Source organism: Ranitomeya variabilis, chromosome 5 (assembly GCF_051348905.1).
Source record: "Ranitomeya variabilis isolate aRanVar5 chromosome 5, aRanVar5.hap1, whole genome shotgun sequence".
Lineage (NCBI taxonomy): Eukaryota > Metazoa > Chordata > Amphibia > Anura > Dendrobatidae > Ranitomeya > Ranitomeya variabilis.
Window position 1 is genome coordinate 140,965,011 of NC_135236.1, and position 72,089 is coordinate 141,037,099.

Sequence of the window (72,089 nt, forward strand, 5' to 3'; positions counted from 1 at the left end):
CGCATATCGGATACCGGAATCTGAAGTTCCCAGGATTCAAACTGCACAAATTCAGCTAATGAGGAATGATTCTGAGTGTGGGCACATCCTGTTCAGCATGGTGGGCATGTAACTACTGGCAAGGCTGTGATTGGCTGCTGAAATGATGTCATGCTGCAGTTTAAAAGTCGCTGGCGCCATTTTGCGCTCACTCTGCTGTGAATTCAGTTAGTGACAGGACGCTGTGTGCTGACTGAGGGCCAGTTGAGATAGCGATTTGCTTCATTGTTCTTTTTCAAGGCTAATTTAGCAACCGCTGTGTTCACCTACTAATCACCTTGCTTTTGCCTTGCAGCGCTGTTTCACAGCGATCTGCAAGGTCTGTGTGTGTGCGTGTGTGTGTGCAGCCCACTCTCTAGTCTGTGTGCAGCCATAGGCCATAGCTGGTTGTATTCAGTTCAGGGAGGGTGGTTCACTGCCTCATACTGTTCTATTTTCTTTTTTTTTTTTTCAAGTAGTGCAGGCTGCTGCACATTTTTTCAAAAAATTCCTATTAGTGTCTTTCCACCCGTATCCAGCTAAATTGTGGAAAAACACTATATAGGATAATGTAGAGGAGTGTTTTTGGGCCTTGCAGCGCCGTTTATGGCTGTCTGCACGGTCTCCATGTGACTGCAGCTCACCCTGTAGTCTGTGTGCAGCCATAGCCGGTTGTATCCAGCTCAGGGTGCATCACTGCGTCATACCGTAAAATGCATTTTCCTTTTTTTTTAAGTAGTGCAGGCTGCTGCACATTTTTTCAAAAAATTCCTATTAGTGTCTTTCCACCCGTATCCAGCTAAATTGTGGAAAAACACTACATAGGATAACGTAGAGGAGTGTTTTTTGGGCCTTGCAGCGCTGTTTACGGCTGTCTGCACGGTCTCTGTGTGACTGCAGCTCGCCCTGTAGTCTGTGTGCAGCCATAGCCGGTTGTATCCAGCTCAGGGTGCGTCACTGCGTCATACCGTAAAATCCATTTTCCTTTTTTTTTAAGTAGTGCAGGCTGCTGCACATTTTTCTAAAAAATTCCTATTAGTGTCTTTCCACCCGTATCCACCTAAATTGTTGAAAAACACTACATAGGATAATGCAGAGGAGGTTTTTGGGGCCTTGCAGCGCCGTTTACGGCTGTCTGCACGGTCTCCGTGTGACTGCAGCTCTCCCTGTTGTCAGTTCAGCCCCCACAAAATAAATAAATAATAAAGTTCACCAAACACACCACTTTACAGTTGTGTAGGCCACATTAGCTCATATTGAAGTCTAGTCCACACTTTAGAAAATTAGTGTTTCTTATACCTGTTAGGAGCTGTTCAGAAATAAGCACACAAAGCCGTTAGTACTTTTCTGCTTATCTTTATCAGTCAACCAAGATGAAGAAGGCAGGGAGTAAGGCACGTGGGCGTGGGCGCGGAGCAGGGAGAGGACGTGGGGATTCTGTGCCTGCTGCGGGCACCGGTGACTCATCATCACCCAGTTTCAGCAGGGAACAGTCCTTCATGCGCAGCTTTGTCGTAGAGCGCCGTTCACCACTGCTGCGTGAAGACCAAATTGGAGTCGTTGTCGGATGGATGGCAGCTAACGCATCGACTTCAATTAGTGCCACATCCTCTCAGACACAGAGCACTGGAGAGCACCCATCTGTCTCTTCACCACCTGCCAAATTGCCCAGGCAGACAGAGAGCCCAGGACAGGAGCCGTCTCTACTTCTGTTCTCTGAATCTCTTGGCTTGGAAACAGGGGGCCAGCCAAGCAGCATTGGAGAAATGGAAGAAGAGGCAGTGTGCAGTGATGCCCAACAGCTTTTTCTCTCTGAGTCTGAAGAGGCGGGTGGGCCAGTGCCTCCGGTCACCACATCGCAAGACGCATCCGCTGATGACACTCAGGTGCCACTTTCTGGTGCGTGCTCTGCTGCTGAGACTACCCAGGAGGAGCAGTTGGTGGCAGAGGGTAGTGTATATGATGAGGTCCTTGACCCATCTTGGCGTGAGGGACAGGAAGCTGGTGGGAGCAGCTCTGAGGAAGAGATTCCCCAAACGGGCCAAAGAGGGAGAGGGAGGGGGAAGTGTCATGATCTCAATGGCAAGAGATCATAGCATAAGCATATATAGGAACTAGCTCTTGGAAGATGGGAACTGAGCTGACCATGAACTAAACCTAACACACAACTAGCAGTGGCCGGGTAGCATGCCTACGTTGATTCTAGATGCCCAGCACCAGCCGGAGGACTAAATAATGCTAGCAGAGGAAAATATTAGTCCTAGCTCACCTCTAGAGAAATACCCCAAAAGGAGACAGAGGCCCCCCACATGTATTGGCGGTGAATTAAGATGAAATAACAAACGTAGGATGAAAATAGGTTTAGCAAATTTGAGGTCCACTTACTACATAGCAGAAGACAGAAAGGACACTTTCATGGTCAGCTGAAAACCCTAATCAAAAACACCATCCAGAAATTACTTTAAAACTCTGTCATTAACTCATAACACCAGAGTGGCAATTCCTGTTCACAAGAGCTTTCCAGACACAGTAACGAAACTACAGCTGTGAACTGGAACCAAAATGCAAAAACAAACATGGACAAAAGTCCAACTTATCTAGTAGTTGTCTAGGAGCAGGAACAAGCACAGAGAGGCTTCTGATAACATTGTTGACCGGCAAGCAACTAACAGAGCAGCAAGGTTATATAGCGACTCCCACATCTTGATGGGAACAGGTGAACAGAGAAGATGAAGACACCAGTTCAATTCCACCAGTAGCCACCGGGGGAGCCCAGAATCCAAATTCACAACAGTACCCCCCCCTCAAGGAGGGGGCACCGAACCCTCACCAGAACCACCAGGGCGATCAGGATGGGCCCTATGAAAGGCACGAACCAGATCAGAGGCATGAACATCAGATGCATTCACCCAAGAATTATCCTCCTGGCCGTATCCCTTCCACTTGACCAGATACTGGAGTCTCCGTCTGGAAACACGAGAGTCTAAGATTTTCTCCACAACGTACTCCAACTCACCCTCAACCAACACCGGAGCAGGAGGCTCAACGGAAGGCACAACCGGTACCTCATACCTGCGCAACAATGACCGATGAAAAACGTTATGAATAGAAAAGGATGCAGGGAGGTCCAAACGGAAGGAAACAGGGTTAAGAATCTCCAATATCTTATACGGGCCAATGAACCGAGGCTTAAACTTAGGAGAAGAGACCCTCAAAGGGACAAAACGAGAAGACAACCACACCAAATCCCCAACACAAAGCCGAGGACCAACACGACGGTGGCGGTTGGCAAAAAGCTGAGTCTTCTCCTGGGACAACCTCAAATTGTCCACCACCTGCCCCCAGATCTGATGCAATCTCTCCACCACAGCATCCACTCCAGGACAATCCGAAGATTCCACCTGACCAGAGGAAAATCGAGGATGAAACCCCGAATTACAGAAAAACGGGGACACCAAAGTGGCAGAGCTGGCCCGATTATTGAGAGCGAACTCCGCCAATGGCAAAAAAGCAACCCAATCATCCTGGTCAGCAGACACAAAACACCTCAGATATGTCTCCAGGGTCTGATTAATCCGCTCGGTCTGGCCATTCGTCTGAGGATGGAAAGCGGACGAAAAAGATAAATCTATGCCCATCCTAGCACAGAATGCCCGCCAAAATCTAGACACGAATTGGGTCCCTCTGTCAGAAACGATATTCTCAGGAATACCATGCAAACGAACAACATTTTGAAAAAACAGAGGAACCAACTCGGAAGAAGAAGGCAACTTGGGCAGAGGAACCAAATGGACCATCTTAGAGAAACGGTCACACACCACCCAGATGACAGACATCTTCTGAGAAACAGGCAGATCTGAAATAAAATCCATCGAGATGTGCGTCCAAGGCCTCTTAGGAATAGGCAAGGGCAACAACAATCCACTAGCCCGAGAACAACAAGGCTTGGCCCGAGCACAAACGTCACAAGACTGCACAAAGCCTCGCACATCTCGTGACAGGGAAGGCCACCAGAAGGACCTTGCCACCAAATCCCTGGTACCAAAAATGCCAGGATGACCTGCCAACGCAGAAGAATGAACCTCAGAGATGACTCTACTGGTCCAATCATCAGGAACAAACAGTTTATCAGGTGGGCAACGATCAGGTCTATCCGCCTGAAACTCCTGCAAGGCCCGCCGCAGGTCTGGAGAAACGGCTGACAATACCACTCCATCCTTAAGGATACCTGTGGGCTCAGAGTTACCAGGTGAGTCAGGCTCAAAACTCCTAGAAAGGGCATCCGCCTTAACATTCTTAGAACCCGGTAGGTATGACACCACAAAATTAAACCGAGAGAAAAATAATGACCAGCGCGCCTGTCTAGGATTCAGGCGCCTGGCGGTCTCAAGATAAATCAAATTTTTGTGGTCAGTCAATACCACCACCTGATGTCTGGCCCCCTCAAGCCAATGGCGCCACTCCTCAAAAGCCCACTTCATGGCCAAAAGCTCCCGATTCCCAACATCATAATTCCGCTCAGCGGGCGAAAATTTACGGGAAAAGAAGGCACAAGGCCTCATCACGGAGCAGTCAGAACTTTTCTGCGACAACACTGCCCCAGCTCCGATCTCAGAAGCGTCGACCTCAACCTGAAAAGGTAGAGCAACATCAGGCTGACGCAACACAGGGGCAGAGGAAAAACGGCGCTTAAGCTCCCGAAAGGCCTCCACAGCATCAGGGGACCAATCAGCAACATCAGCACCCTTCTTAGTCAAATCGGTCAATGGTTTAGCAATATCCGAAAAACCAGCAATAAATCGACGATAAAAGTTAGCAAAGCCCAAAAATTTCTGAAGACTCTTAAGAGAAGAGGGCTGCGTCCAATCACAAATAGCTTGAACCTTGACAGGATCCATTTCAATGGAAGAGGGGGAAAAAATATATCCCAAAAAGGAAATCCTCTGTACCCCAAAAACACACTTAGAACCCTTCACACACAAAGAATTAGACCGCAAAACCTGAAAAACCCTCCTGACTTGCTGGACATGAGAGTCCCAGTCATCCGAAAAAATCAGAATATCATCCAGATACACAATCATAAATTTATCCAAATAATCGCGAAAAATATCATGCATAAAGGACTGGAAAACTGACGGAGCATTAGAAAGACCAAAAGGCATCACTAAATACTCAAAGTGGCCCTCGGGCGTATTAAATGCGGTTTTCCACTCATCCCCCTGCCTGATTCGCACCAAATTATACGCCCCACGAAGGTCAATCTTAGAGAACCACTTGGCCCCCTTTATGCGAGCAAACAAATCAGTCAGCAACGGCAATGGGTATTGATATTTAACAGTGATTTTATTCAAAAGCCGATAATCAATACATGGTCTCAAAGAGCCGTCTTTTTTTGACACAAAGAAAAAACCGGCTCCTAAGGGAGATGACGATGGACGAATATGTCCCTTTTCCAAGGACTCCTTTATATATTCTCGCATAGCAGCATGTTCAGGCACAGACAGATTAAATAAACGACCCTTTGGGTATTTACTACCCGGGATTAAATCTATGGCACAATCGCACTCTCGGTGCGGAGGTAACGAACCAAGCTTGGATTCTTCAAAGACGTCACGATAGTCAGACAGGAACTCAGGAATTTCAGAGGGAATAGATGATGAAATGGAAACCACAGGTACATCCCCATGAGCCCCCTTACATCCCCAGCTCAACACAGACATAGCTCTCCAGTCGAGGACTGGGTTGTGAGATTGCAGCCAAGGCAATCCTAGCACCAAATCATCATGTAGATTATACAGCACCAGAAAGCGAATAATCTCCTGGTGACCCGGATTAATACGCATAGTTACTTGTGTCCAGTATTGTGGTTTATTATTAGCCAATGGGGTGGAGTCAATCCCCTTCAGAGGAATAGGAGTCTCCAAAGGCTCTAAATCATACCCACAGCGATTGGCAAAGGACCAATCCATAAGACTCAAAGCGGCGCCAGAGTCGACATAGGCGTCCGTGGTAATAGATGACAAAGAGCAAATCAGGGTCACAGATAGAATAAACTTAGACGGTAAGGTGCAAATGGAAACAGATTTACCAAGTTTTTTAGTGCGCTTAGAGCATGCTGATATAACATGAGTAGAATCACCACAATAGAAACACAACCCATTTTTCCGTCTAAAATTCTGCCGCTCGCTTCGGGACAGAATTCTATCACACTGCATACTCTCTGGCGATTTCTCAGTGGACACCGCCAGATGGTGCACTGGTTTGCGCTCCCGCAAACGCCTATCGATCTGAATAGCCATTGTCATGGACTCATTTAGACCCGCAGGCACAGGGAACCCCACCATAACATCCTTAATGGCATCAGAGAGACCCTCTCTGAAAGTCGCCGCCAGGGCGCACTCATTCCACTGAGTAAGCACAGACCATTTACGGAATCTTTGGCAGTAAATTTCCGCTTCATCTTGCCCCTGAGATAGGGACATCAAAGTTTTTTCTGCCTGAAGCTCCAAATGAGGTTCGTCATAAAGCAACCCCAAGGCCAGAAAAAACGCATCCACATTGAGCAACGCAGGATCCCCTGGTGTCAATGAAAAAGCCCAGTCTTGAGGGTCGCCCCGGAGCAAGGAAATCACAATCCTGACCTGCTGTGCAGGGTCTCCGGCAGAGCGAGATTTCAGGGACAAAAATAATTTGCAATTATTTCGAAAATTCTGAAACCCAGATCTATTCCCCGAGAAAAATTCCGGCAAAGGAATTCTCGGCTCAGATACAGGTGCATGACAAACAAAATCTTGCAAATTTTGTACCTTCGTGGCGAGATTATTCAAACCTGCAGTTACACTCTGAAGATCCATTACAAACAGGTGGACACAGAGCCATTCAAAGGAGAGAAAAAAAAAAAAAAAAAAATATCAGCAGACTACTTATTTCTCTCCTTTCTCAGCCAAGGATTTTAACCCTTTAGTGGGCCGGTCAAACTGTCATGATCTCAATGGCAAGAGATCATAGCATAAGCATATATAGGAACTAGCTCTTGGAAGATGGGAACTGAGCTGACCATGAACTAAACCTAACACACAACTAGCAGTGGCCGGGTAGCATGCCTACGTTGATTCTAGATGCCCAGCACCAGCCGGAGGACTAAATAATGCTAGCAGAGGAAAATATTAGTCCTAGCTCACCTCTAGAGAAATACCCCAAAAGGAGACAGAGGCCCCCCACATGTATTGGCGGTGAATTAAGATGAAATAACAAACGTAGGATGAAAATAGGTTTAGCAAATTTGAGGTCCACTTACTACATAGCAGAAGACAGAAAGGACACTTTCATGGTCAGCTGAAAACCCTAATCAAAAACACCATCCAGAAATTACTTTAAAACTCTGTCATTAACTCATAACACCAGAGTGGCAATTCCTGTTCACAAGAGCTTTCCAGACACAGTAACGAAACTACAGCTGTGAACTGGAACCAAAATGCAAAAACAAACATGGACAAAAGTCCAACTTATCTAGTAGTTGTCTAGGAGCAGGAACAAGCACAGAGAGGCTTCTGATAACATTGTTGACCGGCAAGCAACTAACAGAGCAGCAAGGTTATATAGCGACTCCCACATCTTGATGGGAACAGGTGAACAGAGAAGATGAAGACACCAGTTCAATTCCACCAGTAGCCACCGGGGGAGCCCAGAATCCAAATTCACAACAGTACCCCCCCCTCAAGGAGGGGGCACCGAACCCTCACCAGAACCACCAGGGCGATCAGGATGGGCCCTATGAAAGGCACGAACCAGATCAGAGGCATGAACATCAGATGCATTCACCCAAGAATTATCCTCCTGGCCGTATCCCTTCCACTTGACCAGATACTGGAGTCTCCGTCTGGAAACACGAGAGTCTAAGATTTTCTCCACAACGTACTCCAACTCACCCTCAACCAACACCGGAGCAGGAGGCTCAACGGAAGGCACAACCGGTACCTCATACCTGCGCAACAATGACCGATGAAAAACGTTATGAATAGAAAAGGATGCAGGGAGGTCCAAACGGAAGGAAACAGGGTTAAGAATCTCCAATATCTTATACGGGCCAATGAACCGAGGCTTAAACTTAGGAGAAGAGACCCTCAAAGGGACAAAACGAGAAGACAACCACACCAAATCCCCAACACAAAGCCGAGGACCAACACGACGGTGGCGGTTGGCAAAAAGCTGAGTCTTCTCCTGGGACAACCTCAAATTGTCCACCACCTGCCCCCAGATCTGATGCAATCTCTCCACCACAGCATCCACTCCAGGACAATCCGAAGATTCCACCTGACCAGAGGAAAATCGAGGATGAAACCCCGAATTACAGAAAAACGGGGACACCAAAGTGGCAGAGCTGGCCCGATTATTGAGAGCGAACTCCGCCAATGGCAAAAAAGCAACCCAATCATCCTGGTCAGCAGACACAAAACACCTCAGATATGTCTCCAGGGTCTGATTAATCCGCTCGGTCTGGCCATTCGTCTGAGGATGGAAAGCGGACGAAAAAGATAAATCTATGCCCATCCTAGCACAGAATGCCCGCCAAAATCTAGACACGAATTGGGTCCCTCTGTCAGAAACGATATTCTCAGGAATACCATGCAAACGAACAACATTTTGAAAAAACAGAGGAACCAACTCGGAAGAAGAAGGCAACTTGGGCAGAGGAACCAAATGGACCATCTTAGAGAAACGGTCACACACCACCCAGATGACAGACATCTTCTGAGAAACAGGCAGATCTGAAATAAAATCCATCGAGATGTGCGTCCAAGGCCTCTTAGGAATAGGCAAGGGCAACAACAATCCACTAGCCCGAGAACAACAAGGCTTGGCCCGAGCACAAACGTCACAAGACTGCACAAAGCCTCGCACATCTCGTGACAGGGAAGGCCACCAGAAGGACCTTGCCACCAAATCCCTGGTACCAAAAATGCCAGGATGACCTGCCAACGCAGAAGAATGAACCTCAGAGATGACTCTACTGGTCCAATCATCAGGAACAAACAGTTTATCAGGTGGGCAACGATCAGGTCTATCCGCCTGAAACTCCTGCAAGGCCCGCCGCAGGTCTGGAGAAACGGCTGACAATACCACTCCATCCTTAAGGATACCTGTGGGCTCAGAGTTACCAGGTGAGTCAGGCTCAAAACTCCTAGAAAGGGCATCCGCCTTAACATTCTTAGAACCCGGTAGGTATGACACCACAAAATTAAACCGAGAGAAAAATAATGACCAGCGCGCCTGTCTAGGATTCAGGCGCCTGGCGGTCTCAAGATAAATCAAATTTTTGTGGTCAGTCAATACCACCACCTGATGTCTGGCCCCCTCAAGCCAATGGCGCCACTCCTCAAAAGCCCACTTCATGGCCAAAAGCTCCCGATTCCCAACATCATAATTCCGCTCAGCGGGCGAAAATTTACGGGAAAAGAAGGCACAAGGCCTCATCACGGAGCAGTCAGAACTTTTCTGCGACAACACTGCCCCAGCTCCGATCTCAGAAGCGTCGACCTCAACCTGAAAAGGTAGAGCAACATCAGGCTGACGCAACACAGGGGCAGAGGAAAAACGGCGCTTAAGCTCCCGAAAGGCCTCCACAGCATCAGGGGACCAATCAGCAACATCAGCACCCTTCTTAGTCAAATCGGTCAATGGTTTAGCAATATCCGAAAAACCAGCAATAAATCGACGATAAAAGTTAGCAAAGCCCAAAAATTTCTGAAGACTCTTAAGAGAAGAGGGCTGCGTCCAATCACAAATAGCTTGAACCTTGACAGGATCCATTTCAATGGAAGAGGGGGAAAAAATATATCCCAAAAAGGAAATCCTCTGTACCCCAAAAACACACTTAGAACCCTTCACACACAAAGAATTAGACCGCAAAACCTGAAAAACCCTCCTGACTTGCTGGACATGAGAGTCCCAGTCATCCGAAAAAATCAGAATATCATCCAGATACACAATCATAAATTTATCCAAATAATCGCGAAAAATATCATGCATAAAGGACTGGAAAACTGACGGAGCATTAGAAAGACCAAAAGGCATCACTAAATACTCAAAGTGGCCCTCGGGCGTATTAAATGCGGTTTTCCACTCATCCCCCTGCCTGATTCGCACCAAATTATACGCCCCACGAAGGTCAATCTTAGAGAACCACTTGGCCCCCTTTATGCGAGCAAACAAATCAGTCAGCAACGGCAATGGGTATTGATATTTAACAGTGATTTTATTCAAAAGCCGATAATCAATACATGGTCTCAAAGAGCCGTCTTTTTTTGACACAAAGAAAAAACCGGCTCCTAAGGGAGATGACGATGGACGAATATGTCCCTTTTCCAAGGACTCCTTTATATATTCTCGCATAGCAGCATGTTCAGGCACAGACAGATTAAATAAACGACCCTTTGGGTATTTACTACCCGGGATTAAATCTATGGCACAATCGCACTCTCGGTGCGGAGGTAACGAACCAAGCTTGGATTCTTCAAAGACGTCACGATAGTCAGACAGGAACTCAGGAATTTCAGAGGGAATAGATGATGAAATGGAAACCACAGGTACATCCCCATGAGCCCCCTTACATCCCCAGCTCAACACAGACATAGCTCTCCAGTCGAGGACTGGGTTGTGAGATTGCAGCCAAGGCAATCCTAGCACCAAATCATCATGTAGATTATACAGCACCAGAAAGCGAATAATCTCCTGGTGACCCGGATTAATACGCATAGTTACTTGTGTCCAGTATTGTGGTTTATTATTAGCCAATGGGGTGGAGTCAATCCCCTTCAGAGGAATAGGAGTCTCCAAAGGCTCTAAATCATACCCACAGCGATTGGCAAAGGACCAATCCATAAGACTCAAAGCGGCGCCAGAGTCGACATAGGCGTCCGTGGTAATAGATGACAAAGAGCAAATCAGGGTCACAGATAGAATAAACTTAGACGGTAAGGTGCAAATGGAAACAGATTTACCAAGTTTTTTAGTGCGCTTAGAGCATGCTGATATAACATGAGTAGAATCACCACAATAGAAACACAACCCATTTTTCCGTCTAAAATTCTGCCGCTCGCTTCGGGACAGAATTCTATCACACTGCATACTCTCTGGCGATTTCTCAGTGGACACCGCCAGATGGTGCACTGGTTTGCGCTCCCGCAAACGCCTATCGATCTGAATAGCCATTGTCATGGACTCATTTAGACCCGCAGGCACAGGGAACCCCACCATAACATCCTTAATGGCATCAGAGAGACCCTCTCTGAAAGTCGCCGCCAGGGCGCACTCATTCCACTGAGTAAGCACAGACCATTTACGGAATCTTTGGCAGTAAATTTCCGCTTCATCTTGCCCCTGAGATAGGGACATCAAAGTTTTTTCTGCCTGAAGCTCCAAATGAGGTTCGTCATAAAGCAACCCCAAGGCCAGAAAAAACGCATCCACATTGAGCAACGCAGGATCCCCTGGTGTCAATGAAAAAGCCCAGTCTTGAGGGTCGCCCCGGAGCAAGGAAATCACAATCCTGACCTGCTGTGCAGGGTCTCCGGCAGAGCGAGATTTCAGGGACAAAAATAATTTGCAATTATTTCGAAAATTCTGAAACCCAGATCTATTCCCCGAGAAAAATTCCGGCAAAGGAATTCTCGGCTCAGATACAGGTGCATGACAAACAAAATCTTGCAAATTTTGTACCTTCGTGGCGAGATTATTCAAACCTGCAGTTACACTCTGAAGATCCATTACAAACAGGTGGACACAGAGCCATTCAAAGGAGAGAAAAAAAAAAAAAAATAAAATATCAGCAGACTACTTATTTCTCTCCTTTCTCAGCCAAGGATTTTAACCCTTTAGTGGGCCGGTCAAACTGTCATGATCTCAATGGCAAGAGATCATAGCATAAGCATATATAGGAACTAGCTCTTGGAAGATGGGAACTGAGCTGACCATGAACTAAACCTAACACACAACTAGCAGTGGCCGGGTAGCATGCCTACGTTGATTCTAGATGCCCAGCACCAGCCGGAGGACTAAATAATGCTAGCAGAGGAAAATATTAGTCCTAGCTCACCTCTAGAGAAATACCCCAAAAGGAGACAGAGGCCCCCCACATGTATTGGCGGTGAATTAAGATGAAATAACAAACGTAGGATGAAAATAGGTTTAGCAAATTTGAGGTCCACTTACTACATAGCAGAAGACAGAAAGGACACTTTCATGGTCAGCTGAAAACCCTAATCAAAAACACCATCCAGAAATTACTTTAAAACTCTGTCATTAACTCATAACACCAGAGTGGCAATTCCTGTTCACAAGAGCTTTCCAGACACAGTAACGAAACTACAGCTGTGAACTGGAACCAAAATGCAAAAACAAACATGGACAAAAGTCCAACTTATCTAGTAGTTGTCTAGGAGCAGGAACAAGCACAGAGAGGCTTCTGATAACATTGTTGACCGGCAAGCAACTAACAGAGCAGCAAGGTTATATAGCGACTCCCACATCTTGATGGGAACAGGTGAACAGAGAAGATGAAGACACCAGTTCAATTCCACCAGTAGCCACCGGGGGAGCCCAGAATCCAAATTCACAACAGTACCCCCCCCTCAAGGAGGGGGCACCGAACCCTCACCAGAACCACCAGGGCGATCAGGATGGGCCCTATGAAAGGCACGAACCAGATCAGAGGCATGAACATCAGATGCATTCACCCAAGAATTATCCTCCTGGCCGTATCCCTTCCACTTGACCAGATACTGGAGTCTCCGTCTGGAAACACGAGAGTCTAAGATTTTCTCCACAACGTACTCCAACTCACCCTCAACCAACACCGGAGCAGGAGGCTCAACGGAAGGCACAACCGGTACCTCATACCTGCGCAACAATGACCGATGAAAAACGTTATGAATAGAAAAGGATGCAGGGAGGTCCAAACGGAAGGAAACAGGGTTAAGAATCTCCAATATCTTATACGGGCCAATGAACCGAGGCTTAAACTTAGGAGAAGAGACCCTCAAAGGGACAAAACGAGAAGACAACCACACCAAATCCCCAACACAAAGCCGAGGACCAACACGACGGTGGCGGTTGGCAAAAAGCTGAGTCTTCTCCTGGGACAACCTCAAATTGTCCACCACCTGCCCCCAGATCTGATGCAATCTCTCCACCACAGCATCCACTCCAGGACAATCCGAAGATTCCACCTGACCAGAGGAAAATCGAGGATGAAACCCCGAATTACAGAAAAACGGGGACACCAAAGTGGCAGAGCTGGCCCGATTATTGAGAGCGAACTCCGCCAATGGCAAAAAAGCAACCCAATCATCCTGGTCAGCAGACACAAAACACCTCAGATATGTCTCCAGGGTCTGATTAATCTGCTCGGTCTGGCCATTCGTCTGAGGATGGAAAGCGGACGAAAAAGATAAATCTATGCCCATCCTAGCACAGAATGCCCGCCAAAATCTAGACACGAATTGGGTCCCTCTGTCAGAAACGATATTCTCAGGAATACCATGCAAACGAACAACATTTTGAAAAAACAGAGGAACCAACTCGGAAGAAGAAGGCAACTTGGGCAGAGGAACCAAATGGACCATCTTAGAGAAACGGTCACACACCACCCAGATGACAGACATCTTCTGAGAAACAGGCAGATCTGAAATAAAATCCATCGAGATGTGCGTCCAAGGCCTCTTAGGAATAGGCAAGGGCAACAACAATCCACTAGCCCGAGAACAACAAGGCTTGGCCCGAGCACAAACGTCACAAGACTGCACAAAGCCTCGCACATCTCGTGACAGGGAAGGCCACCAGAAGGACCTTGCCACCAAATCCCTGGTACCAAAAATGCCAGGATGACCTGCCAACGCAGAAGAATGAACCTCAGAGATGACTCTACTGGTCCAATCATCAGGAACAAACAGTTTATCAGGTGGGCAACGATCAGGTCTATCCGCCTGAAACTCCTGCAAGGCCCGCCGCAGGTCTGGAGAAACGGCTGACAATACCACTCCATCCTTAAGGATACCTGTGGGCTCAGAGTTACCAGGTGAGTCAGGCTCAAAACTCCTAGAAAGGGCATCCGCCTTAACATTCTTAGAACCCGGTAGGTATGACACCACAAAATTAAACCGAGAGAAAAATAATGACCAGCGCGCCTGTCTAGGATTCAGGCGCCTGGCGGTCTCAAGATAAATCAAATTTTTGTGGTCAGTCAATACCACCACCTGATGTCTGTCCCCCTCAAGCCAATGGCGCCACTCCTCAAAAGCCCACTTCATGGCCAAAAGCTCCCGATTCCCAACATCATAATTCCGCTCAGCGGGCGAAAATTTACGGGAAAAGAAGGCACAAGGCCTCATCACGGAGCAGTCAGAACTTTTCTGCGACAACACTGCCCCAGCTCCGATCTCAGAAGCGTCGACCTCAACCTGAAAAGGTAGAGCAACATCAGGCTGACGCAACACAGGGGCAGAGGAAAACCGGCGCTTAAGCTCCCGAAAGGCCTCCACAGCATCAGGGGACCAATCAGCAACATCAGCACCCTTCTTAGTCAAATCGGTCAATGGTTTAGCAATATCCGAAAAACCAGCAATAAATCGACGATAAAAGTTAGCAAAGCCCAAAAATTTCTGAAGACTCTTAAGAGAAGAGGGCTGCGTCCAATCACAAATAGCTTGAACCTTGACAGGATCCATTTCAATGGAAGAGGGGGAAAAAATATATCCCAAAAAGGAAATCCTCTGTACCCCAAAAACACACTTAGAACCCTTCACACACAAAGAATTAGACCGCAAAACCTGAAAAACCCTCCTGACTTGCTGGACATGAGAGTCCCAGTCATCCGAAAAAATCAGAATATCATCCAGATACACAATCATAAATTTATCCAAATAATCGCGAAAAATATCATGCATAAAGGACTGGAAAACTGACGGAGCATTAGAAAGACCAAAAGGCATCACTAAATACTCAAAGTGGCCCTCGGGCGTATTAAATGCGGTTTTCCACTCATCCCCCTGCCTGATTCGCACCAAATTATACGCCCCACGAAGGTCAATCTTAGAGAACCACTTGGCCCCCTTTATGCGAGCAAACAAATCAGTCAGCAACGGCAATGGGTATTGATATTTAACAGTGATTTTATTCAAAAGCCGATAATCAATACATGGGCTCAAAGAGCCGTCTTTTTTTGACACAAAGAAAAAACCGGCTCCTAAGGGAGATGACGATGGACGAATATGTCCCTTTTCCAAGGACTCCTTTATATATTCTCGCATAGCAGCATGTTCAGGCACAGACAGATTAAATAAACGACCCTTTGGGTATTTACTACCCGGGATTAAATCTATGGCACAATCGCACTCTCGGTGCGGAGGTAACGAACCAAGCTTGGATTCTTCAAAGACGTCACGATAGTCAGACAGGAACTCAGGAATTTCAGAGGGAATAGATGATGAAATGGAAACCACAGGTACATCCCCATGAGCCCCCTTACATCCCCAGCTCAACACAGACATAGCTCTCCAGTCGAGGACTGGGTTGTGAGATTGCAGCCAAGGCAATCCTAGCACCAAATCATCATGTAGATTATACAGCACCAGAAAGCGAATAATCTCCTGGTGACCCGGATTAATACGCATAGTTACTTGTGTCCAGTATTGTGGTTTATTATTAGCCAATGGGGTGGAGTCAATCCCCTTCAGAGGAATAGGAGTCTCCAAAGGCTCTAAATCATACCCACAGCGATTGGCAAAGGACCAATCCATAAGACTCAAAGCGGCGCCAGAGTCGACATAGGCGTCCGTGGTAATAGATGACAAAGAGCAAATCAGGGTCACAGATAGAATAAACTTAGACGGTAAGGTGCAAATGGAAACAGATTTACCAAGTTTTTTAGTGCGCTTAGAGCATGCTGATATAACATGAGTAGAATCACCACAATAGAAACACAACCCATTTTTCCGTCTAAAATTCTGCCGCTCGCTTCGGGACAGAATTCTATCACACTGCATACTCTCTGGCGATTTCTCAGTGGACACCGCCAGATGGTGCACTGGTTTGCGCTCCCGCAAACGCCTATCGATCTGAATAGCCATTGTCATGGACTCATTTAGACCCGCAGGCACAGGGAACCCCACCATAACATCCTTAATGGCATCAGAGAGACCCTCTCTGAAAGTCGCCGCCAGGGCGCACTCATTCCACTGAGTAAGCACAGACCATTTACGGAATCTTTGGCAGTAAATTTCCGCTTCATCTTGCCCCTGAGATAGGGACATCAAAGTTTTTTCTGCCTGAAGCTCCAAATGAGGTTCGTCATAAAGCAACCCCAAGGCCAGAAAAAACGCATCCACATTGAGCAACGCAGGATCCCCTGGTGTCAATGAAAAAGCCCAGTCTTGAGGGTCGCCCCGGAGCAAGGAAATCACAATCCTGACCTGCTGTGCAGGGTCTCCGGCAGAGCGAGATTTCAGGGACAAAAATAATTTGCAATTATTTCGAAAATTCTGAAACCCAGATCTATTCCCCGAGAAAAATTCCGGCAAAGGAATTCTCGGCTCAGATACAGGTGCATGACAAACAAAATCTTGCAAATTTTGTACCTTCGTGGCGAGATTATTCAAACCTGCAGTTACACTCTGAAGATCCATTACAAACAGGTGGACACAGAGCCATTCAAAGGAGAGAAAAAAAAAAAAAAAAAATATCAGCAGACTACTTATTTCTCTCCTTTCTCAGCCAAGGATTTTAACCCTTTAGTGGGCCGGTCAAACTGTCATGATCTCAATGGCAAGAGATCATAGCATAAGCATATATAGGAACTAGCTCTTGGAAGATGGGAACTGAGCTGACCATGAACTAAACCTAACACACAACTAGCAGTGGCCGGGTAGCATGCCTACGTTGATTCTAGATGCCCAGCACCAGCCGGAGGACTAAATAATGCTAGCAGAGGAAAATATTAGTCCTAGCTCACCTCTAGAGAAATACCCCAAAAGGAGACAGAGGCCCCCCACATGTATTGGCGGTGAATTAAGATGAAATAACAAACGTAGGATGAAAATAGGTTTAGCAAATTTGAGGTCCACTTACTACATAGCAGAAGACAGAAAGGACACTTTCATGGTCAGCTGAAAACCCTAATCAAAAACACCATCCAGAAATTACTTTAAAACTCTGTCATTAACTCATAACACCAGAGTGGCAATTCCTGTTCACAAGAGCTTTCCAGACACAGTAACGAAACTACAGCTGTGAACTGGAACCAAAATGCAAAAACAAACATGGACAAAAGTCCAACTTATCTAGTAGTTGTCTAGGAGCAGGAACAAGCACAGAGAGGCTTCTGATAACATTGTTGACCGGCAAGCAACTAACAGAGCAGCAAGGTTATATAGCGACTCCCACATCTTGATGGGAACAGGTGAACAGAGAAGATGAAGACACCAGTTCAATTCCACCAGTAGCCACCGGGGGAGCCCAGAATCCAAATTCACAACAGTACCCCCCCCTCAAGGAGGGGGCACCGAACCCTCACCAGAACCACCAGGGCGATCAGGATGGGCCCTATGAAAGGCACGAACCAGATCAGAGGCATGAACATCAGATGCATTCACCCAAGAATTATCCTCCTGGCCGTATCCCTTCCACTTGACCAGATACTGGAGTCTCCGTCTGGAAACACGAGAGTCTAAGATTTTCTCCACAACGTACTCCAACTCACCCTCAACCAACACCGGAGCAGGAGGCTCAACGGAAGGCACAACCGGTACCTCATACCTGCGCAACAATGACCGATGAAAAACGTTATGAATAGAAAAGGATGCAGGGAGGTCCAAACGGAAGGAAACAGGGTTAAGAATCTCCAATATCTTATACGGGCCAATGAACCGAGGCTTAAACTTAGGAGAAGAGACCCTCAAAGGGACAAAACGAGAAGACAACCACACCAAATCCCCAACACAAAGCCGAGGACCAACACGACGGTGGCGGTTGGCAAAAAGCTGAGTCTTCTCCTGGGACAACCTCAAATTGTCCACCACCTGCCCCCAGATCTGATGCAATCTCTCCACCACAGCATCCACTCCAGGACAATCCGAAGATTCCACCTGACCAGAGGAAAATCGAGGATGAAACCCCGAATTACAGAAAAACGGGGACACCAAAGTGGCAGAGCTGGCCCGATTATTGAGAGCGAACTCCGCCAATGGCAAAAAAGCAACCCAATCATCCTGGTCAGCAGACACAAAACACCTCAGATATGTCTCCAGGGTCTGATTAATCCGCTCGGTCTGGCCATTCGTCTGAGGATGGAAAGCGGACGAAAAAGATAAATCTATGCCCATCCTAGCACAGAATGCCCGCCAAAATCTAGACACGAATTGGGTCCCTCTGTCAGAAACGATATTCTCAGGAATACCATGCAAACGAACAACATTTTGAAAAAACAGAGGAACCAACTCGGAAGAAGAAGGCAACTTGGGCAGAGGAACCAAATGGACCATCTTAGAGAAACGGTCACACACCACCCAGATGACAGACATCTTCTGAGAAACAGGCAGATCTGAAATAAAATCCATCGAGATGTGCGTCCAAGGCCTCTTAGGAATAGGCAAGGGCAACAACAATCCACTAGCCCGAGAACAACAAGGCTTGGCCCGAGCACAAACGTCACAAGACTGCACAAAGCCTCGCACATCTCGTGACAGGGAAGGCCACCAGAAGGACCTTGCCACCAAATCCCTGGTACCAAAAATGCCAGGATGACCTGCCAACGCAGAAGAATGAACCTCAGAGATGACTCTACTGGTCCAATCATCAGGAACAAACAGTTTATCAGGTGGGCAACGATCAGGTCTATCCGCCTGAAACTCCTGCAAGGCCCGCCGCAGGTCTGGAGAAACGGCTGACAATACCACTCCATCCTTAAGGATACCTGTGGGCTCAGAGTTACCAGGTGAGTCAGGCTCAAAACTCCTAGAAAGGGCATCCGCCTTAACATTCTTAGAACCCGGTAGGTATGACACCACAAAATTAAACCGAGAGAAAAATAATGACCAGCGCGCCTGTCTAGGATTCAGGCGCCTGGCGGTCTCAAGATAAATCAAATTTTTGTGGTCAGTCAATACCACCACCTGATGTCTGGCCCCCTCAAGCCAATGGCGCCACTCCTCAAAAGCCCACTTCATGGCCAAAAGCTCCCGATTCCCAACATCATAATTCCGCTCAGCGGGCGAAAATTTACGGGAAAAGAAGGCACAAGGCCTCATCACGGAGCAGTCAGAACTTTTCTGCGACAACACTGCCCCAGCTCCGATCTCAGAAGCGTCGACCTCAACCTGAAAAGGTAGAGCAACATCAGGCTGACGCAACACAGGGGCAGAGGAAAAACGGCGCTTAAGCTCCCGAAAGGCCTCCACAGCATCAGGGGACCAATCAGCAACATCAGCACCCTTCTTAGTCAAATCGGTCAATGGTTTAGCAATATCCGAAAAACCAGCAATAAATCGACGATAAAAGTTAGCAAAGCCCAAAAATTTCTGAAGACTCTTAAGAGAAGAGGGCTGCGTCCAATCACAAATAGCTTGAACCTTGACAGGATCCATTTCAATGGAAGAGGGGGAAAAAATATATCCCAAAAAGGAAATCCTCTGTACCCCAAAAACACACTTAGAACCCTTCACACACAAAGAATTAGACCGCAAAACCTGAAAAACCCTCCTGACTTGCTGGACATGAGAGTCCCAGTCATCCGAAAAAATCAGAATATCATCCAGATACACAATCATAAATTTATCCAAATAATCGCGAAAAATATCATGCATAAAGGACTGGAAAACTGACGGAGCATTAGAAAGACCAAAAGGCATCACTAAATACTCAAAGTGGCCCTCGGGCGTATTAAATGCGGTTTTCCACTCATCCCCCTGCCTGATTCGCACCAAATTATACGCCCCACGAAGGTCAATCTTAGAGAACCACTTGGCCCCCTTTATGCGAGCAAACAAATCAGTCAGCAACGGCAATGGGTATTGATATTTAACAGTGATTTTATTCAAAAGCCGATAATCAATACATGGTCTCAAAGAGCCGTCTTTTTTTGACACAAAGAAAAAACCGGCTCCTAAGGGAGATGACGATGGACGAATATGTCCCTTTTCCAAGGACTCCTTTATATATTCTCGCATAGCAGCATGTTCAGGCACAGACAGATTAAATAAACGACCCTTTGGGTATTTACTACCCGGGATTAAATCTATGGCACAATCGCACTCTCGGTGCGGAGGTAACGAACCAAGCTTGGATTCTTCAAAGACGTCACGATAGTCAGACAGGAACTCAGGAATTTCAGAGGGAATAGATGATGAAATGGAAACCACAGGTACATCCCCATGAGCCCCCTTACATCCCCAGCTCAACACAGACATAGCTCTCCAGTCGAGGACTGGGTTGTGAGATTGCAGCCAAGGCAATCCTAGCACCAAATCATCATGTAGATTATACAGCACCAGAAAGCGAATAATCTCCTGGTGACCCGGATTAATACGCATAGTTACTTGTGTCCAGTATTGTGGTTTATTATTAGCCAATGGGGTGGAGTCAATCCCCTTCAGAGGAATAGGAGTCTCCAAAGGCTCTAAATCATACCCACAGCGATTGGCAAAGGACCAATCCATAAGACTCAAAGCGGCGCCAGAGTCGACATAGGCGTCCGTGGTAATAGATGACAAAGAGCAAATCAGGGTCACAGATAGAATAAACTTAGACGGTAAGGTGCAAATGGAAACAGATTTACCAAGTTTTTTAGTGCGCTTAGAGCATGCTGATATAACATGAGTAGAATCACCACAATAGAAACACAACCCATTTTTCCGTCTAAAATTCTGCCGCTCGCTTCGGGACAGAATTCTATCACACTGCATACTCTCTGGCGATTTCTCAGTGGACACCGCCAGATGGTGCACTGGTTTGCGCTCCCGCAAACGCCTATCGATCTGAATAGCCATTGTCATGGACTCATTTAGACCCGCAGGCACAGGGAACCCCACCATAACATCCTTAATGGCATCAGAGAGACCCTCTCTGAAAGTCGCCGCCAGGGCGCACTCATTCCACTGAGTAAGCACAGACCATTTACGGAATCTTTGGCAGTAAATTTCCGCTTCATCTTGCCCCTGAGATAGGGACATCAAAGTTTTTTCTGCCTGAAGCTCCAAATGAGGTTCGTCATAAAGCAACCCCAAGGCCAGAAAAAACGCATCCACATTGAGCAACGCAGGATCCCCTGGTGTCAATGAAAAAGCCCAGTCTTGAGGGTCGCCCTGGAGCAAGGAAATCACAATCCTGACCTGCTGTGCAGGGTCTCCGGCAGAGCGAGATTTCAGGGACAAAAATAATTTGCAATTATTTCGAAAATTCTGAAACCCAGATCTATTCCCCGAGAAAAATTCCGGCAAAGGAATTCTCGGCTCAGATACAGGTGCATGACAAACAAAATCTTGCAAATTTTGTACCTTCGTGGCGAGATTATTCAAACCTGCAGTTACACTCTGAAGATCCATTACAAACAGGTGGACACAGAGCCATTCAAAGGAGAGAAAAAAAAAAAAAAAAAAATATCAGCAGACTACTTATTTCTCTCCTTTCTCAGCCAAGGATTTTAACCCTTTAGTGGGCCGGTCAAACTGTCATGATCTCAATGGCAAGAGATCATAGCATAAGCATATATAGGAACTAGCTCTTGGAAGATGGGAACTGAGCTGACCATGAACTAAACCTAACACACAACTAGCAGTGGCCGGGTAGCATGCCTACGTTGATTCTAGATGCCCAGCACCAGCCGGAGGACTAAATAATGCTAGCAGAGGAAAATATTAGTCCTAGCTCACCTCTAGAGAAATACCCCAAAAGGAGACAGAGGCCCCCCACATGTATTGGCGGTGAATTAAGATGAAATAACAAACGTAGGATGAAAATAGGTTTAGCAAATTTGAGGTCCACTTACTACATAGCAGAAGACAGAAAGGACACTTTCATGGTCAGCTGAAAACCCTAATCAAAAACACCATCCAGAAATTACTTTAAAACTCTGTCATTAACTCATAACACCAGAGTGGCAATTCCTGTTCACAAGAGCTTTCCAGACACAGTAACGAAACTACAGCTGTGAACTGGAACCAAAATGCAAAAACAAACATGGACAAAAGTCCAACTTATCTAGTAGTTGTCTAGGAGCAGGAACAAGCACAGAGAGGCTTCTGATAACATTGTTGACCGGCAAGCAACTAACAGAGCAGCAAGGTTATATAGCGACTCCCACATCTTGATGGGAACAGGTGAACAGAGAAGATGAAGACACCAGTTCAATTCCACCAGTAGCCACCGGGGGAGCCCAGAATCCAAATTCACAACAGGGAAGACTGCGGATCCTGTAGCCTCCACTTTGGCACCCATTAGGAGCGTGTCTCTTCCAAAAGCCAAAATGGGCACTCCCAAGACTTGCAGTGCCTGGTCCTTTTTTGACACAGTTGCAGATGACATTTGCTATGTCAAATGCAAGGTGTGTCATCACAAAGTCAAAAGAGGGAGAAATGTCAGCAACCTCAATACCTCCAACATGTGGAAACGTGCAGAACAGGCACGCGGCGGAGTTACAAAAACACACTGAAGAGCTAGGCCAACCAACAGCGGCAGCTACCACCTCTTCAGCTCGTGTTGTCTCTTCCTCCAGCTCACACGCAGCTGGTTCGGATTCCTCCTAGTATCGCCGTGGAAGAACCTCTGGCACTGTTGTCCAGAGACCCACTGTAATTCCACCCGCAGCACCACGTTCCCAGTTATCCTCACACTCTCAGGCCAGTCTACAGCCATCGGTAGTACAGGCATGGGAGAAAAGGCGGCCTTTCTCGGCAAACCACCCACGAGCACAGGCTCTGACTGCAGGCATTGCCAAACTTCTGTCACTGGAAATGCTGTCATTCAGGCTGGTGGAGACTGACAGCTTCCGTGACTTGATGTAATTGGCAGTCCCACAGTACAATGTGCCCAGCCGCTTTTATTTCAGCAGGCAAGCCATCCCTGCACTGCACAAGCATGTGGAGGGACACATAAAACACGCGCTACTGAACGCCGTCAGTAGCAAGGTCCACCTCACCACCGATGCGTGGACCAGTCAACATGCACAGGGGTGATACCTTTCCCTCACAGCCCATTGGGTTAATGTTGTTGAGCCGGGTACAGATCATGCGAGTGGCGCAAGACGTGTCCTGCCCACTCCAAGGATTGCAGGAATCCATTCTGTACGTATTGACTCCTCCTCTTACACCAGTTCCTCAGAATCATCGCTGCAGGAGCCGTCACAGTTCACCTCCACATGGACCCGTGAACATTTACCTGTTACGACCGACATGAGCACAGCCATGGCCAAACGTCAACAGGCCGCCTTGAAATTAATTTCTTTGGGGAATCGAAGCCACACAGTGCAGGAGCTCTGGAATGCCTTCAAGCAGGAGAGCGATGTGTGGTTTGTGGCAGCGAATCTCCAGCCAGGCATGGTAGTGTGTGATAATGGCCGAAATCTGGTGGCAGCTCTGGGCCTCGGCAACCTCACTCACATCCCATGTCTGGCACATGTGCTCAATTTGGTCGTGCAGAGTTTTTTGAGGTACTATCCGGATCTTGATGCACTGCTGCACAAGGTCCACCTAGAGTGTGCTCACTTGCGGCGTTCCAGCACGGAAAAATCGCGCATTGCGGCTCTGCAGCGCCGATTCCGCCTTCCGGAACATCGCATCATATGTGACCTACCTACCAGGTGGAATTCCACGTTACATATGTTGGAGCGGTTGTGTGAGCTGCAGCAAGCAGTAACGGAGTACCAGCTGCATCAGGCGCAAAGAAGTCGCACTCCGCGCCGTTCAGACTTCACAACCACAGAGTGGGCCACTATGAAGGACGTCTGACAGGTTTTGCGTCCCTTCGATTATTCCACGTGGATGGCGAGTGCAGATGATGCACTACACTAATCAGCATGACTGTCTCCCTTATCTGCCTGCTTGAAAAATCACTGCAAGTGCTAAGGGATGATGTTGTGGAAGAGGTGGAGGATGAGGATTCACCATTTCCATCATCTTCTGGACAGTCAGCGCCACGTGGTTCCTCACAAACGCGTAGGCAGGGGACACTTTGTGAGGAGGATGAGGAGGAGTCAATGGAGGAGGAAGACATTCGTCCAGAGGAGGGAGTTACACAATTGTCCAGTAGTCAGTGTGTACAGCAAGGGTGGGGTGATGACGAGCGGGCAGAGATCACGCAGGGGACAGCGTTTCTTGGCCAGTTGGCAGTCTGCAGCACATGGTGGATTACATGCTGCAGTGCCTGAGAAAGGACCGCCGCATCGCCCACATTCTCAACATGTCTGATTATTGGGCGTTCACCCTCCTCGATCCTCGCTACCGGGACAACGTAGAAAGCCTCATCACACCGTTGTACCGGGAGCGAAAAATGCGGGAGTACCAAGACACACTGGTGAATTCCATCATCTTCTCCAGTCCAACTGAGAGAAGTGCTGCTAGTGCATTACAAAGCAGCTTAGTGCGTCCAGGCAGTGGAGGAGGCTCTGCACAAAGAGGGAGCAGAAGCAGTGCCTCTGCCCAAGGCAAGACCAGTATGGCCCAACTGTGGCACAGTTTTGTGTGCCCGCCACAAAAGTCTACACCATCACAGATGGCTCCAGTCAGCAGGAGGCAACGGTTCCGTCAGATGGTGACAGACTACATGTCTTGCCCTGTTGCTTTACTCCAAGACGGCCCTTCCGCTTTCAAGTTTAGAGTCTAAAAGCTGGATACATGGCCAGAGCTAAGCCAGTATGCATTGGAGGTGCTGGCTTGCCCTGCGGCTAGTGTATTATCGGAACGTGTCTTTAGTGCTGCAGGTGGTGTACTAACTGACCGTCGCATGCGACTATCCTCCGATAACGTTGACCGGCTTACTTTCCTGAAAATGAACCAGGCCTGGATCTCGCAGGAATTTGCCACTCCTCTTCCTGATTAAATAATTAGGTGACTGTCTACAGTATCCAGGTCTCCTGTTGTGTTCATCTTTCTACCACCTGAACTTTAATTCCTGGGCTCCAACACCGCCAGTTGAGGCTCAGAAGTGCCATCTGGACAGTCAAAACATACGACCCAGTGTTATTGGGTGTCAGTAACCCCAGCTGATCCCCAGCTGTGTAGCCGGCAATGTGTCCTGCGACCGCCACGCTGACACAACAACTGAAATGTAAGGCAACCTGTCCCCCCCCCCAGGCGTTTGTTACTGAAAGAGCCACCTTGTGCAGCAGTAATGCTGCACAAGGAAAAGGTAGCTAGTTTTGTTTAGCTCCTTGCACACGCAGAACTTAACACTTATAAAATGTGTCCACTGATACCGTAAAACTGTCCCGGAGGTGGGACTTTCCTTCGTAATGTGATGCAGCACAGCCGTCATTCTTACCCCCTTGGTGCCGTGCGCCGGCTCCTCAGCGTTGTTTGATTCTGTCCCGAAGCCTGCGCTGTTATGTTATCCCTTGGCCAGGCTCACTTAGCGCTGCCCCTCTTCTGACATCATTTGGTGTCAGGCTGACTGCGACTGTGCGTCCTCGCTGGCCGAGATCCCGCCTCGCAGTGTCTTCTGATTTAATCACACTGCGGGCCTGGGATCCATGGGCATGCGCAGTGCATATCTTCACCTCCGCCTCTCACTCTTCTCCCTTTGCCTTCTTCAGACTGTGCGCCGTCAGCTGACCCCTAATAGCATGCCAAGGCCGTGACACTGCACAGTCTGAAGAAGCCGGAGGGAGGGGAGTGAGAGGCGAGGATATGCACTGCGCATGGCCACGGATCCCAGGCCCGCGGTGGGATTACATTAGACGACACTGCGAGGTGGGCTCTCGGCCAGCGCGGCCGCACAGGCGCAGCCAGACTGACACCAAATGATGTCAGAAGATGGGCAGCGCTAAGTGTGCCTGGCCAAGGGATAACATAACAGCGCAGGCTCCGGGATGGAATTAAACAACGCTGAGGAGCTGGGGCATGGCGCCAAGGGGGTAGGAATGACGGCTGTGCTGCGTCATATTACGAAGTAAAGTCCCACCTCCGGGACGGTCTCACGGTATCAGGGGACACATTTTATAAGTGTTTAGTTCTTTGTTTGCAAGGAGCATAATGAAAAGAGCCACCTTTTCCTTTTGCATCCTTTGTGCTGCACAAGCTGGCTCTTTCAGCTACAAACCCCTTGGGGGGGGCTTAAAGGTTCCCTTTCAACTTTCTCCAATCAGGCTTCGGCCTACACTGTGTTCCTCTGCTCCTCCTGCTGTCCCTGGGCTCCAACACCGCTAGTTGTTGCCTGGAAGTGCTGTCCTCACAGTCAACAGTTGCTCTTCTGTTATTGGGGTTCTGTAACGTCAGCTGTTCCCCAGCTGTGTGTGTGGCAATCCCTCCTATCTCCTCCACCTCCTCCTCCTGCTGTCCCTGGGCTCCAACACTGCTAGTTGTTGCCTGGAAGTGCTGTCCGCACAGTCAACAGTCGCTCCTCTGTTATTGGGGTTCGGGTTCAGTAACGTCAGCTGTTCCCCAGCTGTGTGTGTGGCAATCCCTCCTATCTCCTCCACCTCCTCCTCCTGCTGTCCCTGGGCTCCAACACCGCTAGTTGTTGCCTGGAAGTGCTGTCCGCACAGTCAACAGTCGCTCCTCTGTTATTGGGGTTCAGTAACGTCAGCTGTTCCCCAGCTGTGTGTGTGGCAATCCCTCCTATCTCCTCCACCTCCTCCTCCTGCTGTCCCTGGGCTCCAACACCGCTAGTTGTTGCCTGGAAGTGCTGTCCTCACAGTCAACAGTTGCTCCTCTGTTATTGGGGTTCTGTAACGTCAGCTGTTCCCCAGCTGTGTGTGTGGCAATCCCTCCTATCTCCTCCACCTCCTCCTCCTGCTGTCCCTGGGCTCCAACACTGCTAGTTGTTGCCTGGAAGTGCTGTCCGCACAGTCAACAGTCGCTCCTCTGTTATTGGGGTTCGGGTTCAGTAACGTCAGCTGTTCCCCAGCTGTGTGTGTGGCAATCCCTCCTATCTCCTCCACCTCCTCCTCCTGCTGTCCCTGGGCTCCAACACCGCTAGTTGTTGCCTGGAAGTGCTGTCCGCACAGTCAACAGTCGCTCCTCTGTTATTGGGGTTCAGTAACGTCAGCTGTTCCCCAGCTGTGTGTGTGTGGCAATCCCTCCTATCTCCTCCACCTCCTCCTCCTGCTGTCCCTGGGCTCCAACACCGCTAGTTGTTGCCTGGAAGTGCTGTCCGCACAGTCAACAGTCGCTCCTCTGTTATTGGGGTTCTGTAACGTCAGCTGTTCCCCAGCTGTGTGTGTGGCAATCCCTCCTATCTCCTCCACCTCCTCTTCCTGCTGTCCCTAGGCTCCAACACCGCTAGTTGTTGCCTGGAAGTGCTGTCCGCACAGTCAACAGTCGCTCCTCTGTTATTGGGGTTCTGTAACGTCAGCTGTTCCCCAGCTGTGTGTGTGGCAATCCCGCCTATCTCCTCCACCTCCTCCTCCTGCTGTCCCTGGGCTCCAACACCGCTAGTTGTTGCCTGGAAGTGCTGTCCGCACAGTCAACACTTGCTGCCGTGTTATTGGGGTTCAGTAACGTCAGCTGCTTCCCTGCTGTGTGTGCTGCAATACCTCCTATCTGCTCCTCCTGCTGTCCCTGGGCTCCAACACCGCTAGTTGTTGTCCGGAAGTGCTGTCTGCACAGAGCCAAACACCTCGCCAATGTGTTAGTGGGGTTCAGTAATGCCTGCTGCTCCCCTGCTGTGTATACGGCAACGTGTCATGCGACCGCCACGCAGCCACAACAACTTAAATTTAAGGGAACCTGTCCCCCCTCCCAGGCGTTTCTTACTGAAAGAACCACCTTGTGCAGCAGTAATGATACAAAAGTAAAAAGTGCCTGTTTTCGTGGTGCTCCTTGCACATGCTGAACCTAACACTTATGAAATGTGTCCCCTCACACCGTGAAACCGTCCGGTAGGTGGAACTTTCCTTCGTAATGTGACGCAGCACAGCCGTCATTCTTACCCCCTTGGCGCCGTGCGCCGCCTCCTCAGCGTTGTTTGAATCTGTCCCGGAGCCTGCGCTGTTATGTTAGCCCTTGGACATGCACACTTAGCGCTGCCCGTCTTCTGACATTATTTGGTGTCAGGCTGGCTGCGCCTGTGCGGCCACGCTGGACGAGATCCCGCCTCGTAGTGTCTTCTGATTTAATCCCACTGCGGGCCTGTGATCCATGGACATGCGCAGTGCATATCTTAACATCCGCCTCTCACTCATCTCCCTACGCCTTCTTCAGACTGTGCAACGTCAGCTGATCCCTAATAGCATGCCACGGCCGTGACGCCGCACAGTATGAAGAAGCCGTAGGGAAGGGAGTGAGAGGGGAGGATATGTACTGCTCATGCCCATGGATCACAGGTCCGCAGAGTGATTACATTAGATGACACAGCGAGGCGGGATCTTGGCCAGCGCGGCCGCACAGGCGCAGCCAGCCTGACACCAAATGATGTCAGAAGACGGGCAGCGCAAAATGTGTGCATGGCCAAGGGCTAACATACCATTGCAGGCTCCGGGACAGATTCAAACAACGCTGAGGAGGTGGCGCACGGCACCAAGGGGGTAAGAATGATGGCTGTGCTGCATCACATTACGAAGGAAAGTTCCACCTACCGGACGGTTTAACGGTGTGAGGGGACACATTTCATAAGTGTCAAGTACAGCGTTTGCAAGGACCATAATTAAAAGAGCTAAGTTTACCTTTTCCAGCATTAGTGCTGTACAAGATGGCTCTTTCAGCTACAAACGCCTTGGGGGGGGGGGTTTAAAGATTCCCTTTCAATTTGCTCCAGTGCAGGCTTCGGCCTACACTCTGCTCCTCCTGCTGACCCTGGGCTCTAACACCGCCAGTTGGCGCCCGGGAGTGCTAGCTGCACAGAGAAAAACACCAGCCAATGTGTCAGTGGGGTTCAGCAACGCCAGCTGTTCCCCTGCTGTGTAGCCGGCAACGTGTCCTGCAAACGCCACGCAGACACAAAGCTGCCGCCAGTGCAGGCTTCGGCCTACACTCTGCTCCCTCTACTCCTCCTGCTGACCCTGGGCTCTAACACCGCCAGTTGGGGCCCGGAAGTGCTGGCTGCACAGAGCCAAACACCTCGCCAATGTGTCAGTGGGGTTCAGCACCGCCAGCTGTTCCCCTGCTGTGTAGCCGGCATCGTGTCCTTCAAAAGCCACGCAGACACAAGAACTGAAATTGAAGGGAACCCATCCCCCCAGGCGTTTGTATGTATAACAGCCACCTTGTACAGCAGTAATGCTGCATTTGTACAAGGTGGCTCATTAAGTTACTCTCCTTGCACACGCCGAACGAAACACGTCTAAAATGTGTCCTCTGAGACCATTAAATCGTCCCTGAGGTGTGACTTTCATTTGTAATGACACGCTGCAACCCCCTTGGTAGCGCTGCCCGTCTTCTGGCATCCTTGGTTGGCTGGCTGCGCCTCTGCTGCCGCCCTGCCCGACACAACGCCCCTCGGTGTCTTATTTATTTTGACTGCGGGGGTGTGATTGATGTGCATGAGCAGTGCATATCTTCGCCAGTCCCTCATCTCCTTCCGCCTTCTTCAGACTGTGCGTCCTCATGGCCGTGGCATGCGATAAGGGATCAGCTGACACCACACAGTCTGAAGCAGGTGTAAGGACACGAGTGTGAGAGGCGAACATATTGACTGCGCCAGGCCATGAATCCCAGCCCCACAGTGTGAATAAATGAGAAGACACTGCGGGGCTGGTATTCATGGGCATCGCGAACCGCAACGGCCAACATTAAATGAAGTCAGAAGATGGGCAGCGTTAACAGCGCAAGGCCAAGTGATAACACGACAGCACAGACTCCTGTGCAGCAAATACCGACACTCAGGAGGCCGCGCCCAGCACCAAGGTGGGATTCTTGGCAACTGTGCTGCATCGCATTACGAAGGAAACTCCCGCCTCCAAGACAGTTTTGACTGTATAAGGGGCTAAATGTCATACGGGTTTCATTCAGCGTGTGCAAGGAACAAAATTTAAAAGAGCAACCTTTGACTTGTGCAGCATTACTGCTGGCCAAGGTGTGGCTCTTCTAGTTTGTGACCCCTGAGGGGGGGTTAAAGGTTACCTTTAAAATTGTTTCAATTAGGCTTCGGCCTACACTCTGCTCCTCCCGCAGAGCCTGGGCTCTAACACCGCCAGTTGGGGCCCGGAAGTGCTGGCTGCACAGTGCAAAACACCCGCCTCTCTGTCAGTGGGGTTCAGCACCGCCAGCTGTTCCCCTGCTGTGTAGCTGGCAATGTGTCCTGCAAAAGCCACGCAGATACAAAGCTGCCGCCAGTGCAGGCTTTGGCCTACACTCTGCTCCCTCTGCTCCTCCTGCTGACCCTGGGCTCTAACACCGCCAGTTGGCGCCCGGGAGTGCTAGCTGCACAGAGCAAAACACCCGCCAATGTGTCAGTGGGGTTCAGCACCGCCAGCTGTTCCCGTGCTGTGTAGCTGGCAACATGTCCTGCAAAAGCCACGCAGACACAAAGCTGCCGCCAGTGCAGGCTTCGGCCTACACTCTGCTCCCTCTACTCCTCCTGCTGACCCTGGGCTCTAACACCGCCAGTTGGCGCCCGGGGGTGCTAGCTGCACAGAGAAAACACCAGCCAATTTGTCAGTGGGGTTCAGCACCGCCAGCTGTTCCCCTGCTGTGTAGCTGGCAACGTGTCCTGCAAAAGCCACGCAGACACAAAGCTGCCGCCAGTGCAGGCTTCGGCCTACACTCTGCTCCCTCTACTCCTCCTGCTGACCCTGGGCTCTAACACCGCCAGTTGGCGCCCGGGGGTGCTAGCTGCACAGAGAAAACACCAGCCAATTTGTCAGTGGGGTTCAGCACCGCCAGCTGTTCCCCTGCTGTGTAGCTGGCAACGTGTCCTGCAAAAGCCACGCAGACACAAGAACTGAAATTGAAGGGAACCTGTCCCCCCCCCAGGCGTTTGTATGTATTACAGCCACCTTGTACAGCAGTCATGCTGCATTTGTACAAGGTGGCTCATTAAGTTACTCTCCTTGCACACGCCGAACGAAACACGTCTAAAATGTGTCCCCTGAGACCATTAAAACGTCCCTCAGGTGTGACTTTCCTTTGTAATGACACGCTGCAACCCCCTTGGTAGCGTTGCCCGTCTTCTGGCATCATTGTTTGGCTGCCTGCGCCTCTGCTGCCGCCCTGCCCGACACAACGCCCCTCGGTGTCTTATTTATTTTGACTACGAGGGTGTGATTGACGGGCATGAGCAGTGCATATGTTCACCCTTCACTCATCTCCTTCCGCCTTCTTCAGACTATGCGGCTTCATGGCCGTGGCATGTGATAAGGGATCAGCTGACGCCGCACAGTCTGAAGCAGGTGTAAGGACCCCAGTGAGAGGCGAACATATGTACTGCGCAAGGCCATGAATCCCAGCCCCGCAGTGTTTTAACAATGTAAAGACACTGCGGGGCTGGGATTCATGGGCATCGGGAACCACACCGGCCGACATCAAATGATGTCAGAAGACGGACAGCGCATGGCCAAGGGATAACACAACAGCGCAGACTCCTGTACATCAAAATGCGATGCTCAGGAGGCCGCGCCAAGCACCAAGTTGGTATTTTTGCCAGCTGTGCTGCGTCTCATTACAAAGGGAACTCCCTCCTCTGTTGTGAATTAGACTTTTTGGCTCCCTCTAGTGATATGACTCTGGGATTTTCTTCCCTCAGTTTGCAACCACCTGGGTCGTTAGTCCAGGGGTGTTGCTATATAAACCTCTTGGATCCTTAGTCCAGTGCCTGGCATCGTTGTATTCAGATCGTTTTTGTTTGCTCCTATCTGCTGGTCCTGGTTCGTGCAAAATTAAGCTAAGTCTTGCTTCTTTGTTTTTTCAGTAATTTGCTTGTTATTTGTGGTGCTAGGATTAGATATATGGTCAGCCCAGTTACCACTGCCCTATGAGCTGGTTTTTGTGTTTGCAGACTTGGTAACTATTTCTGAGACCCTCTGCCATTGAGGTCATAACAGTATGCCAGGCCAACATTGAATGTTTAAAGCATTGCAGAAGTGGGATTATAAGAAAGGAAATTCTGAGTTTTTTTTTTTCTTTCCTCTCTTCCTCCCCTTTACCTTTGAGTGGCTTGTGCTTGCTGCAGACATGAATGTCCAGACCTTGATTACAAGTGTAGACCAGCTTGCTGCTCGTGTGCAGGGCATACAAGATTTTGTTACCAGTAGTCCTATGTCTGAACCTAAAATACCTATTCCTGAACTGTTTTCTGGAGACCGATTTAGGTTTAGGAATTTCAGGAATAATTGTAAATTGTTTCTTTCTCTGAGACCCCGTTCATCTGGAGATTCAGCTCAGCAAGTTAAAATTGTTATCTCTTTTTTATGGGGCGACCCTCAGGATTGGGCTTTCTCGCTAGCGCCAGGAGATCCGGCATTGGCAAATATTGATGCGTTTTTTCTGGCGCTCGGATTGCTTTACGAGGAACTCAATCTTGAAGTTCAGGCAGAAAAAGCCTTGCTGGCTATTTGTCAGGGCCAGGATGAAGCTGAAGTGTATTGCCAAAAATTTCGGAAATGGTCCGTGCTTACTCAGTGGAATGAGTGTGCTCTGGCCGCAAATTTGTGAAATGGCCTTTCTGAAGCCATTAAGAATGTGATGGTGGGTTTCCCCATTCCTACAAGTCTGAATGATTCCATGACGCTGGCTATTCAAATTGACCGGCGTTTGCGGGAGCGCAAAACCGCTAATCCTCTGGTGGTGTTGTCTGAACAAACACCTGATTTAATGCAATGTGATAGAATTCAGACTAGAAATGAGCGGAAAAATCATAGACGTCAGAATGGGTTGTGTTTTTACTGTGGTGATTCTACACATGTTATATCAGCATGCTCTAAACGCCTAACAAGGGTTGTTAGTCCTGTCGCCATTGGTAATTTGCAACCTAAATTTATTTTGTCTGTGACTTTAATTTGCTCATTGTCTTCTTACCCTGTTATGGCGTTTGTGGATTCAGGTGCTGCCCTGAGTCTTATGGATCTGTCATTTGCCAAGCGCTGTGGTTTTGTTCTTGAACCGTTGGTAAATCCTATTCCTCTTAGAGGTATTGATGCTACGCCATTGGCGGAAAATAAACCGCAGTTTTGGACGCAGGTAACCATGTGCATGACTCCTGAACATCGGGAGGTGATTCGTTTTCTTGTTCTGCATAAAATGCATGATTTGGTCGTTTTGGGTCTGCCATGGTTACAGACCCACAATCCAGTCTTGGATTGGAAGTCAATGTCTGTGTCAAGTTGGGGTTGTCAGGGAATTCATGCTGATTCCCCGCCGGTGTCTATTGCTTCCTCTACTCCTTCGGAAATTCCTGAGTATTTGTCTGATTATCAGGATGTATTCAGCGAGTCCAGATCCAGTGCTCTGCCTCCTCATAGGGACTGTGAGTGCGCCATAGATTTGATTCCAGGTAGTAAATTTCCTAAGGGTAGATTATTTAATCTGTCTGTACATGAGCATGCCGCAATGCGTTCGTATATCAAGGAGTCTCTGGAGAAGGGGCATATCCGTCCATCCTCTTCCCCTCTTGGTGCGGTATTCTTTTTTGTGGCCAAGAAGGACGGATCTTTGAGACCTTGTATTGACTATCGGCTTTTGAATAAAATCATTGTTAAATTTCAGTATCCTTTGCCTCTGTTGTCAGACTTGTTTGCCCGGATTAAAGGTGCCAAGTGGTTCACCAAGATAGATCTTCGTGGTGCGTACAACCTTGTGCGCATTAAGCAAGGAGATGAATGGAAGACCGCGTTTAATACGCCCGAAGGTCATTTTGAGTACTTGGTGATGCCTTTTGGGCTCTCTAATGCTCCTTCAGTGTTTCAGTCCTTTATGCATGATATTTTCCGGAAGTATCTGGATAAATTTATGATCGTTTACCTGGATGATATTCTGTTTTTTTCTGATGACTGGGACTCACATGTGGAGCAGGTCAGGATGGTGTTTCAGGTTTTGCGTGAGAACACGTTGTTTGTTAAGGGCTCAAAGTGTCTCTTTGGAGTACAGAAGGTTCCCTTTTTGGGGTTTATTTTTTCCCCTTCTGCTGTGGAGATGGACCCAGTCAAGGTCCGAGCTATTCATGATTGGACTCAACCCACGTCAGTTAAGAGTCTTCAGAAGTTCTTGGGTTTTGCTAACTTCTACCGTCGTTTTATCGCTAATTTTTCTAGCGTTGTTAAACCTTTGACGGATATGACCAAGAAAGGTTCTGATGTTGCTAACTGGGCTCCTGCAGCCGTGGAGGCGTTCCAAGAGTTGAAGCGCCGGTTTACTTCAGCGCCTGTTTTGTGCCAGCCTGATGTCTCACTTCCCTTTCAGGTCGAAGTGGATGCTTCGGAGATTGGGGCAGGGGCCGTGTTGTCACAGAGAGGCCCTGGTTGCTCGGTAATGAGACCATGTGCCTTCTTCTCTAGGAAGTTTTCGCCTGCTGAGCGGAAATTATGATGTTGGCAATCGGGAGTTGCTGGCCATGAAGTGGGCATTTGAGGAGTGGCGTCATTGGCTCGAAGGTGCTAAGCATCGTGTGGTGGTCTTGACTGATCACAAAAATTAGATGTATCTCGAGTCGGCTAAACGCCTGAATCCTAGACAGGCCGCTGGTCATTGTTTTTCTCCCGTTTTGACTTTGTGGTCTCGTATTTACCAGGTTCAAAGAATGTGAAGGTCTCCTCTCCTAAATTTAAGCCTCGCTTCATCGGTCCTTACAAGATATTGGAAATCCTTAATCCAGTTTCCTTTCGCTTGGATCTTCCGGTGTCGTTTGCCATTCACAACGTGTTCCATAGGTCTTTGTTGCGGCGCTACGTTGTGCCTGTGGTTCCTTCTGTTGAGCCTCCTGCTCCGGTGTTGGTTGAGGGCGAGTTGGAGTACGTGGTGGAGAAGATCTTGGATTCTCGTCTCTCCAGACGGAGGCTTCAGTATCTGGTCAAGTGGAAGGGCTATGGTCAGGAGGATAATTCCTGGGTGGTTGCCTCTGATGTGCATGCGGCCGATTTAGTTCGTGCCTTTCACGCTGCTCATCCTGATCGCCCTGGTGGTTGTAGTGAGGGTTCGGTGACCCCTCCTTAAGGGGGGGGTACTGTTGTGAATTAGACTTTTTGGCTCCCTCTGGTGGTTACTAGTGATTAGTGTTGAGCGATACTTTCCGATATCGGAAAGTATCGGTATCGGAAAGTATCGGCCGATACCGTCAAAATATCGGATCCAATCCGATACCGATACCCGATCCCAATGCAAGTCAATGGGACGAAAATATCGGAATTAAAATAAACCCTTTATAAAGTTGTAGGTTCATTCTACATGAAGGAAAACAACTAAGAATAATGTAGGATGTATTGGGGGACGTGGCGGAGACATTAAAGGCACAGAGGTTTAGCCCAATGTAATAGAATAGCAGGATTTTTTTTTTTTTTTATGACGTTCGGCGTTAGAAAGAATTTGACTATGTTATTTTTTTTTTTTTATGTCAGATATTGATGTTTCACTACTTCAACGCCCTTCACCTTCTTTTTTACTTCTCCCACGCTTTCTTCTTCATTATCCTCATCATCAGCTTCTTTGACATCAACTTCTTCACCTTATTCATCTTCTTCTTCATCTTCTACCTATTATTTTTTGGGTTACATTTTTCATATTCTTTTTATTTTACTATCATCTTCATCATATTCTACTTCTTCATCATATTCTTATTTGTGACAGGCATTCCCGTAGTTGTTATCTATAAAAGTTTGAAGATTACACCTTCCGTTCTGCCTGTCACAAAAGAGTTACATTTGTCCGCGTTCAGTTTGGCCTGCAGCATCAGGCTTTATCCAGGGGCACCACGAGGAGGAACGGACTCACCCCCATACACTGCTTAGTCTTCTTCTGCTTATAATTTAGATAATATTTTTTGCTCTGATATTTAGTGTTATGCTTAATGTTCTTCTGCTCTTTGTTCTGCAGCCTCTTGTTCTTCTGCTTCTCGGTCTTCCAGGTCGTCGTCGTCTCCAGGGTCGTCGTCTCCGGGGTCGTCGTCATCGGGGTGGTCTTCAGGGTCGTCGTCTCCGGGGTCGTCGTCATCACGGTGGTCTTCAGGGTCATCGTCTCCAGGGTCGTCGTCATCACGGTGGTTGTCGTCTCTGGTGTCGTCGTCATCTTAGGGGTGTTCTTCCGGGTCATCGTGTTTAGTCTCTTGAACTTGGAAATGTAGCAGAAGGTACAAGAAGGCTGAGAAAATGCCGAGAACCAGCTGATGGAACTGGAACTCGGATGGCTACCCGAAGGTCCAAGAGCCAATGGAACTACCGAGGACCAGCTGACGTTACTGGAACCCGGTTACTAAGCAGGAGGTACCCGTGCCTGAAAGCACTACCAAGGACCACCTGACGTTGGTGGAACTCGGATACCCAGAGGGAGGCACCTAAGCCAAAGGCTCTGCCCGGAACCAGCTGACGGTACTGGAACCAGGATGGGGAGCAGAAGGTACAAGAGCAAAAGACACTGCCGAGAACCAGCTGACGGTGCTGGAACCCGGATGGGTAGCCGAAGGTCCAAGAGCCAATGGAACTACCGAGGACCAGCTGACGTTACTGGAACCCGGTTACTAAGCAGGAGGTACCCGTGCCTGAAAGCACTACCAAGGACCACCTGACGTTGGTGGAACTCGGATACCCAGAGGGAGGCACCTAAGCAAAAGGCTCTGCCCGGATCCAGCTGACGGTACTGGAACCAGGATGGGGAGCAGAAGGTACAAGAGCAAGTGTCTGCGTGGCTTTTGCAGGACACGATGCCGGCTGCACAGCAGGGGAACAGCTGGCGGTGCTGAACCCCACTGACACATTGGCTGGTGTTTTTCTCTGTGCAGCTAGCAGTACCGGGCCCCAACTGGCGGTGTTGGAGCCCAGGGCTCTGCAGGGGGAGCAGAGTGTAGGCCGAAGCCTAATTGAACCAATTTCAAAGGTAACCTTTAACCCCCCCTCAGGGGTTACAAAGTAGAAGAGCCACAGCTTATGCAGCAGTAGTGCTGCACAAGTCAAAGGTTGCTCTTTTAATTTTGCTCCTTGCACACGCTGAATGAAACACGTATAACATTTAGCCCTTTATACAGTCAAACTGTGTTGGAGGCGCGAGTTCCCTTTGTAATGAGACGCAGCACAGATGTCAAGAATCCCACCTTGGTGCTGGGTGCAGCCTCCTGAGCGTTGTTATTTGCTGTACAGGAGTCTGCGCTGTCGTGTTATCCCCTGGCCTAGCGCTGTTAGCGCTGCCCATGTTCTGGCATCATTTAATGTCGGCCGCTGCGGTTCGCGATGACCATGAACCCCAGCCCCGCAGTGTCTTAACATTGTTAAAACACTGCGGGGCTGGGATTCAGGGCCTGGCGCAGCACATATGTTCGCCTCTCACACTCGGGTCCTTACACCCGCTTCAGACTGTGCGGCGTCATCTGATCCCTTATCGCATGCCACGGCCATGAAGCCGCACAGTCCGCAGAAGGCGGAAGGAGATGAGGGACAGGCGAACTGATGCACTGATCATGCCCATCAATCACACCCTCGCAGTCCCAATAAATAAGACAACGAGGGGCGTTGTGTGGGTCAGGGCGGCCGCAGAGGCGCAGGCAGCCAAACAATGATGCCAGAAGACGGGCAGCGCTACCAAGGGGGTTGCAGCGTGTCATTACAAAGGAAAGTCACACCACCGGGACGGTTAAATGGTCACACAGAGGACACATTTTAGACGTGTTTTCAGTTCCACATGTGCGAGGAGAATACGTTTATGAGCCACCTTGCACAGATGCAGCATTACCGCTGTACAAGGTGGCCTTTAAAACGTACAAATGCCTGGGGGAGGGGGGACAGGTTCCCTTCAATTTCAGTTCTTGTGTCTGCGTGGCTTTTGCAGGACACGATGCCGGCTGCACAGCAGGGGAACAGCTGGCGGTGCTGAACCCCACTGACACATTGGCTGGTGTTTTTCTCTGTGCAGCTAGCAGTACCGGGCCCCAACTGGCGGTGTTGGAGCCCGGGTTCAGCAGGAGGAGGAGATGGAGCAGAGTGTAGGCCGAAGCCTGCACTGGCGGCAGCTTTTGGGTCTGTTGTGCCTGCGTGGCAGTTGCAGGACACGTTGCCGGCTGCACAGCAGGGGAACAGCTGGCGGTGCTGAACCCCACTGACACATTGGCTGGTGTTTTTCTCTGTGCAGCTAGCAGTACCGGGCCCCAACTGGCGGTGTTGGAGCCCGGGTTCAGCAGGAGGAGGAGATGGAGCAGAGTGTAGGCCGAAGCCTGCACTGGCGGCAGCTTTTGGGTCTGTTGTGCCTGCGTGGCAGTTGCAGGACACGTTGCCGGCTGCACAGCAGGGGAACAGCTGGCGGTGCTGAACCCCACTGACACATTGGCTGGTGTTTTTCTCTGTGCAGCTAGCAGTACCGGGCCCCAACTGGCGGTGTTGGAGCCCAGGGCTCTGCAGGGGGAGCAGAGTGTAGGCCGAAGCCTAATTGAACCAATTTCAAAGGTAACCTTTAACCCCCCCTCAGGGGTTACAAAGTAGAAGAGCCACAGCTTATGCAGCAGTAGTGCTGCACAAGTCAAAGGTTGCTCTTTTAATTTCGCTCCTTGCACACGCTGAATGAAACACGTATAACATTTAGCCCTTTATACAGTCAAACTGTGTTGGAGGCGCGAGTTCCCTTTGTAATGAGACGCAGCACAGATGTCAAGAATCCCACCTTGGTGCTGGGTGCAGCCTCCTGAGCGTTGTTATTTGCTGTACAGGAGTCTGCGTGTTGTGAAATTGGATTTTGGGCTCCCCCGGTGGCCACTGGTGGAATTGAACTGGTGTGCATCATCCTCTCTGTTCACCTGTTTCCATCAGGATGTGGGAGTCGCTATTTAGCCTTGCTCCTCTGTCACTTCCATGCCGGTCAACATTGTAATCAGAAGCCTTTCTGTGCATGTTCCTGCTGCTAGACAACTCCCAGCTAAGTTGGACTTAGTCCTTGTTTGTTTTTGCATTTTGTTCCAGTTCACAGCTGTAGTTTCGTTTCTGTGTCTGGAAAGCTCTTGTGATCTGAAATTGCCACTCTGATGTTATGAGTTAATACTAGAGTCTTAAAGTAATTTCAGGATGGTATTTTGATAGGGTTTTCAGCTGACCATGAAAGTGCCCTTTCTGTCTTCCTGCTATCTAGTAAGCGGACATCAATTTTGCTAAACCTATTTTCATACTACGTTTGTCATTTCATCTAAAATCACCGCCAATATTTGTGGGGGCCTCTGTCTGCCTTTCGGGGAAATTTCTCTAGAGGTGAGCCAGGACTATATTTTCCTCTGCCAGGATTAGTTAGTCCTCCGGCCGGCGCTGGGCGTCTAGGGATAAAACGCAGGCTACGCTACCCGGCTACTGTTAGTTGTGCGGCAGGTTTAGTTCATGGTCAGTTTAGTTTCCATCCTTCCAAGAGCTAGTTCTTATGTTTGCTGGGCTATGTTCTCTTGCCATTGAGAACCATAACAGTTTGACCGGACCAAAAGGGTTAAATTAATTGACAGAGAAAGGAGAGAAAAGAGAAGTCTGCTGAAGATTTTTTTTTTTTTTTTTTTTTTTTCTCTCAGTTCTGAGTGTGCTTGTAATTGAATCTCTTGCAAGTCTGCCTATATTGCAGCCTTTCTCTCTCTCTCTCTCCTTCTAATCCTGGAATGGCTCTGTGTTCACCTGTTTAAAATGGATATTCAGAGTTTAGCTGCAGGTTTGAATAATCTCACCACGAAAGTTCAAAACTTACAAGATTTTGTTGTTCATGTTCCTATATCTGAACCTAGAATTCCTTTGCCTGAATTTTTCTCGGGGAATAGATCTTGCTTTCAAAATTTCAAAAATAATTGCAAGTTGTTTTTGTCCCTGAAATCTCGCTCTGCTGGAGATCCTGCTCAGCAGGTCAGGATTGTGATTTCTTTGCTCCGGGGCGACCCTCAGGATTGGGCTTTTGCATTGGCTCCAGGGGATCCTGCGTTGCTCAATGTGGATGCGTTTTTTCTGGCCTTGGGGTTGCTTTATGAGGAACCTCAGTTAGAACTTCAGGCGGAAAAGGCCTTGATGTCCCTATCTCAGGGGCAAGACGAAGCTGAAATATACTGCCAGAAATTCCGTAAATGGGCTGTGCTTACTCAGTGGAATGAGTGCGCCCTGGCGGCGAATTTCAGAGAGGGTCTCTCTGATGCCATTAAGGATGTTATGGTGGGGTTCCCTGTGCCTGCGGGTCTGAATGAGTCCATGACAATGGCTATCCAGATCGATAGGCGTCTGCGGGAGCGCAAACCTGTGCACCATTTGGTGGTGTCTACTGAGAAGACGCCAGAGAATATGCAATGTGATAGAATTCTATCCAGAAGTGAACGGCATAATTTTAGACGAAAAAATGGGTTGTGCTTCTATTGCGGTGATTCAACTCATGTTATATCAGCATGCTCTAAGCGTACTAAGAAGCTTGATAAGTCTGTTTCAATTGGCACTTTACAGTCTAAGTTTATTCTATCTGTGACCCTGATTTGTTCTTTATCATCTATTACCGCGGATGCCTATGTCGACTCTGGCGCCGCTTTGAGTCTTATGGATTGGTCCTTTGCCAAACGCTGTGGGTATGATTTGGAGCCTCTTGAAACTCCTATACCCCTGAAGGGGATTGACTCCACCCCATTGGCTAGCAATAAACCACAATACTGGACACAAGTAACTATGCGGATTAATCCGGATCACCAGGAGATTATTCGCTTTCTTGTGCTGTATAACCTACATGATATGTTGGTGCTTGGATTGCCATGGCTGCAATCTCATAACCCAGTCCTTGACTGGAAAGCTATGTCTGTGTTAAGCTGGGGATGTAAGGGGACGCATGGGGATGTACCTGTGGTTTCCATTTCATCATCTATTCCCTCTGAGATTCCTGAATTCTTGACTGAATATCGTGACGTTTTTGAAGAACCTAAGCTTGGTTCATTACCTCCGCACCGGGAGTGCGATTGTGCCATAGATTTGATTCCGGGTAGTAAATACCCTAAGGGTCGTTTATTTAATCTGTCTGTGCCTGAACATGCTGCTATGCGAGAATATATAAAGGAGTCCTTGGAAAAGGGACATATTCGTCCTTCGTCATCTCCCTTAGGAGCCGGTTTTTTCTTTGTGGCTAAGAAAGATGGCTCTTTGAGGCCGTGCATTGATTATCGGCTTTTGAATAAAATCACGGTTAAATATCAATATCCGTTGCCACTGCTGACTGATTTGTTTGCTCGCATAAAGGGGGCCAAGTGGTTCTCTAAGATAGATCTTCGTGGGGCGTATAATTTGGTGCGAATTAAGCAGGGGGATGAGTGGAAAACCGCATTTAATACGCCCGAGGGCCACTTTGAGTATTTGGTGATGCCTTTTGGTCTTTCAAATGCCCCTTCAGTCTTTCAGTCCTTTATGCATGACATTTTCCGTGATTATTTGGATAAATTTATGATTGTGTATCTGGATGATATTTTGATTTTTTCGGATGACTGGGACTCTCATGTCCAGCAGGTCAGGAGGGTTTTTCAGGTTTTGCGGTCTAATTCCTTGTGTGTGAAGGGTTCTAAGTGCGTTTTTGGGGTTCAAAAGATTTCCTTTTTGGGATATATTTTTTCCCCCTCTTCCATCGAGATGGATCCTGTCAAGGTTCAGGCTATTTGTGATTGGACGCAACCCTCTTCTCTTAAGAGTCTTCAGAAATTTTTGGGCTTTGCTAACTTTTATCGTCGATTTATTGCTGGTTTTTCTGATGTTGTTAAACCATTGACTGATTTGACTAAGAAGGGTGCTGATGTTGCTGATTGGTCCCCTGCTGCTGTGGAGGCCTTTCGGGAGCTTAAGCGCCGCTTTTCTTCCGCCCCTGTGTTGCGTCAGCCTGATGTTGCTCTTCCTTTTCAGGTTGAGGTCGACGCTTCTGAAATCGGAGCTGGGGCGGTTTTGTCGCAGAGAAGTTCCGATTGCTCCGTGATGAGACCTTGTGCTTTTTTCTCGCGTAAATTTTCGCCCGCCGAGCGGAATTATGATGTTGGGAATCGGGAGCTTTTGGCCATGAAGTGGGCTTTTGAGGAGTGGCGTCATTGGCTTGAGGGGGCTAGACATCAGGTGGTGGTATTGACTGACCACAAAAATCTAATTTATCTTGAGTCCGCCAGACGCCTGAATCCTAGACAGGCGCGCTGGTCGTTGTTTTTCTCTCGGTTTAATTTTGTGGTGTCCTACCTGCCGGGTTCTAAGAATGTTAAGGCGGATGCCCTTTCTAGGAGTTTTGAGCCTGACTCCCCTGGTAATTCTGAACCTACAGGTATCCTTAAGGATGGAGTGATATTGTCTGCCGTTTCTCCAGACCTGCGGCGGGCCTTGCAGGAGTTTCAGGCGGATAGACCTGATCGTTGCCCACCTGGTAGACTGTTTGTTCCTGATGATTGGACCAGTAAAGTCATTTCTGAGGTTCATTCTTCTGCGTTGGCAGGTCATCCTGGAATCTTTGGTACCAGGGATTTGGTGGCAAGGTCCTTCTGGTGGCCTTCCCTGTCTCGAGATGTGCGAGGCTTTGTGCAGTCTTGTGACGTTTGTGCTCGGGCCAAGCCTTGTTGTTCTCGGGCTAGTGGATTGTTGTTGCCCTTGCCTATCCCGAAGAGGCCCTGGACGCACATCTCGATGGATTTTATTTCGGATCTTCCTGTTTCTCAGAAGATGTCTGTCATCTGGGTGGTGTGTGATCGTTTCTCTAAGATGGTCCATTTGGTTCCCCTGCCTAAGTTGCCTTCTTCTTCCGAGTTGGTTCCTCTGTTTTTTCAAAATGTGGTCCGTTTGCATGGTATTCCGGAGAATATCGTTTCTGACAGAGGTACCCAATTCGTGTCTAGATTTTGGCGAGCATTCTGTGCTAGGATGGGCATAGATTTGTCTTTCTCGTCTGCTTTCCATCCTCAGACTAATGGCCAGACCGAGCGGACGAATCAGACCTTGGAGACATATTTGAGGTGTTTTGTGTCTGCAGATCAGGATGATTGGGTTGCTTTTTTGCCTTTAGCGGAGTTTGCCCTCAATAATCGGGCCAGTTCTGCCACCTTGGTGTCTCCCTTTTTCTGTAATTCGGGGTTTCATCCTCGATTTTCTTCTGGTCAGGTGGAATCTTCGGATTGTCCTGGAGTGGATGCTGTGGTGGAGAGGTTGCATCAGATTTGGGGGCAGGTAGTGGACAATTTGAAGTTGTCCCAGGAGAAGACTCAGCTTTTTGCCAACCGCCGGCGTCGGGTTGGTCCTCGGCTTTGTGTTGGGGACTTGGTGTGGTTGTCTTCTCGTTTTGTCCCTATGAGGGTTTCTTCTCCCAAGTTTAAGCCTCGGTTCATCGGCCCGTACAAGATATTGGAGATTCTTAACCCTGTGTCCTTCCGTTTGGACCTCCCTGCATCTTTTTCTATTCATAATGTTTTTCATCGGTCATTATTGCGCAGGTATGAGGTACCGGTTGTGCCTTCCGTTGAGCCTCCTTCTCCGGTGTTGGTTGAGGGCGAGTTGGAGTACGTTGTGGAAAAAATCTTGGACTCCCGTGTTTCCAGACGGAAACTCCAGTATCTGGTCAAATGGAAGGGATACGGTCAGGAGGATAATTCTTGGGTGACTGCCTCTGATGTTCATGCCTCCGATTTGGTCCGTGCCTTTCATAGGGCTCATCCTGATCGCCCTGGTGGTTCTGGTGAGGGTTCGGTGCCCCCTCCTTGAGGGGGGGGAACTGTTGTGAAATTGGATTTTGGGCTCCCCCGGTGGCCACTGGTGGAATTGAACTGGTGTGCATCATCCTCTCTGTTCACCTGTTTCCATCAGGATGTGGGAGTCGCTATTTAGCCTTGCTCCTCTGTCACTTCCATGCCGGTCAACATTGTAATCAGAAGCCTTTCTGTGCATGTTCCTGCTGCTAGACAACTCCCAGCTAAGTTGGACTTAGTCCTTGTTTGTTTTTGCATTTTGTTCCAGTTCACAGCTGTAGTTTCGTTTCTGTGTCTGGAAAGCTCTTGTGATCTGAAATTGCCACTCTGATGTTATGAGTTAATACTAGAGTCTTAAAGTAATTTCAGGATGGTATTTTGATAGGGTTTTCAGCTGACCATGAAAGTGCCCTTTCTGTCTTCCTGCTATCTAGTAAGCGGACCTCAATTTTGCTAAACCTATTTTCATACTACGTTTGTCATTTCATCTAAAATCACCGCCAATATTTGTGGGGGCCTCTGTCTGCCTTTCGGGGAAATTTCTCTAGAGGTGAGCCAGGACTATATTTTCCTCTGCCAGGATTAGTTAGTCCTCCGGCCGGCGCTGGGCGTCTAGGGATAAAACGCAGGCTACGCTACCCGGCTACTGTTAGTTGTGTGGCAGGTTTAGTTCATGGTCAGTTTAGTTTCCATCCTTCCAAGAGCTAGTTCTTATGTTTGCTGGGCTATGTTCTCTTGCCATTGAGAACCATAACATCTGCGCTGTCGTGTTATCCCCTGGCCTAGCGCTGTTAGCGCTGCCCATGTTCTGGCATCATTTAATGTTGGCCGGTGCGGTTCGCGATGACCATGAACCCCAGCCCCGCAGTGTCTTAACATTGTTAAAACACTGCGGGGCTGGGATTCAGGGCCTGGCGCAGCACATATGTTCGCCTCTCACACTCGGGTCCTTACACCCGCTTCAGACTGTGCGGCGTCATCTGATCCCTTATCGCATGCCACGGCCATGAAGCCGCACAGTCCGCAGAAGGCGGAAGGAGATGAGGGACAGGCGAACTGATGCACTGATCATGCCCATCAATCACACCCTCGCAGTCCCAATAAATAAGACAACGAGGGGCGTTGTGTGGGTCAGGGCGGCCGCAGAGGCGCAGGCAGCCAAACAATGATGCCAGAAGACGGGCAGCGCTACCAAGGGGGTTGCAGCGTGTCATTACAAAGGAAAGTCACACCACCGGGACGGTTAAATGGTCACACAGAGGACACATTTTAGACGTGTTTTCAGTTCCACATGTGCGAGGAGAATACGTTTATGAGCCACCTTGCACAGATGCAGCATTACCGCTGTACAAGGTGGCCTTTAAAACGTACAAATGCCTGGGGGAGGGGGGACAGGTTCCCTTCAATTTCAGTTCTTGTGTCTGCGTGGCTTTTGCAGGACACGATGCCGGCTGCACAGCAGGGGAACAGCTGGCGGTGCTGAACCCCACTGACACATTGGCTGGTGTTTTTCTCTGTGCAGCTAGCAGTACCGGGCCCCAACTGGCGGTGTTGGAGCCCGGGTTCAGCAGGAGGAGGAGATGGAGCAGAGTGTAGGCCGAAGCCTGCACTGGCGGCAGCTTTTGGGTCTGTTGTGCCTGCGTGGCAGTTGCAGGACACGTTGCCGGCTGCACAGCAGGGGAACAGCTGGCGGTGCTGAACCCCACTGACACATTGGCGAGTTGTTTTTCTCTGCGCAGCTAGCACATCTGGGCCCCAACTGGCGGTGTTAGAGCCCAGGGTCAGCAGGAGGAGCAGGGGGAGCGGAGTGTAGGCCGAAGCCTGCACTGGAGCAAGTTGAAAGGAAACCTTTAACCCCCCCCCCAGGCGTTTGTAGCTGGAAGAGCCATCGTGTACAGCACTAATGCTGGAAAAGGTAAACTTACCTCTTTTAATTATGGTCCTTGCAGATGCTGAACCTAACACTTATGAAATGTGTCCCCTCACAGCGTTCAACCGTCCGGTAGGTGGAACTTTCCTTTGTCATGTGACGCAGCACAGCCGTCATTTTTACCCCCTTGGCGCCGTGCGCCGCCTCCTCAGCGTTGTTTGAATCTGTCCCGGAGCCTGCGCTGTTAGGTTACCCCTTGGCCATGCACACATTTTGCGCTGCCCGTCTTCTGACATCATTTGCTGTCAGGCTGGCTGCGCCTGTGTGGGTGCGCTGTCCGAGATTCAGCCTCGCGGTGTCGTGTAATGTAATCCCACCGCGGGCCTGGGATCCGTGGCCATGCGCAGTGCATATCCTCGCCTCTCACTCCCCTCCCTACGGCTTCTTCAGACTGTGCGGTGTCACGGCCGTGGCATGCTATTAGGGATCAGCTGACACCGAACAGTCTTTAGAAGCCGTAGGGAGGGGAGTGAGAGGCGAGGATATGCACTGCGCATGGCCACGGATCCCAGGCCCGCAGTGGGATTACATTACACGACACCGCGAGGCTGAATCTCGGACAGCGCACCCACACAGGCGCAGCCAGCCTGACAGCAAATGATGTCAGAAGACGGGCAGCGCGAAATGTGTGCATGGCCAAGGGGTAACCTAACAGCGCAGGCTCCGGGACAGATTCAAACAACGCTGAGGAGGCGGCGCACGGCGCCAAGGGGGTAAAAATAACGGCTGTGCTGCGTCACATGACAAAGGAAAGTTCCACCTACCGGACGGTTGAACGCTGTGAGGGGACACATTTCATAAGCGTTAGGTTCAGCATCTGCAAGGAGCACCACGAAAAGAGGCACTTTTTCCCTTTGCATCATTACTGCTGCACAAGGTGGCTCCTTCAGTAACAAACGCCTGGGGGGGGGACAGGTTCCCTTAAATTTAACTTGTTGTGCCTGCGTGGCGGTCGCAGTACACGTTGCCGTATACACAGCAGGGGAACAGCTGGCGGTGCTGAACCCCACTAACACATTGGCGAGGTGTTTGGCTCTGTGCATACAGCACTTCTGGACGGCAACTGGCGGTGTTGGAGCCCAGGGACAGGTGGAGGAGGAGGAGGTTGGAGGAGGTAGGAGGAGGTAGGAGGGATTGCCACACACACAGCAGGGGAACAGCTGACGTTACTGAACCCCAATAACAGAGGAGCGACTGTTGACTGTGCGTACAGCACTTCTGGACGGTAACTGGCGGTGTTGGAGCCCAGGGACAGGTGGAGGAGGAGGAGGTTGGAGGAGGTAGGAGGGATTGCCACACACACAGCAGGGGAACAGCTGACGTTACTGAACCCCAATAACAGAGGAGGGACTGTTGACTGTGCGTACAGCACTTCTGGACGGCAACTGGCGGTGTTGGAGCCCAGGGACAGGTGGAGGAGGAGGAGGTTGGAGGAGGTAGGAGGAGGTAGGAGGGATTGCCACACACACAGCAGGGGAACAGCTGACGTTACTGAACCCCAATAACAGAGGAGCGACTGTTGACTGTGCGTACAGCACTTCTGGACGGCAACTGGCGGTGTTGGAGCCCAGGGACAGGTGGAGGAGGAGGAGGTTGGAGGAGGTTGGAGGAGGTAGGAGGGATTGCCACACACACAGCAGGGGAACAGCTGACGTTACTGAACCCCAATAACAGAGGAGGGACTGTTGACTGTGCGTACAGCACTTCTGGACGGCAACTGGCGGTGTTGGAGCCCAGGGACAGGTGGAGGAGGAGGAGGTTGGAGGAGGTAGGAGGAGGTAGGAGGGATTGCCACACACACAGCAGGGGAACAGCTGACGTTACTGAACCCCAATAACAGAGGAGCGACTGTTGACTGTGCGTACAGCACTTCTGGACGGCAACTGGCGGTGTTGGAGCCCAGGGACAGGTGGAGGAGGAGGAGGTTGGAGGAGGTAGGAGGGATTGCCACACACACAGCAGGGGAACAGCTGACGTTACTGAACCCCAATAACAGAGGAGGGACTGTTGACTGTGCGTACAGCACTTCTGGACGGCAACTGGCGGTGTTGGAGCCCAGGGACAGGTGGAGGAGGAGGAGGTTGGAGGAGGTAGGAGGAGGTAGGAGGGATTGCCACACACACAGCAGGGGAACAGCTGACGTTACTGAACCCCAATAACAGAGGAGCGACTGTTGACTGTGCGTACAGCACTTCTGGACGGCAACTGGCGGTGTTGGAGCCCAGGGACAGGTGGAGGAGGAGGAGGTTGGAGGAGGTAGGAGGAGGTAGGAGGGATTGCCACACACACAGCAGGGGAACAGCTGATGTTACTGAACCCCAATAACAGAGGAGCGACTGTTGACTGTGCGTACAGCACTTCTGGACGGCAACTGGCGGTGTTGGAGCCCAGGGACAGGTGGAGGAGGAGGAGGTTGGAGGAGGTAGGAGGGATTGCCACACACACAGCAGGGGAACAGCTGACGTTACTGAACCCCAATAACAGAGGAGGGACTGTTGACTGTGCGTACAGCACTTCTGGACGGCAACTGGCAGTGTTGGAGCCCAGGGACAGGTGGAGGAGGAGGAGGTTGGAGGAGGTAGGAGGAGGTAGGAGGGATTGCCACACACACAGCAGGGGAACAGCTGACGTTACTGAACCCCAATAACAGAGGAGCGACTGTTGACTGTGCGTACAGCACTTCTGGACGGCAACTGGCGGTGTTGGAGCCCAGGGACAGGTGGAGGAGGAGGAGGTTGGAGGAGGTAGGAGGGATTGCCACACACACAGCAGGGGAACAGCTGACGTTACTGAACCCCAATAACAGAGGAGGGACTGTTGACTGTGCGTACAGCACTTCTGGACGGCAACTGGCGGTGTTGGAGCCCAGGGACAGGTGGAGGAGGAGGAGTTTGGAGGAGGTAGGAGGGATTGCCACACACACAGCAGGGGAACAGCTGACGTTACTGAACCCCAATAACAGAGGAGCGACTGTTGACTGTGCGTACAGCACTTCTGGACGGCAACTGGCGGTGTTGGAGCCCAGGGACAGGTGGAGGAGGAGGAGGTTGGAGGAGGTAGGAGGAGGTAGGAGGGATTGCCACACACACAGCAGGGGAACAGCTGATGTTACTGAACCCCAATAACAGAGGAGCGACTGTTGACTGTGCGTACAGCACTTCTGGACGGCAACTGGCGGTGTTGGAGCCCAGGGACAGGTGGAGGAGGAGGTTGGAGGAGGTATGAGGAGGTAGGAGGGATTGCCACACACACAGCAGGGGAACAGCTGACGTTACTGAACCCCAATAACAGAGGAGCGACTGTTGACTGTGCGTACAGCACTTCTGGACGGCAACTGGCGGTGTTGGAGCCCAGGGACAGGTGGAAAAGCAGAGGAACACAATGTAGGCCGAAGCCTGAGAAAGTCGAAAGGGAACCTTTAACCCCCCCCCCAAGGCGTTTGTAGCTGAAAGAGCCAGCTTGTGCAGCACAAAAGATGCAAAAGGAAAAGGTGGCTCTTTTCATCATGCTCCTTGCAAACACAGAACTAAACACTTATAAAATGTGTCCCCTGCAACCGTAAAACCGTCCCGGAGGTGGGACTTTCCTTCGTAATGTGACGCAGCACAGCCGTCATTCCTACTCCCCCGGCGCCGCGCACCGGCTCCTCAGCGTTGTTTGATTCCGTCCCGGAGCCTGCGCTGTTATGTTATCCCGTGGCCAGGCACACTTAGCGCTGCCCGTCTTCTGGCATCATTTGGTGTCAGGATGGCTGCGCCTGTGCGGCCGCGCTGGCAGAGAGCCCGCCTCGCAGTGTCTTCTGATTTAATCCCACTGGGGGCCTGGGATCCATGGACATGCGCAGTGCATATCCTCGCCTCTCACTCCCCTCCCTACGGCTTCTTAAGACTGTGCGGTGTCACGGCCGTGGCATGCTATTAGGGACCAGCTGACACCGAACAGTCTGAAGAAGCCATAGGGAGATGAGTGAGAGGTGGAGGTTCAGATATGCACTGCGCATGTCCATGGATCCCAGGCCCCCAGTGGGATTAAATCAGAAGACACTGTGAGGCGGGCTCTCTGCCAGCGCGGCCGCACAGGCGCAGCCATCCTGACACCAAATGATGCCAGAAGACGGGCAGCGCTAAGTATGCCTGGCCACGGGATAACATAACAGCGCAGGCTCCGGGACGGAATCAAACAACGCTGAGGAGCCGGTGCGCGGCGCCGGGGGGGTAGGAATGACGGCTGTGCTGCGTCACATTACGAAGGAAAGTCCCACCTCCGGGACGGTTTTACGGTATCAGTGGACACATTTTATAAGTGTTAAGTTCTGCATGTGCAAGGAGCTAAACAGAAATAGCTACCTTTTCCTTGTGCAGCATTACTGCTGCACAAGGTGGCTCTTTCAGCAACAAACGCCTTGGGGGGGGGGGACAGATTCCCTTACATTTCAGTTGTTGTGTCAGCGTGGCGGTCGCATGACACATTGCCGGCTACACAGCTGGGGATCAGCTGACGTTACTGAAACCCAATAACACTGGGTCGTATGTTTTGACTGTGCAGACGGCACTTCTGAGCCTCAACTGGCGGTGTTGGAGCCCAGGAATTTAAGTTCAGGTGGTAGAAAGATGAACACAACAGGAGACCTGGATAACGTATACAGTGACCTAATTATTTAATCAGGAGGAGGAGTGGCAAATTCCTGCGAGATCCAGGCCTTGTTCATTTTCAGGAAAGTAAGCCGGTCAACGTTATCGGAGGATAGTCGCATGCGACGGTCAGTTAGTACACCACCTGCAGCACTAAAGACACGTTCCGATAATACACTGGCCGCAGGGCAAGACAGCACCTCCAATGCATACTGGCTTAGCTCTGGCCATGTATCCAACTTTGAGACCCAAAACTTGAAAGGGGAAGAGCCGTCTGGGAGTACAGCAAGAGGGCAAGACATGTAGTCTGTCACCATCTGACGGAACCGTTGCCTCCTGCTGACTGGAGCCGTCTGTGATGGTGTAGACTTTTGTGGGGGGCACAGAAAACTGTGCCACAGTTGGGCCATACTGGTCTTGCCTTGGGCAGAGGCACTGCTTCTGCTCCCTCTTTGTGCAGAGCCTCCACCACTGCCTGGACGCACTGAGCTGCTTTGGAATGCACTAGCAGCACTTCTCTCAGTTGGAATGGAGAAGATGATGGAATTCACCAGTGTGTCTTGGTACTCCCGCATTTTTCGCTCCCGGTTCAACGGTGTGATGAGGCTTTCTACGTTGTCCCGGTAGCGAGGATCGAGGAGGGTGAACACCCAATAATCAGACATGTTGAGAATGTGGGCGATGCGGCGGTCGTTTCTCAGGCACTGCAGCATGTAATCCACCATGTGCTGCAGACTGCCAACTGCCCAAGAAACGCTGTCCCCTGCTGGAGGCGTGATCTCTGCCTGCTCGTCATCACCCCACCCTCGCTGTACACACTGAGTACTGGACAATTCGGTAACTCCCTCCTCTGGACAGACGTCTTCCTCCTCCATTGACTCCTCCTCATCCTCCTCACAAACTGTCCCCTGCCTACGCATTTGTGAGGAACCACGTGGCGCTGACTGTCCAGAAGATGATGGAAATGGTGAATCCTCATCCTCCACCTCTTCCACAACATCATCCCTTAGCGCTTGCAGTGATTTTTCAAGCAGGCAGATAAGGGGGACAGTCATGCTGACTAGTGCATCATCTGCACTCGCCATCCGCGTGGAATAATCAAAGGGACGCAAAACCTGGCAGACGTCATTCATAGTGGCCCACTCTGTGGTTGTGAAGTCTGTACGGCGCTGACTGCGACTTCTTTGCGCCTGAAGCAGCTGGTACTCCATTACAGCTTGCTGCTGCTCACACAACCGCTCCAACATATGTAACGTGGAATTCCACCTGGTAGGTAGGTCACATATGATGCGATGTTCCGGCAGGCGGTGTCGGCGCTGCAGAGCCGCAATGCGCGCTTTTGCCGTGCTGGAACGCCGCAAGTGAGCACACTCTAGGCGGACCTTGTGCAGCAGTGCATCAAGATCCGGATAGTCCCTCAAAAAGCTCTGCACGACCAAATTGAGCACATGTGCCAGACATGGGATGTGAGTGAGGTTGCCGAGGCCCAGAGCTGCCACCAGATTTCGGCCATTATCACACACTACCATGCCTGGCTGGAGATTCGCTGGCACAAACCACACATCGCTCTCCTGCTTGATGGCATTCCAGAGCTCCTGCGCTGTGTGGCTACGATTCCCCAAAAAAATTAATTTCAAGACGGCCTGTTGACGTTTGGCCACGGCTGTGCTCATGTCGGTCGTAACAGGTACACGTTCATCACGGGTCCATGTGGAGGTGGACTGTGACGGCTCCTGCAGCGATGATTCTGAGGAACTGGTGTAAGAGGAGGAGTCAATGCGTACAGAATGGATTCCTGCAATCCTTGGAGTGGGCAGGACACGTCCTGAGCCACTCGCACGGTCTGTACCCGGCTCAACGACATTAACCCAATGGGCAGTGAGGGAAAGGTATCGCCCCTGTCCATGTTGACTGGTCCACGCATCGGTGGTGAGGTGGACCTTGCTACTGACGGCGTTCAGTAGCGCGTGTTTTATGTGTCCCTCCACATGCTTGTGCAGGGCAGGGACGGCTTGCCTGCTGAAGTAAAAGCGGCTGGGCACATTGTACTGTGGGACTGCCAATGACATCAAGTCACGGAAGCTGTCAGTCTCCACCAGCCTGAATGACAGCATTTCCAGTGACAGAAGTTTGGCAATGCCTGCAGTCAGAGCCTGTGCTCGTGGGTGGTTTGACGAGAAAGGCCGCCTTTTCTCCCATGCCTGTACTACCGATGGCTGTAGACTGGGCTGGGAGTGTGTGGATGACTGGGAAAGTGGTGCTGCGGGTGGAATTACAGCGGGTCTCTGGACAACAGGGCCAGAGGTTCTTCCACGGCGATCCTGGGAGGAAGCCGAACCAGCTGCGTGTGAGCTAGAGGAAGAGGCAACACGAGCTGAAGAGGTGGTAGCTGCCGCTGTTGGTTGACCTACCTCTTCAGTGTGTTTTTCTAACTCCGCCGGGTGCCTGTTGCGCACATGTTTCCACATGTTGGAGGTATTGAGGTTGCTGACATTTAGACCTCTTTTGACTTTTTGATGACACACCTTGCATCTGACATAGCAAATGTCATCTGCAACTGTGTCAAAAAAGGACCAGGCACTGCAAGTCTTGGGAGCGCCCTTTTTGGCTTTTGGAAGAGACATGCTCCTAACGGGTGCCAAAGCGGAGGCTGCAGGATCCGCAGTCTTCCCCCTCCCTCTCCCTCTTTGGGCCATACGGGGAATCTCTTCCTCAGAGCTGCTCCCACCACCTTCCTGTCCCTCACGCCAAGATGGGTCAAGGACCTCATCATCTACACTACCCTCTGCCCCCAACTGCTCCTCCTGGGTAGTCTCAGCAGCAGAGCACGCACCAGTAAGTGGCACCTGAGTGTCATCATCAGCTGATGCGGCCTGCGATGTGGTGACCGGAGCCACTGGCCCACCCGCCTCTTCAGAGGAAGACAGAAAAAGCTGTTGTGCATCACTGCACCCTGCCTCTTCTTCCATTTCTCCAATGCTGCTTGGCTGGCCCCCTGTTTCCAAGCCAAGAGATTCAGAGAACAGAAGTAGAGACGGCTCCTGTCCTGGGCTCTCTGTCTGCCTGGGCAATTTGGCAGGTGGTGAAGAGACAGATGGCTGCTCTCCAGTGCTCTGTGTCTGAGAGGATGTGGCACTAATGGAAGTTGATGCATTAGCTGCCATCCATCCGACAACAGCTTCAATTTGTTCTTCACGCAGCAGCGGTGTACGGCGCTCTGACACAAAGCTGCGCATGAATGACTGTTGCCTGGTGAAAGTGGGTGCTGATGAGTCACCGGTGCCCGCAGCTGGCACAGAATCCCCACGTCCCCTCCCTGCTCCGCGACGGCTCCCACGCCCACGTGCCTTACTCACTGCCTTCTTCATCTTGGTTGACTGATAAAGATAAGCAGAAAAGTACTAACGGATTTGTGTGCTTATTCCTGAGCAACTCCTCCTAACAGGTATAAGAAACACTAATTTTCTAAAGTGTGGACTAGACTTTAATATGAGCTAATGTGGCCTACACAAATGTAAAGTGGTGTAACTGGTGTGTTTGGTGAACTTTATTATTTATTTCTTTTTTGGGGGCTGAACTGACAACAGATAGAGCTGCAGTCACACGGAGACCGTGCAGACAGACGTAAACGGCGCTGCAAGGCCCAAAAACCCTCCTCTACTTTATCCTATGTAGTGTTTTTCCACAAGTTAGCTGGAGACGGGTGGAAAGACACTAATAGGATTTTTTTAAATAAATTAGCAGCAACCTACACTACTTGAAAAAAAAAGAAAATTGATTTGGCGGTATGACGCAGTGAACAACCCTGAGCTGGAGACAACCAGGCTATGGCTGCTCACAGACTACAGGGCGAGCTGCAATCACACAGAGACCGTGCAGACAGCCGTAAACGGCGCTGCAAGGCCCAAAAACCCTCCTCTACTTTATCCTATGTAGTGTTTTTCCACAAATTAGCTGGAGACGGGTGGAAAGACACTAATAGGATTTTTTTTAAATAAATTAGCAGCAGACTATACTACTTGAAAAAAAAAGAAAATTGATTTGGCGGTATGACGCAGTGAACAACCCTGAGCTGGAGACAACCAGGCTATGGCTGCTCACAGACTACAGGGCGAGCTGCAATCACACGGAGACCGTGCAGACAGCCGTAAACGGCGCTGCAAGGCCCAAAAACCCTCCTCTACTTTATCCTATGTAGTGTTTTTCCACAAATTAGCTGGAGACGGGTGGAAAGACACTAATAGGATTTTTTTAAATAAATTAGCAGCAGACTACACTACTTGAAAAAAAATGAAAATTGATTTGGCGGTATGACGCAGTGAACAACCCTGAGCTGGAGACAACCAGGCTATGGCTGCTCACAGACTACAGGGCGAGCTGCAATCACACGGAGACCGTGCAGACAGCTGTAAACGGCGCTGCAAGGCCCAAAAACCCTCCTCTACTTTATCCTATGTAGTGTTTTTCCACAAATTAGCTGGAGACGGGTGGAAAGACACTAATAGGATTTTTTTAAATAAATTAGCAGAAGACTACACTACTTGAAAAAAAATGAAAATTGATTTGGCGGTATGACGCAGTGAACAACCCTGAGCTGGAGACAACCAGGCTATGGCTGCTCACAGACTACAGGGCGAGCTGCAGTCACACGGAGACCGTGCAGACAGCCGTAAACGGCGCTGCAAGGCCCAAAAACCCTCCTCTACTTTATCCTATGTAGTGTTTTTCCACAAATTAGCTGGAGACGGGTGGAAAGACACTAATAGGATTTTTTTGAATAAATTAGCAGCAGACTACACTACTTGAAAAAAAAAAAAAAAAAAAAAAAAAAAGAACAGTATGAGGCAATGAACCACCCTCCCTGAACTGAATACAACCAGCTATGGATGGCCTATGTGGCTGCACTCAGACTAGAGAGTGGGCTGCACTCACACACACACACACACACAGACCTTGCAGATCGCTGTGAAAACAGCGCTACAAGGCAAAAGCAAGGTGAATAGTAGGTGAACACAGCGGTTGCTAAATTAGCCTTTGGAAAGCACAAAGAAGCAAATCGCTATCTCTAAACTGTCCCTCAGTCAGCAAACAGCATCCTGTCACTAACTGAATTCACAGCAGAGTGATCGCAAAATGGCGCCAGCGACTTTTAAACTGCAGCATGACATCATTTCAGCAGCCAATCACAGCCTTGCCAGTAGTTTCATGCCCTCCATGCTAAACAGGATGTGCCCACACTTGTAATCATTCTCATTGGCTGAATTTCTGCATTTTGAATCTTGGAACTTCCGATTCCGGTATCCGATACGCGGCAAGTATCGGAATCCCGGTATCGGAATTCCGATACCGCAAGTATCGGCCGATACCCGATACTTGCGGTATCGGAATGCTCAACACTACTAGTGATATGACTCTGGGATTTTCTTCCCTCAGTTTGCAACCACCTGGGTCGTTAGTCCAGGGGTGTTGCTATATAAACCTCTTGGATCCTTAGTCCAGTGCCTGGCATCGTTGTATTCAGATCCTTTTTGTTTGCTCCTATCTGCTGGTCCTGGTTCGTGCAAAATTATGCTAAGTCTTGCTTCTTTGTTTTTTCAGTAATTTGCTTGCTCTCTTTTTTGTCCAGCTTGTACTAAATGTGATTCCTGACCTTGCTGGAAGCTCTAGGGGGCTGGTGTTCTCCCCCCGGGCCGTTAGACGGTTCGGGGGTTCTTGAATTTCCAGCGTGGATATTTTTGATAGGGTTTTTGCTGACCATATAAGTTATCTTACTATATTCTGCTATTAGCTAGTGGGCCTCTCTTTGCTAAATACCTAGCTCATTCCTACGTTTGTCTTTTCCTCTTACCTCACCGTTATTATTTGTTGGGGGCTTGTATCCAACTTTTGGGGTCTTTTTCTCTGGAGGCAAGAAAGGTCTTTCTTTTCCCTTCTAGGGTTAGTTAGTTCTCCGGCTGGCGCGAGACGTCTAGAATCAACGTAGGCACGTTCCCCGGCTGCTGTTATTTGTGGTGCTAGGATTAGATATATGGTCAGCCCAGTTACCACTGCCCTATGAGCTGGTTTTTGTGTTTGCAGACTTGGTAACTATTTCTGAGACCCTCTGCCATTGGGGTCATAACACTCCTCCAAGACAGATTGACTGTATAAGGGCCAAAATGTTGTACGTGTTTTATTCAGCTTGTGCAAGGAACAAAATTAAAAGAGCAACCTTTGACTTGTGCAGCACTACTGCTGCATAAGGTGTGGCTCTTCTAGTTTGTAACACCTGAGGGGGGGTTAAAGGTTACCTTTGAAATTGGTTCAATTAGGCTTTGGCCTACACTCTTCTCCCTCTGCTCCTGCTGACCCTGGGCTCTAACACCGCCAGTTGGTGCCCGGAAGTGCTGGCTGCACAGAGAAAAACACCCGCCAATGTGTCAGTGGGGTTCAGCACCGCCAGCTGTTCCTCTGCTGTGTAGCTGGCAATGTGTCATTGCAAACGCCACGCAGACACAAAGCTGCCGCCAGTGCAGGCTTCGGCCTACAATCTGCTCCCTCTGCTCCTCCTGCTGACCCTAGTCTCTAACACCACCAGTTGGCGCCCGGAAGTGCTAGCTGCACAGAGCAAAACACCCGCCAATGTGTCAGTGGGGTTCAGCACCGCCAGCTGTTCCCCTGCTGTGTAGCTGGCAATGTGTCCTGCAAATGCCACGCAGACACAACAGACCTCCAAATGCCTCCAGTGCAGGCTTCGGCCTACACTCTGCTCCCCCTGCTGACCCTTTGCTCCAATCCCACTAGTTGGGGCAATAAGAAGACAAGCTTGAATAGGTCCCCATCCTGGTTCCAGTACCGTCAGCTGGTTCCGGGCAGAGCCTTTGGCTTAGGTGCCTCCCTCTGGGTATCCGAGTTCCACCAACGTCAGGTGGTCCTTGGTAGTGCTTTCAGGCACGGGTACCTCCTGCTTAGTAACCGGGTTCCAGTAACGTCAGCTGGTCCTCGGTAGTTCCATTGGCTCTTGGACCTTCGGCTACCCATCCGGGTTCCAGTACCGTCAGCTGGTTCTCGGCAGTGTCTTTTGCTCTTGTACGTTCTGCTCCCCATCCTGGTTCCAGTACCGTCAGCTGGTTCCGGGCAGAGCCTTTGGCTTAGGTGCCTCCCTCTTGGTATCCGAGTTCCACCAACATCAGGTGGTCCTTGGTAGTGCTTTTAGGCACGGGTACCTCCTGCTTAGTAACCGGGTTCCAGTAACGTCAGCTGGTCCTCGGTAGTTCCATTGGCTCTTGGACCTTCGGGTAGCCATCCGAGTTCCAGTTCCATCAGCTGTTTCTCGGCATTTTCTCAGCCTTCTTGTACCTTCTGCTACATTCCCAAGTTCAAGACCCTAAAGACGATGACTCGGAAGACCACCCCTAAGATGACGACGACACCAGAGACGACAACCACTGAGATGACGACGACCCTGGAGACGATGACCCTGAAGACCACCCCGATGACGACAACCCCGGAGACGACGACCCTGGAGACGACGACGACATGGGAGACCGAGAAGCAGAAGAACAAGAGGCTGCAGAACAAAGAGCAGAAGAACATTAAGCATAACACTAAATATCAGAGAAAAAGATATTGTCTAAATTATAAGCAGAAGAAGACTAAGCAGTGTATGGGGGTGAGTCCGTTCCTCCTCGTGGTGCCCCTGGATAAAGCCTGATGCTGCAGGCCAAACTGAACGCGGACAAATGTAACTCTTTTGTGACAGGCAGAACGGAAGGTGTAATCTTCAAAGTTTTATAGATAACAACTACAGGAATGCCTGTCACAAATAAGAATATGATGAAGAACTTGAATATGAAGAAGAATAAGAGTTAAATAAAAAGAATATGAACAATGTAAAAAAAAATAATTATAGGTAGAAGATGAAGAAGAAGATGAATAAGGTGAAGAAGAACTTGATGTCAAAGATGCTGATGATGATGATGAAGAAGAAAGTGTGGGAGAAGTAAAAAAGAGGGTGAAGGGCGTGGAAGTAGTGAAACATCAATATCTGACAAAATAAAAAAAAACTTAACATAGTCAATATCTTTGTAACTCCAAACGTCTTAAAAAAAAATTAAAATTCCTGCTATTCTATTTGATTGGGCTAAACCTCTATGCCTTTAATGTCTCCGCCACCTCCCCCAATACATCCTACATTATTCTTAGTTGTTTTCCTTCATGTAGAATGAACATACAAGGAAAGAAAGGGTTTATTTTAATTCCGATATTTTCGTCCCATTGACTTGCATTGGTATCGGGCATTGGAATCGGCGAGATCCGATACTTTGACGGTATCGGCCGATACTTTCCGATACCGATACTTTCCGATATCGGAAGGTATCGATCAACACTAGAGACAATAAGAACGATCCTTAAAAGACACTGGCAGATTTAGATGACGGACCCTATTCTTTGCAAACATCTGTCCTTTTCCCCACTGATGACAGCACGAAGGGGGAAAAACCTTAGGGACATGCTGGTTTCAAGCCACTATGTCCCTAAATCTCTATTTTTATTTAACAGTAAGGGGAAAAGAAAGGGATGTTACCCATGTGGTAGGTGTCTTTGTTATAAAAATCATACTAGATCCACGTCCTTCACATCATTGGACGGCCTCAAAGCATTTGAGATGAAGAATGTCGTTGGATCTCGACCCTGGATACATTAGTCCCTGCAGGACTTAATGAGCAGCTGATTTTTGCATCCTTCTTGTAGTTCAGGGCCTCGTCTTTTGACTGCTGATCACTGGCTTTTATTATTTGCTTTTAATTATTTTTGTCTAGTTATATAAACACTGAAATTCAACCATCTACATTCTTCATTGAAAAGGACTCTTTAGTGTCCATAGTGGAATTATGCTCTGGAGACAGTTCCCCACGGAAATATCTTTATTTAAATATATCTTTTATGTTAAAATATTTTTTCTGCCCCCTTTCTTCTTCTTTTGATTATTTTTTCACTATATTGTGGTCTTAATGACATATGATCTGTTATTTGTGTATTTATACATTTGTATCTCTATTTATGTCTGGTACGTATAATACATATATTTTTATTTCTAGTACTGTACACACACTATCTTTGTGTGCTAAATCCATATAGTAGATTGTAATATGTCACGTTCTATGCACTTGCACTTTCTTAGCAATCTTTCACTCATATAGTATGATATATACACACTTCTGAGGAGGGGTTAAATTTGTGCTAATATTCTTAGTGGGGACCTGGTTGCACATTAACACCATGGCGCCACCAATTGTTGAGTGATCCACTCCTGTGGCTAGTGCGCATGTCTCTGGCACGGATGATTGCCACTACATCATCTCCGGCGTCTTCTTATGACATTTGCGGCTCAGTGACGTCATCGGGGATTTCCCCGTGAGCCGCATCCCCATTTTGACACTATGTTTGATGTAACACGCGGCTTCCTTTCGACCAGCCACATGCCCCACCAATTACAAAAGATCATGGACTATTTAGAGAAGACAATGGGGATAGTTTGTACCATCCCAGCCCCCGAGGAAGCCATTGCAAAATGCGCGTTGGGGTGCGTGGCTGCTGATGGACATTAACATGGGTAAGACTATTTACAATATACATGGCCCCTTAGTGCTGTAGGTAGGGAGGTTTTTATGAAAGGTCACTGACCGAAGAACAGGGAGAAATCTCCAGGATATTATAGTATTACCTCCCTCCATGACACTTAGGATTTGGTCATCCCTATATCTTTGATGCACTAGGCACTTTAGTTTGATCTGATACCTTGATTGGGGATATTACTGATGATTATATATTACCTATACCCATGTTTTTGTCTTATCTGTAGTAACTTTACATCTTGGCATCTGTGGCCATGTTCGAATAGCTCTGTTTGTATATGAATTATCTAATGACTGCTGTTTTTACTTATTTTTTCAATTAAAGTATACAATTTTATTCTAAAAAACTCTTCTTTCTGATTTTGTAGTGGTGTATATGCTCCATGTTTTGGTGGTTTAATGCTGTTTGGGAGCTCCGCAGGATAGTACCCACATGCATATGGGTTGCTTTAATCCCGAATTTCTATGATGATATCTGTATTTGAGATCTTGTTATTTAGCATTACATGAACACCTGACTTTTTACATTATGGCTGGTCAGAACAATGAAAGCAATTGTTACCATCCACCTTTCGTGTCTCCCCTATTTCCTCATAGATGGTAAGCTTGCAAGCAGGGCCCTCATTCCTCTTGGTATCTGTTGTTTATGTGATTATTGTTATCCTGTAAAGTCTTTTCTTGTCTGTACAAATTCCCTCTAAAATGTAAAGTGCTACAGAATATGTTGGCGCTATAGAAATAGAATTAATATTATTTATTATTATTATTATTATTAAAGGATGAAATATAGCATGTGGGCAGGTCACAAATCAGTCAGTGACGAGGCAAATTAAAGTGTTGCTGCAGCAAAGCAAGAACCTTGAAAGCATGAGATGACTTTCGGAAGTGTGTGCTGACACAAAGTACCTTGGCAAGTAGGTAGGGCGAGTCAGGGTATGTTTTTAAAAAAACGCTGTACAACTAAGTTCAGCATCTGGGCCATGCATGGAACGTGTTTAACAGCTTGCCAAGCTTTAAAGCCACCACCAAGTTGAACTCATTATTGCCCACAACTAGACCTGGTTGGAGGTTCAGCGGCAAGAACCACTGATAGGTCTGTTCTTTGATCACCTTCAACAGCTCAGTTGTGTTGTGATCTTTGTCACCTAAACAGATGAGCTTCAGCAGAAAGTGCTGCCTCTTTGCCAAGGCAGTGCTGCAGACCCCCCAGCTGGGGAGTGATGGGGAGGCTACTTTTGGTGAGGAGGAAGAGAGACAGGAACTGTAATATGGGGAGACTAAAACCATGTTGGAAGTTGGGGCCGCTATTCTTGGTGTTGGCCATGGGTGCACAAATGTTTGGGCATCACTGGACTCCACCTCCTCATGACCCTCTTAAATGGTGCATGTTGAGAGACCTGACAAATTACAAGGGAACGTAAACAGTTTCTCAGAGTGGCCAGCATTGGGGTGATATGTCTCCTGCGACTCTTGATGGTGGGAAGAAGGAGAACCTGGTTGAGGATTCAGAGGCCCAGCCCCTTGGCTACTGAGACTGGACCATATGGAAGACTTCATGGTGCTGCTTGACAACACACTGGAGCCTTTGCCTGCCATCCAACCCACAACATAATGGCAATTGTTTGGGCTCATCAGTGGGGTACCATACTGACCACATTTTGACAGGAAGCTAAAATGAGATCCAGTCACCTTCTGATCTGTAACATGACCTTGGCTGGCATGACCACATCCACTTCCCTTAATGTCAACTTTTGTGATACTGAATGCTTTATGCTTATGAAAAAAACATTTCCTGTCATTATTTTTGACAAGTACCCTCACAGAGGTGTTATGTACAAATTAAAGATATCTAGCAATGTGTGGCATTTTTTAAAGATATCAGCTTTATTATACACGGCAACAGCAGACTCACGAAAATTAGAAATAAAAAGTCATGTTTGCATATCTCTGCAGGCTTTACGCTAGTCGCACAACTGCTAGATAAAGATATGCTATTTATTACACCAATAGAAAATGCATAGGCTTGTTCAGATAGGTCAATGGCACTCCTGTCTCTTTCCTTTGAGGAGGCTGCTTCCAAGAAAAATGAGGCTTGTACATGTTCCTGACATGGCTTTCAGTCCTGACAGACTGACTACAATACAGGCCCTCGCTTGCATACATGGTATTCAGAATTTAATTCTAATGCTTTTGGTGTCTGGTAGAATCCAATTTACAGACATTGATCATACAGTTCCGCCAACTCCTGTATTATATTCACTTTACAGCGACTTCCCTTGCTATGACAGTTGTTTCAGTTCCTCTGGCAAAATTAACTGTGGGCTTAGAAAATGCAGGTTTCACAGCACCTGCTGGCCCTCTGCTAATTGTCAGCAAGGGCAGCATAATGACGTGGTGGTGGACATGGTGGTCATGGCGTGCAAAGCCCAAAATTCAAATGGGTATGTTTTAGCTGGCATTATAATGTGATGGTGAATATGTATTCCACTATTTGGCTAACTATTTGGCATGAGGGAGGGACCTCCCGAAAGTATGAGTGGGGTGGGGTTATACACAGGAAGCTGCTAGTCAGGGAAGTAGGTGGGATTATGCATAATAAGCTGCCAGTTAGGGGTGGAGTTGAGATTATGCACAAGAAGCTGCAGGGGTGGGGATATACACAGGAAGCTAGCAGTCAGGGGTGTGGGTGGGGTTATACACCAGAAGCTGCAGGACAAGGGTGTGAGTGAGGTTATGTACAGGAAGCTGCCAGTCAGGGGTGGGGCGGGGGTATACACAGGAAGCTGCCAGTCAGGGGTGAGGGCAGAGTTATATACAGGAAGCTGCTAGACAGGGGTGTGTGGGTGAGATTACATGCAGAAAGCTGTGATCAGGGGTGTGGATGAGGGTATAGAAAGGAATTTGTCAGTCAGTGGTGTGGGTTGGCTGTCAGTCAGGGGTGGGGGGCGAGGGTATACACAGGAAGCTGCCAGTCAGGGGTGGGGGTAGGGGGTATACCCAGAAAGCTGCCAGTCAGGGGTGGGGATGAAATTATACACAGAAAGCTGCCAGTCAAGGATGTGGGCAGGGTTATACACAGGAAGCTGTCAGTCAGGGGTGTGGGCGAGGTTATAGACAGAAAGCTGTCAGTCAGGGGTGTGGATGTAAATACACACAGGAAGCTGTCAGTCAGTGTTGTGGGTAGGGTTATACACAGCCCAAAAGTCTTAGGTATGCCTCATCTATATCACACAAACAAGGAATATATCAAAACTACTCAAAGCAGGAATGACTGGAATCAGGTTTCTATACTCTACATTATGCTGTTCTCAGATCAAACAGCACAAAAAACCTGCTTACAGATTCCATTTAAATAGAAGTTGGTCCAAATATGGCTATAAAACTTTCTGTGTTCTTGTACTAATGAATGTCAGAATACTGCTCTCTGCAATTATGTGTTATAAATCAAATCAGTCTAAGACAGTTTAAAAGCCTCAGATTCCAGTACTAAGTCACTTACTGGTCTTGTTGCAGTAGTTTTTATAAAAGCTCATCTTTTTAGCAGCAGGTTGTCCTCTTATTGCTGCCAAGTCCATGATATCAAGGAGTTGCAGGCTAACCTAATACCGTCTCTCATTATGTGATTTGAGTAGGTGTCATTAGCTACTGCAAATTAATTCTGAGGACTCCTTACAGAGCGTACATATAATAGATGGTTGCAGCTAATAAAGTAACAATTCATAAAACAACTTCTCTAAGTCCTGTATGTAAAGCACAGTTTGAATTATGGTCACTACTCAGAAAAGACAACAGAACCCTCGTTGCAGATTCCTTTTCCATTTTTTGTAGACAAAATTTGTTTGTAGCTTAAAACATATTACCCATCACTCAACTGAAGCTGCCCTAACTAAAGTCACCAAAGACCTACTAACCGCCAAGAGAAAGCGACACTACTCTGTCCTCCTTCTCCTGGACCTGTCTTCTGCCTTCGACACTGTGGACCATTCCCTCCTGCTACAGGTTCTATCATCTCTTGGCATCACAGACTTGGCCCTATCCTGGATCTCATCATATCTAACAGACCAGACATTCAGTGACTCCCTCTTCCACACCACCTCCGCACCTCGCCCCCTGTCTGTCAGTATTCCCCAAGGCTCAGTTCTAGGACACCTACTCTTCTCCATCTACACCTTTGACCTGGGACAGCTCATAGAATCCCATGGTTTGCAGTATCATCTCCTCACCGATGACATGCAGATCTACCTATCTGGACCTGACCTCACCTCCTTACTGACCAAAATCCCACAATGTCTGTCCGCTATTTCATCTTTCTTTTCTGCTGGCTTTCTAAAACTGAACATGGACAAAACAGAGCTCATCATCTTTCCCCTTCTCACTCTACCCCTCCACCAAACCTATCCATCAATGTCAATGGCTGCTCACTTTCCCCAGTCTCGCATGCTCAGTGCCTCGGGGTGATCCTCAACTCTGCCCTCTCCCTCAAGCCACATATCCAAGCCCTTGCCTCCTCCTGCCATCTTAAACTCAAAAATATTTCCTGGATCCGCGCATTCCTTGACCACGAAATCACAAAAACACTAGTACATGCCCATATCATCTCCTGCCTCGACTACTGCAACCTCCTACTCTCTGGCCTCCCCTCTAGCACTCTGGCACAACTCAAATCCATCCAACACTCTGCTGCCTGACTAATCCACCTGTCTCCCCGCTATTCTCCAGCCTCTCCCCTATGCCAAGCCCTTCACTTGCTTGCTATTGTCCAGAGGCTCTAGTTCAATACCCCAACTATCCACAACATGTCTCCTCCATACACCTGCAACATGGTCTCCCGGTACTTACCTACACACAACTTCGATCCTCTCAAGATCTCCTTCTCTACTCCCCTCTCATCTCTTCTTCCCCCAACTGCATACAAAACTTCTCCTTTGCTTTACCCATACTCTCGAACTCTCTACCCCAACACATCAGACTCTCGCCTACCACAGAAACCTTCAATAAGAATCTGAAGACCCACCTCTTCTGACAAGCCTGCAGTGATCCTCAGTCTGCTGAACCGCAGAACAACTAGCTCTTCCCTCTCGTAGTGTATCCTCACCCATCCCCTGTAGACAGTGAGCCCTCACGGGCAGGGTCCTCTCTTCTTCTGTACTTGTGTGTGCCTTGTTTTTGCTAATATTTATTGCGCTTGTCTATATTTGCCCCTTTTTCACATGTAAAGCACCATGGAAAAAATGGCACTATAAAAATGTCTAATAATAATAATATTAATAATAATAGATAGTGAATAATAAGAAATGTAAAATCTCACTATTCAATAATACATGTAATATAACGAGTAGAAATTATACTAGAAAAATCAAAGGTCATAGCAGCTAAAAATATTGTGAATTCATTCCAACGGCTCATTCAGATGACTATGAAAATTGGTCCAGGCTCGGACCACAACGCATGGACTGGTTGTGGCTTTCCCGACTTCAGTGTGACAGCTTCATATAATTCTATGACGCTGTCACGCTCGGGTTGTGAGACCAGGGGCCAGTTTGTGCATTGCGTTCTAATCTCGGACAGATTTGCACTGATGTGTGAATGAGCCTTTAGGCTACGCATGACTGTATTTTCCTGCTCAGCGCTGTACCTGACATTGCCCAGACAGCGTTAGGACCAATGTGATTCAACTTTTTAACATGGATCGAATGTCCACGTAAAGTAAAAAAGGTAGCATGATCTAGTCTCTTCCATATTTCGGATGAGACTCATTTATTCAAGTCTATGTGTATGCAAAGTAAAATGATATCTCAAACAGATCAACACTATAACATCCAATTTTCTGGAAACATTGCCATTCTTAACATAAGAAACTACAGTATATTTATATTTTATTAACCGATCATGTATAAAAATGAATTGATAACATGTGAATGACAATATAGTTGAAAAATCATCCTTTTTTTAATGAAAATTGGATTTTTTAAATGCTCATGTGATCTTAGCCTCACAGTACGACCATAAGATGAATATTTGACTATCTATCAATTCCATCAGGGCAGACCGATCATTAAGGCTAGTTTCACATTTGCGTTTAAATCCGCAGCGTTTAAAAAGCATCCGCAAGTGGTGGAAAAAACGCATATAAATGCGTGCAAACGTGGCTTTTTTAGACGCATGCGGTGTCGCATGTGGGTAAAAAAACGCCGCGTTTGTACGCGTTTATATGCGTTTTTTCCTGCATTTGCGTTTTTGGTACGCATGAAGAGAAATTTCACAAGAGAAAAATCAAGATAACCAGACACCGCCAATGGGACTACAGAGGGCGTGTATTATGACGAAATGTGGAATGGTATAAATGGCCCCCCAAAAGAAATTCATGAATAGCTGGTTTTTGTTCATTCTGCTTCACAAAAATCGGAATAAAAAGCGAAGAAAAATGTCACGTGCCCGAAAATGTTACCAATAAAAATGTCAACTCGTCCCGCAAAAAGACCTCACATGACTCTGTAGACCAAAATATGGAAAAATTGTAGCTTTTAAATATGTTGTAACGCAAAAATATTTTTGGGAATAAAAAGCGTCTTTAGTGTGTGACAGCTGCCAATCATAAAAATCCACTAGAAAACCCCCTATAAATAGAAATCAAACCCCCTTCATCAACTCCTTAGTTAGGGAAAAATTAAAAAAATTAAAAAAATTTATTTATTTCCATTTTCCCATTAGGATTAGGGCTTGGGTTAGGGTTTGGGCTAGGGTTAGGGTTAGGGCTTGGGTTAGGGTTAGGGCTAGGGTTAGGGCTAGGGCTTGGGTTAGGGTTAGGGTTAGGGCTAGGGTTAGGGCTAGGGTTAGAGTTAGGGCTAGGGTTAGGGCTAGGGTTAGGGTTAGGGCTAGGGTTAGGGCTAGGGTTAGGGCTAGGGTTAGGGTTAGGGCTAGGGTTAGGGTTAGAGTTAGGGCTAGGGTTAGGGCTAGGGTTAGGGTTAGAGTTAGGGCTAGGGCTAGGGTTAGGGCTAGGGTTAGGGTTAGGGCTAGGGTTAGGGTTAGGGTTTGGATCCCTTTATCACCTTGATGGTGGGGGGTGGCTTATCAGTGTCTAAACTTGTTTTTCTCTATTGAAACGCATGCGTTAAAAAACGCAACCAAACGCATGTGCTTAAAAACGCATGCATTTACATAGACAGCAATGCGTTTTTTTGTTGCAATCCTTGCGCAATCTACCGCATGCGTTTCCTGGTGGCAAATAGATGCCTCTAGAAATTACTACATGTTGCATGCCGCAAACGACGAAAAAACGCATGCGTCGTCAAACGCGGCAAAACGTGAGAAAACAAAAACGCATGCGTTTTTAATGTTAAATATAGGAAAACAAAATGCATGCGTTTATATGCGGTACAAACGCTGCTGCAACAACTGCAAATGTGAAACCAGCCTTAGTTAGTGCACAATAATGTCATCGCTTTCTCCCAGTGGTAGATGTCAAAGTAAAGATCGGTCGGACATGTAAAGTTTCATCGCGTGGAATAGATGTTAGCCGATCAAGTGTATGGCTGCTTTGGTTCTTTCTGGTGAAATATCAGTCTTGTTAAGATTCGATTAGGATATTTATAAAGGAGTATTGAGACCAGGGCATCACTGAGACAATAGCGACAGTATCTTAAACCTGTAGCAACATAATGGTAGTCATAAATATTAAATACATAGTACTGGCAGACCCAGCTAAATCTTGGTTACCAATGTCTCACAATTTCTGCTGAAAGTAGAAATACTGTATATGTGGCTATACAGGACTACTTAGCCACACAGCGAGACTCGGGAGGGATGGAGCGCTATTTGACTCCTGGAGTGAAGATTTTCCTAGAATAGTTTGTGGACTCCATATACCGAGCCTCTAAATGCTAGAAGAGCAGAATACCCCCTCAAATGTCAGATTTTCAAAATTATACTTCTTTGGGAATTTATCTACAGATCAAGTGATGATTTGACTTCATTGGTGTTTTACAGAAACAAGCACCAATTGATGTTGCTGAGTGAAAATTACAAATGTGCTGTTGTAGTCCCCTTACATTGTAGTGCCCATATATTGTAGGGGCCCAGCTTGTTCTTCTGGAAACATGCACATGTTAGATAGGCGGACTCTCATTGCTACAAAAACACCAAACTTGTGGAAGATACATGTGGTTAAGACACACTGAGGCTCAGAAGGGAGGGGGTCATTTGGATTTGGGAGTGCAGAAATTGCTAAATTTCTTTTGAGGGGCGAGGAGCTATAGTGCTTTTCCAGCTTCTTTGTGCTACCAGTTCTACGGATCCTCCTATATTTCCATTAACAGATGACAGATCTGAGTGGGGACTTGCTTTTTTGTAGATTGAGTTGAAGCTTTTATTGGGAACATTTTACATAACGTTTGGGATCACATTTATCCGGCGCTCTACACTGACCACTTACATCTGGGTTTCCATCTAAATCTCTGAATGATGTAACTAAAAGGACACACCCAACCTGTCTATTCACTATAATGAGGCAGCAGATTTACTCTCGACTCTTTCTGGCCTCTGTTCAGCTATCTCTTTCGTTTTAAGAAGGGCACAAAACTGTTTTGTGCAGTTTTACATAACTGTTTTGGCACTTTCACACAATAAAAGCTTTTATCGAAAAAAATAATTATTTTTGCATCGCTGTATTCTGAGAGCTAAAGCTTTTTTATTTTTCCACTGATAAAGGTGTATGGCAGTTTGTTTTTTGAGGGACAAGATGACATTTTCAACGATACTATTTTTATTTACACTCTATTTTTTCCACTACTTTTATTCCAGTTTTCAGTCGTAATATGAAAAAAACGTTGTTTTTTACCTCAGTTTGTTTTTATGGTGTTTACTGAAGGGGTTAGCTACTGTGACAGTTTAATAGGTTGAGTCATTCCAGATGTGGCGATACCAAATGTGTACTTTATTTGTTTTATTGTTGTTTTTATATACATACAAACACTTATTTATGAGTACAATATATTTTATTTTTTTTATTATGTGGTTTTAACAAATATATATTTTTCCAAATTTTTTTAACTTTTTTTGCTTTTTATCTTTCACAAGCATTGCAAGGCTTTAAAACTGTCAGTTCTACACTAACACACATGCTTGATAAGGGGCAAGCCATAGCCTGATAAACCAGATGTCTTCATGATGACCTGGGATCATCATGGCAAAGATCAGGCCCCCTGCGATGATGTCGTAAGGTCACTGATCGGAGGGGAGAAGGAGCTACTAAATGCTGCTATAGTTATCGATCGCATCATTTTATGGGTTAAACTGCTGGGAGTGGTGCACCACTACTGGCAGTGAGAGTCGGATGTCAACAATGATGTTTGCTTAACACCCAGCGGCGATAAGAAGCTGTACACGCACAATCGCCATGACGTATTTATACTTAATTGGTCTGGAAGTCCTTCCTTTCCATGACTTATAGCTATCAAATGTTGTGAAGGGGTTAATAGGTCAGGATGTTTTAGGACTGGGACGTGGAGCCAGTATAGACAATATCCATACAACTAGACTTTGTATTATACAGTATAGTGTTGCTGCTCCATAGGAATTAATAGGTATAGTTAGTGTTGAGCGATACCGTCCGATACTTGAAAGTATCGGTATCGGAAAGTATCGGCCGATACCGGCAAAGTATCGGATCTAATCCGATACCGATACCCGATACCAATACAAGTCAATGGGACTCAAGTATCGGACGGTATCCTGTATGGTTCCCAGGGTCTGAAGGAGAGGAAACTCTCCTTCAGGCCCTGGGATCCATATCAATGTGTAAAAGAAATAATTAAAATAAAAAATAGGGATATACTCACCCTCCGACGCAGCCTGGACTTTACCGCCATAACCGGGAGCCGTTGTACCTAAGAATGCACGCTTGCAGGGCCTTAGATGAGGTCACTGCGCTCTGATTGGTCCGTAGCGGTCGCGTGACCGCTACGTGACCAATCACAAAGCAGTGACGTCACCTAAGGTCTTTCAAGCGCTTGAAATACCTTAGAAGACGTCCGCAGCTTCTGATTGGTCGCGTAGCGGTCGCGTGACCGCTACGCGACCAATCACAAAGCAGTGACGTCTTCTAAGGTATTTCAAGCGCTTGAAAGACCTTAAGTGATGTCACTGCTTTGTGATTGGTTGCGTAGCGGTCACGCGACCGCTACGGACCAATCAGAGCGCAGTGACCTCATCTAAGGCCCTTCAAGCGCGCATTCTTAGGTACAACGGCTCCCGGTTATGGCGGTAAAGTCCAGGAGCCGCCGGAGAGGTGAGTATATCCCTATTTTTTATTTTAATTCTTTATTTTACACATTGATATTAATCCCGATACCGATTCCCGATACCACAAAAGTATCGGATCTCGGTATCGGAATTCCGATACCCGCAAGTATCGGCCGATACCCGATACTTGCGGTATCGGAATGCTCAACACTAGGTATAGTGCAATATTATCCAATAACATCTAATTAATTAATTAATGACTAGTATCTGTACCAATTTCATATCTAGTTTAAGATATTATAATGTATTATTGGAGACAGTATAAGCACAATAATATGCTGATAAGCTCAGTTTAGAAATGCAATGTGGATGGCAGTAACTATCCATGCAACACTATAAAACTCAGGGATGGATTGTATCTTCAACCTGCTTGTTGTGCTTCATTATCAATTGCCTTTACTAGCCCCTTCATGACCTTGCCGTTTTTTGCAATTCTGACCAGTGTCCCTTTATGAAGTAATAACTCAGGAACGCTTCAACGGATCCTAGCGATTCTGAGATTGTTTTTTTGGGACATATTGGGCTTCATGTTAGTGGTAAATTTAGGTCGATAATTTCTGAGTTTATTTGTGAAAAAAACGGAAATTTGGCAAAAATTTTGAAAATTTTGCAATTTTCACATTTTGAATTTTTATTCTGTTAAACCAGAGAGCTATGTGACACAAAATAGTTAATAAGTAACATTTCCCACATGTCTACTTTACATCAGCACAATTTTGGAAACAATTTTTTTTTTTGCTAGGAAGTTATAAGGGTTAAAATTTGACCAGTGATTTCTCATTTTTACAACAAAATTTACAAAACCATTTTTTTTAGGGACCACCTCACATTTGAAGTCAGTTTGAGGGTTCTATATGGCTGAAAATACCCAAAAGTGACACCATTCTAAAAACTGCACCCCTCAAGGTGCTCAAAACCACATTCAAAAAGTTTATTAACCCTTCGGGTGTTTCACAGCAGCAGAAGCAACATGGAAGTAAAAAATGAACATTTAACTTTTTAGTCACAAAAATGATCTTTTAGCGAAATTTTTTTTATTTTCCCAAGGGTAAAAGGAGAAACTGGACCACGAACGTTGTTGTCCAATTTATCCTGAGTACGCTGATACCTCATATGTGGGGGTAAACCACTGTTTGGGCGCACAGCAGGGCTCGGAAGGGAAGGAGCGCCATTTGACTTTTTCAATGAAAAATTGGCTCCAATCTTTAGCGGACACCATGTCGCGTTTGGAGAGCCCCCGTGTGCCTAAACATTGGAGCTCCCCCACAAGTGACCCCATTTTGGAAACTAGACCCCCCAAGGAACTTATCTAGAAGCATAGTGAGCACTTTAAACCCCCAGGTGCTTCACAAATTGATCCGTAAAAATGAAACAGTACTTTTTTTTCACAAACAAATTATTTTAGCCTCAATTTTTTCATTTTCACATGGGCAACAGGATAAAATGGATCCTAAAATTTGTTGGACAATTTCTCCTGAGTACAACGATACCTCACATGTGGGGGTAAACCACTGTTTGGGCACATGGTAAGGCTCGGAAGGGAAGGAGCGCCATTTGACTTTTTGAATGAAAAATTATCTCCATCGCTAGCAGACACCATGTCACGTTTGGAGAGCCCCTGTGTGCCTAAACATTGGAGCGCTCCCA